This window comes from Chiroxiphia lanceolata, chromosome 24 (genome assembly GCF_009829145.1).
Source record: "Chiroxiphia lanceolata isolate bChiLan1 chromosome 24, bChiLan1.pri, whole genome shotgun sequence".
Classification (NCBI taxonomy): domain Eukaryota; kingdom Metazoa; phylum Chordata; class Aves; order Passeriformes; family Pipridae; genus Chiroxiphia; species Chiroxiphia lanceolata.
Genome location: NC_045660.1, coordinates 1,770,591 through 1,833,175, shown reverse-complemented (window position 1 = coordinate 1,833,175; position 62,585 = coordinate 1,770,591). Strand labels below are relative to the sequence as shown.

General features: G+C 56.9%; 2 protein-coding genes across 2 annotated transcripts; one reads left to right on the top strand and one right to left on the bottom strand.

Annotated features, from left to right (window-relative positions):
* Positions 1-2,895: 2,895 nt before the first annotated feature.
* LOC116798002 (cAMP-dependent protein kinase inhibitor beta-like) lies at positions 2,896-17,380 on the bottom strand. Its single transcript, XM_032710049.1, has 5 exons — positions 17,007-17,380; positions 5,695-5,785; positions 4,882-5,010; positions 3,998-4,149; positions 2,896-3,333 (listed from the first exon to the last, which is right to left on the bottom strand). Exons 4-5 carry the CDS (start codon positions 4,140-4,142, stop codon positions 3,251-3,253), a joined length of 228 nt encoding a protein of 75 aa, XP_032565940.1. The 5' UTR covers positions 4,143-4,149; positions 4,882-5,010; positions 5,695-5,785; positions 17,007-17,380; the 3' UTR covers positions 2,896-3,250.
* Positions 17,381-28,459: 11,079 nt separating this feature from the next.
* SERINC2 (serine incorporator 2) lies at positions 28,460-41,334 on the top strand. Its single transcript, XM_032710194.1, has 10 exons — positions 28,460-28,604; positions 35,443-35,604; positions 36,614-36,801; positions 36,889-36,968; positions 37,060-37,197; positions 37,841-38,010; positions 38,093-38,183; positions 38,954-39,089; positions 39,950-40,159; positions 40,532-41,334. The coding sequence occupies exons 1-10, from the start codon at positions 28,566-28,568 to the stop codon at positions 40,668-40,670; spliced, it is 1,353 nt and encodes a 450-aa protein (XP_032566085.1). The 5' UTR covers positions 28,460-28,565; the 3' UTR covers positions 40,671-41,334.
* Positions 41,335-62,585: the final 21,251 nt, after the last annotated feature.

Genomic DNA, 62,585 nt, shown 5'->3' with positions numbered 1-62,585 from the left:
GCCCCCAGCTCCTTGTGTATGGGAGGACACACGTGAGCCTGTCCCTGCTCCATGTGCGTGTGGGGGCACATATGTGACCCCTGTGTGTGAGGACACACACGTGTGCCCCCAGGGATGCTTTGTGTGTCGGGGGGACACTGGGGACATGGACAGGCACAGGGCTGTGGGACCCTCCCACGTGTCCCCTCACTTTGGGCTCCAGTGGCAGGGGGGTCGGGGTCAGTGCATCCCCCAGACCCATCCCAGAGTGTGGGGTCACCCATGGCCATGGGATTCAGTGTCCCCCAGTCCCTGGGGACAATCCTCCTCCTGCCCCCATCCCCTGTCTCCAGAGGGATCCAGCTGGGGGTTCCAGTGTCCCTGAGCCCCATGGCTGCAGCATCCCCTCGTCTTGGGGACTCTGGGGTCAGAGTGACCAAGTCCCTGAGTGACCTGGGGACACTTTCTCCCTGTGTCTGGCCCCAGTGTGTCACCACGGGCACCCAAAAATAGCCAGAGCTCGTGTTCAGCTTCCTCCTGCTGACGCTGCCACCGAGCACGACCCCTCACCTCGTGCCCTGTGGGGACAGGAGCTGTCACTGACCCCTCACCTCATGCCCTGGGGGGGACAGGAGCTGTCACTGACCTCTCACCTCGTGCCCTGGGGGGGAGAGGCACTGTCCCCACGGGACAGTGTCCCCTTGCTCTGTCTGTGACACTCCCTGGGCTCGGCTCTCCCAGGTCAGACAGATGATTTATTCCCTGTGGAGCCAGAGCCCCCATCACCCCCACACATCCCATGGCCTGGGAGGGAACACAGAGGGCAAGGACTGTCCCCTTGTCCCCTCACCTGGGTGTCACTGTCCCAAACTTGCACAGCCCTGTCCCCACGGATGCTCCCACAACAGCGGGACCATGAGATGGGAGCATTCACAGGAGCAGCTGTCCACGTGCAGGGTCACCAATCCACAGGGAGACCAATCCACAGGGAAACCCACCCAGAGGAACACCAATCCACAGGGAACACCAATCCACAGGGACACCAGTCCGCAAGGAGACCAATCCACAGGGAACAACAATCCACAAGGTCATCCACATGTAGGATTCCACACCCACAGGGTCACCCACCCACAGGAACACTGATCCACAGGGTCACCCACCCACAGGGACAGCCACCCACAGGGACAGCCACTCACAGGGAACACCCATCCATAGGAATACCCACTCACAGTGTCACCCAACCACAGACACACACACACACACACACACAGAGGAGCACACCCATGGGCACAGCACCCTCACACGGGGATGCACAGAGGTGCCCACACATGTGGGTGCTCCATGCATGGAGACACCTGTGCACATGGACACCCCTGTGCAATGGAGCCCGTGCCCACACACACACACATGTATGCACACATGTGCACCAATGCCCCCACTGATGGCACATGCACACGGGTGCCCCCCCCACACACATACACGTACACACACATGTGCACCAATGCCCCTGCACATGCACACGGGTGCCCACACATGCACACATACATGGACGCACACATGTGCACCAGTGCCCCTGCACGTGCACACGGGTGCCCTGCACATGGATGCACATGAAAATGGCTGCTCTTTCCCATGAATGCCCATGGACACAGATGCCCACACACATGGGTGCCGACACACATGGACATCCCTGCACACGGGTGCCCACACACAAGGATTCCTGTGCACACGGGTGCCCAGGAACACAAATGCCCACGCACACAGATGCCCACATTCATGGATGCACACGGGTGCACATGCACATGGATATCCCTGCACATAGATGCCCACACATGAGCACGCATGTGCACACGGATGCACACGTACATGGGTGCACATGCATAGGGATGCACACCCATACATCACATGGATGCCCATGTAGATGGGTGCTCATGCCCGTGGATCCCCTCACACCTGCACACGTATGCCCTGCACATGGATGGCTCTGCACATGCTCACGCACACGGATGCCCATGTACACGGGTGCCCACGCTCATGGATGCACACGCACACGGAGGTACACGCACACGCGTGCTCATGGACAGCCCTGCACATGCCCCCACACAGATGCCCACGCACACAGGTGCCCTCCCACACCCCACACCCTGTTCCACTCGGGACCGGCCCCCACTCCGAGCGATGGACACAGTGCCCGGGAGCTGCCCCGGGGTGCTGGGTGCGGTGTGTCCCTGCGGGTGGCCCCGCACAGCTCTCTCTCCCTGTCCCGGCCATCGCCCGGGCGGTGACCAGAGAGAGGGGACTTGGGCTTTGCTGGTCCCACAGCGACAGCTATAGGTGACCATCCGGGATGGGATGGGTCCAGCTCCACGTCCAACCGTCCTGCCCGGCTCCGGCATCCCGGGCATCCTGGCCCGGGTAGAGCCGGCAGTGAATCCTCCCTCAGCCCCTCGGTGCCCGGGCAGGAGGGTCCCATCCCCGCCGCTGGCAGAAGCAGGGGATTTGGGAGAGGCCGGGAAAGCCCCTCTCCGTGTCTCTCGCATCCCCGAACGCCGCAGGACCCCGCTGGCCCCGCTGCTTCCCCCAATCCCGGGGCTGCGGGAGGGGACCCAGCGTGGAGACCCGTGGGTGCCCCTGGCATGGGGGGCTGGGCATGCTCCAAACAGCATCGCCCTGCTCCCCACCCCCCAAAATCACCCCTCTCCCCATACCCAGGAGCAGAGACCACCCCGGGTGGGAACCCTCAGCGACGTGCTGGCTGCAGGGGGGGCTTTGCTTAAGGGCCAGGGGGGCTGTTGAGGTTGTGTCGCGCTCCCCCTTCCCCCCAGTTGTTGAGAAAGGCTTCCACACGCCCCAGAAGAACAGCCAGGAGACGACGTGGTACCCAAAAACATCACAGTGAACACCACACTCAGCAAGAAACACCGTGGCTGCTCCTGCGGCCGGGAGGGCCCCCCCGGGGACCCCTCCGCGCTCGGCTCCGCCAAATGCCCCAGAAGAAAAATATTCCTCCCCCTGGAGAGGCAAAAAAAAAATTCCCCCCTCCGAGTCCTGGCCCAGGGCGTGGGTGGGAATCGCCCCTTTGTCACGGCAGGTCCCCACCGCGTCCCCACCGCGCCCGCCGCTCCCCCGTGGCGGGGGTGGCCCTCCAGGGTCTGGGCTGCGGCAGCACCGAGGAAATCCCAGCGGACTCCGGCCGTGCCAAGAAAGCTGGGCTGGTGCCCCGCAGCCCCCTCCTCCCTCCGCTGGTCAGCAAAGTCCCCCCGGGGCGGGGTTAGGACGTGTCCTTCAGCTCGGGGCTGGGCGGCTGCGGAGGGGGAACCTCCGCCGAGGGCGACTGCATCTCCTGGGCGCTGCCTGCGGGGAGAGAGGAGGGGATGGAGTCACGGAATAAAGTCAGAGAACAGAATCACAGAATAGAATCCCAGGATCACTGCGGCTGGAAAAGCCCTCCCAGCCCATGGATCCCCCCTGTGCCCAATGCCCACCTTGTCCCCCAGCCCAGAGCACTGAGTGCCACATCCAGGCCTTCCTGGGACACCTCCAGGGGTGGGGACTCCAAACCTCTCTGGGCAGTCCCTTCCAAGGCCTGACCACCCTTTCCAGGGAGAAATTCCTGCTGATGTCCAACCTGAGCCTCCCCTGGCACAGCCTGAGGCCGTTCCCTCTCCTCCTGTCCCTTGTTCCCTGGGAGCAGAGCCTGACCCCCCCCAGCTCCCCCCTCCTGTCAGGGGGTTGCAGAGCCAGAAGGTCCCCCCTGAGCCTCCTTTTCTCCAGGCTGAGCCCCCCCAGCTCCCTCAGCTGCTCCTGCTGCTCCAGCCCCTTCCCCAGCTCTGTTCCCTTCCCTGGACACGCTCCAGCCCCTCAGTGTCGTGAGGAGCCAGAACATGGGATGAGCATGGGAACCCCAGTTCCTGCCAGCCCCATGTCACTCTCCATCCTCCTCCTCCTCCTCCTCCTCCTCCTCCTCCTCCTCCTCCTCTTCCTCCTCCTCCTCCTCCTCCTCTTCCTTGTTGCCTACCTGCACTCAGGGACATCTCAGCCAGTTTGAGGGGCAGGTCAGCGGGGCTGACGCCGGCGGGCGAGCCCAGGATGTCGGGCAGGGCATTGCGCCGGCCCGTCCTCCCGGAGGATGCAAAGTCCAGCACAGGCTCCACCTCGGTCATGTTAACCCTGCAGAGAGATCACAGAATCACACAATTAACCAGGTTGAAAAAGACCTCTGAGATCATCGAGTCCAACCTGTGACCCAACCCCACCTTGTCACCCAGCCCATGGCACTGATGCCACATCCAGTCTCACCTTAAACACTTCCAGGGACGGGGACTCCACCCCCTCCCTGGGCAGCCCGTTCCAATGGCTGATCACTCTCTGTGAAGAACTTCCCAATATCCAACCTAAACCTCCCCTGGCACAGCTCAAGGCTGTGCCCTCTTGTCCTACTGCTGGTTCCTGGGAGCAGAGCCTGACCCCCCCCAGCTCCCCCCTCCTGTCAGGGAGTTGCAGAGAGTCAGGAGGTCTCCCCTGAGCCTCCTCCTCTCCAGGCTGAGCCCCCCCAGCTCCCTCAGCCTCTCCTCACAGCACTTGTGCTCCAGTCCCTTCCCCAGCCTCGTTGCCCTTCTCTGGCCCTGCTCCAGCCCCTCCATGTCCTCCCTTCAGCCCCCTGAGCACGGAGAGTGAAAAGGACCTGACTCTGATCCGGACATGATGCTCTGCTGCCCCAGGGAGCAGGGCTGAGCCCCTACACCCCCTCTGCCCCCACTGTGGGCCCCACAAGGCAAAGGCAGGGGCCACCCTGCCCACAGGACTCCCACATCCCCACCCCGGCACCTTTGGGTGCTCTGGTCTCTGCTGGTCACCCCATCATGGAGGAAGGGGGTCCCCGGGGGTCCCCAGCAGCCTTACCGGGCTCCCTCCAGCCTGGCCTGGTGCCACGTGTCCCCTGTGCCCAGGGTCCTGCTCCACTCCCTGGCCTAGGGAGGGACCCCACGGGACACAGGGATTGCTCCTGGATGGGTCCCCTCTGGCTCCGACCTGGGGGGGCAGAGCAGGGGGTCAGCAATGGGGCCAAGGGGGGTGAAGGAGGGAGAGGGGAGTGACCTGGGGGTGGGACAGGCTGTGTCCCCACGGGGAGCACCCACAGCACCCAGCACCCTCTGCCCTGGGTGGCTGCACCAGGATGGGCTGTGATGGGCAAAGACTCCTTGTCCCTGGTGGGAAGGCAGGAGGAGAGAAGGAGGGATGGAGAGCAGGGATGGAGACATGGAGGTGGGACACGGAGGGGGGCTGAGAGGGCACTGCCAGGGGACAAGGACACAATGCAGTGACCCTTGAGGAGCAGCCCTCGCTGACCCAGGGCAGGTAGCAGCAATTCTGGGGTCCCCTGGGTGGGTGGGGGCTCTCCTGGGAAGCCCCTGGCATTGGGCAAATCCCGCTGGTGTGGAGCCACCCTGGTGCCCAGGCTGCTGGGATCACACTGGGATGTTTGCTCGGCTCTGGGAGACACTTTGGGCTTTTGCTGTGATGGGTGGGGGTGACACAGGGGTGGCACAGGACAGGGGTTCCCTCCACCCTCCCCAGACCCCCTTCACCCACTCCCAGGGCACAGGGACCCCCAGACCATGCCCCCTCCAGGCTGGGTGCTGGTGGCAGTGCTGGCACTGCTGTCCCCACACTGGTGGTGGTGACAGCTCATCCTGCTCTGGCTCCATGACCCACCTGTGTCCCGCTGGGAATCCCGGGGAGCACAAGCCCAGGTCCCCTCGGTGTCCTTGGGCTCAGGTGCCGTGGGAGCGGGACAGTGACCCGGCTGGGTGAGGGGAGGAATAAACCATTAACCCAGCAGGTAATTAAATGATTAATCACTGGGAGGTGATTAATGCCAGGGCAGCTGTGTCACGTGGGGTGGGACCCTGCTTGAGGGGGACACTGAGGCACAGAGAGGGGCTGGGGGTGACAGGGCCAGGGCTGGTGGCCCTGGGAGAGGTGGCAAAGGCAGGATGTTCCCTGCACGCCTGCACCACCCACAGCCCTCTGGAGCCACACGTGTGTGCATTGGCACATGTGTGTGTTTGCATGTACCACCCTGGCCTGGCTGCTGTGTGTGACTGTCTGTGTGTGTGCAGCTGCAGCTGTGCATGGGGGCCTTCTGGCACATGTATGTGCACGTGTGGTGTCCCATGGCACACATGTGTGGGTGCTGGGCACCCTCTGGCACATGTGTGGTGCACTGTAATATGCGTATGAGACATGAGTGTGCGTGCATGGTGTCCCCTGGTGCATGTATGTGCATGTGTGGCACCTTTTGGCACACACATGGCGTGTGGGGTGTCCCATAGCACATGTATGTGCACGCTTGGCAAAACTGGCACCTGTATGTGAATGTGTGGTGCCCTGTAACACATGTATGTACATGTGTGGTGCATTGTAACACATGTATGTGCCTGCTTGGCACCCCTGAGACATGAGTGTGCGTGCATGGTGTCCCCTGGCACATGTATGTTCATGTGTTGTGCACTGTAACACATGTATAAGACATGAGTGTGCGTTCATGGTGTCCCCCGGAGCACGTATGTGCATGTGTGGTGTACTATCACACATGTATGAGACATGAGTGTGCATGCACGGTGTACCCCGGCACACGTATGTGCATGTGTGGCACCTCCTGGCACATGTATGTGCATGCGTGGTGTCCCCTAGCACACATATGTGCACGCTTGGCACTCCCTGGAACACATGTATATGCACGTGTGGTGTCCCTTGGCACACGTATGTACATGTGTGGTGCATTGTAACACATGTGTGTGATTGCTCAGCATCCTCTGGCACACACGTGTGCACGTGTGTGAATGCATGACACTCCCTGACACATTACTGTGCTCGCGTGGCAGCCTCTGGCACATGTGAGGGCATGTAGCACACGTATGTGCGTGCTTGGCACCCTCTGCCACACACGTGTGCACTTGGGTGGTGTCCCATGACACATATGTACGTGTGTGGTGCATTGTAGGACATGTGTATGATTGGTTGGCATCCTCTGGCACACACGTGTGCTCTTGTGTGGTGTCCCATGACACATATATGTACGTGTGTGGTGCATTGTAGCACATGGGTGTGGTTGCTGCCCAGGGCAGTGCTGGACTCCCCAACCCCAGAGGGATTTAACACACGTGTGGATGTCACACTTGGGGACAGGGGGCAGGGGTGGCCTTGGCAGCGCTGGGACTCGCTGATCCTGGAGGGCTTTTCCAATCTAAAGGATTCCCTGATTCCTTCTTCACACACACACAGAAAGCCAAGCGTGCAGGCACACGGGGACACGCCTGGATACACACACACACGTGTGCGCGCACACACACACACACACAGACACACACACGTGTGCGCACAAACACACACACACACACACACAGACACACACACGTGTGCGCGCACACACACACACACACACACAGACACACACACGTGTGCACAAACACACACACACACACACATGCACACCCCCCCACCCACATGTGCACACATGTACACGCACACAGACACACACACACACAACTCTTTGCACATCCCAGCAAGGCAGGAGCCCCACAGGCTGGATCAAAGCTCCTTCCCTGCAGTCCCAGTGGCTCCGGTGCTGGAAAATCAGGAATAATCAGCCTCCAGGACCAGGCTGGATCCCGCCCGTGTCCTTCCTGCTCACCCTGTCCGGAAAAGCTGCACAGGGGATCAGGACCCTCCTGCTGGGAGCCCCGAGGGGACTGTCCCAGGGCTGGGGGATCCTGAGCACTCCTGGGATGCAGCATCACTGCCCCAGGGAGCCCCTCAGGCTGTCCCACCTCCCTGGGATCCCTGGGGACAAGATCCAAGTGCCAACACCTGCCCTGTGCTGGGCACTAACACGTCCTCCTGGTGCCACAGGTAAATCCAAGTCAACCTGGTCCCACAGGAAAATCCAACCCTACCTGGTCCCACAGGCAAATCCAACCCTACCTGGTCCCACAGGCAAATCCAACCCTACCTGGTCCCAAAGGGAAATCCAACCTTACCCTGGTCCCACAGGCAAATCCAACCCTACCTGGTCCCACAGGCAAATCCAAGTCAACCCGGTCCCACAGGCAAATCCAACCCTATCTGGTCCCAAAGGGAAATCCAACCTTACCCTGATCCCACAGGCAAATCCGACCCTACCTGGGCAAACAGTGATGGGCAAACCCAGTGAACCCCTCCAAGCACGAGCAGTTTCTGGGGCCTTAACGTGGTCTCAGCCTGAAAAAGCTCCTGGAGTCACATGGAAGGTCTTTGGGGCCGCTGGCTCCTGCTCTAATGCCCCTAATGGGATGTAGGAGGGAAGGGCAGAAATAAACCTTAATCCCTCCCAGAGATGGGCTGTGGTGGAAGGTGCTGGGAGAGGTGGAGGGAGGACATGGCATGTAGGGATGTGTGTTCCCTGGTCAAATTCCTTAGGAATATCAAAGCACTGGAGGAAGGAAGGAGGATGCTGAAAGGGCAGAGAAAGGTGTGAACCACCCTGGGACGGAGAAGCCAAAGGGACCAAGGGTTCAGTTTGGGGTCAGACACCTCCATGGGCACATCCATGATCAAGGCAGGGATTGTCCCCTCTGCCACAGCGACTCGGGGTGCTGGGGGTGGCAGGGAACAGAACACACTCACCCCAAACTTCATCTGCCAGAGCCAGAACCTGGAGCCTGGGGACAGTGGGGCACCCACCACGGCCACACCACAGCTTTGCCAAACACATTCCCTCCCCCAGGGCACACAAAGCAGGAAGGCTCCGAGGGGTTTAGGACCTGGGTGATGTTACAGTGATGTCAAGGATTCATTTAACCATAAAGATTTACTTCTTCAGCTTCTGAGTGGTGGATGGGTCATGAGCTCATCTGGGAGGTGGGTTTGGGTCATTTAATGCTCATGGCTCTCTCTATATGGAGGGTTCCTCCTGCTTGTTTCATTCAAAGTGTTACAGAATCTGTGCTGGGAAAAACTGCAGCACAGCACGAGGCCTCCTAAAATGTTGGTGTTATTAGGAGATGATGAACACAATGAAAAATGGGAAAGATTTCCCAGTGTGTAAATGTAACATCGAGTTAAATGAGCGTTGCAAGCCAGGAAGGAAAGAGCTGCCCCAGATGAGAAGGGAATGAGAGCAGCATCCAGGAAAATGAGCCATGAGTCCACATGGAAGGGAAATCCAGCGGGGCTGGGATAACCAGAGACCAACAGCCAGCAGACAGCCCGAGCAGCCCCCGGAGCCTGGAACAGCAGATGGCAACAATCCGGCACAGGATGAAATCTGGAGAGCCCAGAGCTCTCCCCTGGAGGAGGCAGGGTTGGTCCTGCTGGATCCTGTCCAGGCAGGCAGCAGAGCCCCTGTGCCTGAGCCCAGGGGATCCTCAGCAGCTGCCCAGGAACAGCTCCAGGATCTCAGGGAGAGGGAAGGATGGGTTTAGGAGGGGTAGGTCCTGTCTGACCAACCTGGTCTCCTTTTATGCCCAGGTGACCCCCCTGGTGGGTGAGGGGAAGGTGTGGATGTGCCTGCCTGGACTTCAGCAAAGCCTTGGACACCATCTCCCATGGGACACTCCTGGAAAAGGCTTGGACAGGGGCACTCTGCTGGGTTAGGGACTGGCTGGAGGGCAGGGCCCAGAGAGTGGTGGGGATGGAGCTGCATCCAGTTGGGATCTGGTCGCCAGTGGTGTCCCCAGGGATCAGTGCTGGGCCCAGTTCTGTTTAATGTTTTATTGATGATTTAGATGAGGGGATTGAGTTCACCATCAGCAAATGTGCAGCTGACACCAAGCTGGGGGGAGTGTGGATCAGCTGGAAGGCAGGAGGGCTCTGCAGAGGGACCTGGCCAGGCTGGATCCATGGGCTGATTCCAAGGGGATGAGGTTCAACCAGACCAAGGGCCGGGTCCTGCCCTTTGGCCACAACAACCCCCTGCAGCTCCAGGCTGGGCCAGAGGGGCTGGAGAGCAGCCAGGCAGGAAGGGAGCTGGGAGTGGGGATGGACAGGGAGCTGAACAGGAGCCAGAGTGTGCCCAGGGGGACAAGAGGCCAATGGATCCTGGCCTGGCTGAGGAACAGGGTGGCAGCAGGAGCAGGGAAGTGATTGTTGGCCTGGACTCAGGGCTGGTGAGGCCACCCCTGGAGTGCTGTGTCCAGTTCTGGGCCCTCAGCTCAGGAAGGACATGGAGGGGCTGGAGCAGGTCCAGAGAAGGGCAACGAGGCTGGGGAAGGGACTGGAGCACAAGTGCTGTGAGGAGAGGCTGAGGGAGCTGGGGGGGCTCAACCTGGAGAAGAGGAGGCTCAGGGGAGACCTCCTCACTCTCTGCAACTCCCTGACAGGAGGGGGGAGCTGGGGGGGGGTTGGGCTCTTCTTCCAGAAAATGATCAGCAAGACAAGAGGGCTCGGTCTCAAGCTGTGCCAGGGGAGGTTTAGGTTGGATTTAGGAAGAAATTCTTTCCAGAGAGGCTGATCAGCCATTGGAATGGGCTGCCCAGGGAGGGGGTGGATTCTCCATCCCTGGAGGTGTTTAAGGTGAGACTGGATGTGGCATCAGTGCCATGGGCTGGGAACCACAGTGGGGTTGGATCAAGGGTTGGACTTGATGATCTTGGAGGTCTTTTCCAACCTGTCTGATTCTCTGATTCTGTGGCAAAAAATATTGTCCCAAACTTGTAATTTCCTGGGAAGGGAGGAAAAGCCCCAAGGATGTTGGCTGGTGTGGGAATATTGCAGGTGGACGTGAAGAATGACACAGAAAACAGGTTTTGCTTCACACAGGGAATTGTCAGCCCAAGTGCCTGGAGATGAGGATCCCTCCTGACAGTGGGGGTGGGTGGGATGGAGCTTCCATTCCCATCCCAGTGGGGAATACTGGCACCCCATTGCTGCCCTTGGCAGCAAAACATCTCTGACCATGGGTTGGCACTTTTGTCCCCAAATCCCCAGGTTTCCAGGGGCCTGGGCAGGGGCCTGGGCAGGAGCCTGGGCCAGTTCAGGTCCTGCTGGACACCTTTGGAGTGATGTTGGCTGTGAAGCTGTGCAGGGAGGGATCAAAGAGGAGCTACACCTGGATGCTCAGAGCACCATTGAAATCACACACTGGTTTTCCCCCAATTTTTTCCTGACTCCTTCTCAACCCATGGCCTTCCTTCCCAAAGCTTTGAGGAATCATTCCAGCAGGATTTCTAAGTGGAGGTCGTACTGGTAGCTTCCCAAAGCTCTGGCCCAGCCTGAGAACCTCCAGGGCATCCAAACCTGCAGGGTTTGGCCCTTCTGTGTGATTCCCAGCAAACCCCATGTCCAAAAGGCTCCTGACATGTGGGCTCCCCCCTCCTCCCCTCTCGTGGAGCAGAGGATCCTCCTCGTTAGGATAATGCACTTACACAGTAATTCCCATTACCCTCTAAGCCCTTCCCGTGGTGTCCTGCCCTGAGCTTTGACCTTCCCCCTTGTTTTTGCTCTGTCACACACATCCTGGCAGCCAGAGCAGCTTTCCCCCTTCTCCACCATTCCTGCTCCTGCGTGGATGGACCCATCCATCTGTTTGGGGTGTGTTGAAGTGTCCCTTCCCTCCACCCTCCTCACATCCCCCTTCTCTCTCTCCTCTGCTCCCTCCCTGCTCCCCATGGCTGCCCTGCAGCTCTGCAGGACCAGCTCTGGGCTCAGTCCCATCCCTGCTCATCCCCCAAACCTCAATCATTCTGCCTAAACCTCTCCTTGGATTCCAGGATGCTTTTAATGATCAGCCTTCCCTTGCCTTTATTCATCCTCTGTTCCCTTTTTACACCTTGGGACTAACTTCTACTGTGGCTGCCCCAGCCCTGGAAGTGTCCAAGACCAGGTTGGACAGGGCTTGGAGCAACCTGGGCTAGTGGAAGGTGTCCCTGCCCATGGAATGAGATGAGCTTTAAGGTCTCTTCCAGCCCAAACCAGTCTGGGATGCTATGACTTCTTTTTTTTTTAGATTTTTTTCTACAGCTGTGGGACTTCAGAACTTCTTTTTCACACTTAAACCTGTCCTAGGTAAGGTCAACCAAGATGGAGCATAAACCCTTCCCTGGATGGGCTCATCCAGGCTTGTTGGATACTGGTACAGAAATTCTTGTTCAAGGTCAGGAGTGAGAAGGAAGGACTCCAAAATGGGACATTGATAATCTTCATTCCCTGTAATTCCTGGATGCCCACAGGGAGATGAGCACAGGAGGTGGGTTTTGCTGTGACATCCATAGGCTGGAGCCTCTGGATGTGTTCTTGCTCCACCAGACAAGGGGATGATGGCAGAGCTCAGCTGTGTTTAACACTCCCATGAAAACCAGGAAAAAACCCCTTATATCCAACCTGAATCTCTCCAGACAGGATTTCAGGCTGTTTGTATAAATTGTCCCCTCTGTTTATAATGCTGGAAACACAAACCAGAGCGAGTCCTGCTCCAAGATGAGAGTGAATCCACCTCACTGACATCCCAACCCAGAGTTTTCCTTCAGGACAAACCCAAAGGCTTCCAACCCAAATGCCTCCAGACCTCGAGGTGCTCATCCCACACCAGGGCTTGGCTTCCCCAAAAGGTGGTGACCACAGATAAAATCCCCTTTTGATCCTGCAGGCCTGGATTGGGCAGGAAAAAGCTCTCTGGAGGACTCAGTTTAATCCCAGCACAGCCCTGCTGATCTCAGCACCTCCCACGAGTCCACACATGGATAAAATTGAGGCACCTTTTCCCCTGGGAGCAGCTCACGGGGCATCCTGGAAAGATGCCAAAGGCACCAGGGAAACACAAATGAGTGATTCCCTCTGGACCACCCGGATTTCATCCCTGGACAAGCCTGAGTTGGTCTAATTAAAGAGCAAAGCACCAGAAGCTCAGCAGGCAGAGGCACGAGGACGTGGGCTGATGGTGGAGCAGCACTACCAGGCTTCATCCTGCATCCCAAATATCCAGCACTGGAGAGGGGATGGATAACCTGGATAACCTCAGCTGTGCCGGCCCCCTCACTCAGAGAGGGGATGGTAAAATCCCAGCTCCTCTTCTGCTCCCTCCTGGGGCTCCCAGCCCAGCTGACATCGCTGCTTCCCTTCCCTCCTGCTCTCCCCCTAGCTCCCAGTTCTCCCCCGGGGAATGTTTCCATCACTTTGGGCTAAAAACAAGCACTTCTGGCTTTTACCACCACGTGGAGCAGGGTTCCTGCTCCCCAGGGGCGGGAGGGGGGAGGTCCCCGTGCAGGGATGCGGGGAGGGCTCTGGGAATGCTGCCGCCGGGGATGGAGCTGCCTGGCAATAGGATATCCCTGAGGAAAGATCCATCAGCTCCCTCCCCAGGCTCTGACACTCGGGCTGGGCAAAGCACGGGAGTGGGAGCAGCTCTGGGGCAGCGGGAAGGTTCCCTCCCTGTGGCACAGCCCTCCTCGCTCAGTGGCACCAGGGAAATGAAGAACTCCCCAAAATCACCGCTGATTTTCCAGCTGTGGATGTTTTCTGTGGGAACAGGGCAAATCCCGAGGGCTGACAGTGCTGGCAGCTCCAGGGGAGGGAACAGCTCCATGAGCCAGCTCAGCACCAGCAGTGAGAGAGACCCTCAGCCCACATGGTTTGGGTGGGGATGGGGATTGTTCCTTAAAGAGAATTCCCCTGAACCCACCCCTGATCCCCCAGGCTGGGGATCCCAGAGCTCCCAGGGGGGAGATGCTGTCCTGCATCCCAGGGAGGGATGGAGACATCCCAGGGAGGGATCCCACAACATCCCAGGTAGGGAAGGAGGATTTCCAGCAAGGGATCCCAGCACATCCCAGGGAAGGGTGCAGGGAGGGATTCCACCAAATCCCAGGGAAGAATGCAGGGAGGGAGGGAGGGAGGGAGGAATCTCACTGAACACCAGGAAGGGATGGGAGCTTACCAAGGAGGGATGCAGGGAGAAATCCTGCCACATCCCAGGGAAGAGTGCAGGCAGGGATCCCACCACGTCCAAGGAAGGAATGGAAGCTTCCCAGGCAAGGGTGCAGGGAGGGATCCTACCACATCCCAGGGAGTGATGGAAGCTGCTCCAACCACTCCCAGACCAGCCAGGTGTTTGCCAGCCTGTGGGCTGTGACCTCTTCCAGGGCTGGGGAGTAGCCCCACCTCCACCCCTGTCACTTACTCACCCTTAATTAACTGATTAAAGGTCAACTGGTGTGGTGGGAGGAGAGCAGGTATTTCCCTGGGGAGTTTGGGGTGCTGGGTGAGCTCCTCTCCCCCACACTCCTCAGTCCCTTCCACTGCATTTGGATCCTTTTTGAGTCCAAGGGGGAAACTCAACAGCCCCTTTGACATGAGTGGGATGGAAACCCCTCCCCAGCCCCTTGGAGAGGGCCCTGCACCAGGGATGAGCCAGCCCTGCTCTTGGAGTGAGGGAGGTAAACAGGAGGTGATCCAAAGGGAGGGAATTAGGATGGTGGAGCCCTGGATAATGGAACTCCCACTGCAACCTTCACTTAACTGCTCCAACACTCCACAAGCTGGAATTTTGCATAACAAACATGTTACCCACCCCTCCATCCCTTTAATTCTTCAGCAGTTTCAGGCTCCCCCCTCCCCAAATGGCTTTTCATCCCCTGCTCCAGCCTGAGCATCCCTGGTGGGAGCTGAGGGACCTGATCAGAGCTTCTGGGACAGGGACAGGAACATCCTCGAGTCTGCCAAGCATGGGGGTGGCACAGGGATTCGTGCCAAGGGAAACCCGAGGAGCTGTGAGGATGCTGTGGGCTGTGGGCTGCTGGGGGGGCACAGGGGGCCAGCTGGGTGCCTGCAAGCACATCCTGGGCTGGGTGCCACCCGGGGCTTCGTGGCAGTCACCAGGAATTTCTGGAATGCAGCAGGATGGCCTCGGGCTCAGTCAGGCACTGCAGGAGCCTCATCTCCCAGCACGAGGTCCCTCTTCTCCACCTGCCACTGGTGGCACCTGGAGAGGGCCATGGTCCAGCTGGGAATGGCTGAGAGGGCAGCAGGGTGTCCTGAGGAAGCAGCACTGAATTTGGAGGAGGCAGGATATGTGCAGGCACCCAGTTAATTCATTGATTTTGGGGAGCAGAGGCAGCTGAAGGCTTTCCAGGCCACCACCAGCAGCTGGTACCTCTGGCTCCCCGGGGAGCCCCAAGCATGTGCTTCCCCCAGGCCCCTGGATGCCGGCAGATCATCTCCTTCCCACTGCAACCACTGCCAGGAAGGGGGTGGGAAACTTCCAGGACACCCTGCTCTCCAGGCAGCAGCCACTCACAGGGGGTGGAGAGGCCCTGCATGGAGGCAATCCAGCTGTTTTCCTCCATCCCTGCGCAGATCCTGGGAGCATCATCAGTATTCTCCAGCGTGGTGGCTGTCGCAGCACTTTCCCCACCACCCAGTGACATCCACTCAGCTCCCAGGGAGCTGCCAGGGAAGGGACCAAAAGCCAAGGAGGGAAGAAATCCATGCAGACCCCCTGGAATCTGTACAGGCACCCTGGGATCAGGGGCATGGCTGGAAATGCCCATCCCTGAGGGAGCAGAGCCGGATCCAACCCCCCTGGGCTGAGCTGGGGGCCAGAACCGCCTGCCCGAGGAGCCAAGGGCAGGGCAGGGGTGTCCCCACCCTGTCCATGGTACCGTGTCCCCCCTGGGCCCTGGAGCACCCTGTCCTGTGGGGGAGCACAGGCCAGGGCAGGAAAGGGGGACAGAGCTTCTCTGGCTGACCCAGGAGATGAACCCCAAGGTTTTGCTCCAAAAGTGGCTGTGACCAAACCCCAACAACCTCCCCTCCAAGCACCCCAGCTCCAGCTGCCTCCCCCTCTGCCTCCCAGCATCCCAGTCTGGGGAGAAATGTTCTGACTCCCCCACTCTCAAAAAGTGTGAACCTGGCTCAGCTGTCATGGTTTCACCTCCAAAACCTTTTTTTTTTTTTTTTTTTTTTTTTTTTTTGTTGTTTTTTTTGGTTTTTTTTTTTTTTTGGGGGGGGGAGATGGTGCTGAGGGGATAAAGGGTGGAGACAGGGAGACAATGTCCATTCCACCCCCATCCCCCATTACATCTCCCACCTCTCCTGCCTGGCCGTGCCCACAGGGACATCCCAGGAGGAGCCCCCTGTGACAGCAAGGACTGAGGTGTCCCCTGGTGGACACCCCAAGGTCACGGGCTGGGGGCATTCGGGGTGAGCACAGCACATCCTGCCTCTGCCACCTCCCCGGTGGCACTGCCGCGCAGCCAGGGGACAGGAGCCAGCTCCGGGGACCAAAGGGACCCGGTCCAAGCATCTGCAGGGGCAATCTGCCAAAATGATGCCCTGAAGGTGGGGAGGAGGAGTTGTCCCCGGGGGAAGCCCTTTCCTGCCGACAGGATGCCGCCCCGGGAGGAAGCACCAGACGAGTGTGTCCCCTGCACCGAGCGGGTCTCAGCTGTCATTTGGGGACCCCCCGGCTCCCCGGGCCCCAAATCATCCGGGAAGCTCTAATCCGGGAAGCTGAAGGCTGGAGCTGGTGGAGGAGGGGAATTGTGGTGGTCGCTGAGATGAGGACAGGGCAGGGTGAAAGGTGGAGGGGGCAGTGGTGACCCCCGGACCTGTCAGGGAGGAGAGGGCAGGGGGTGGGTGCCAGGGAGGGACAGAGGTGCCACCACGGGGGTTGCTCTGAAGTGCCCACCCTGAGACAGATGTGCCTTGCTCGGTGCCTGACCACTGCTCCCCCAAATCCTCCCCAGAGCCCCCCGCTCCCGGTGGGATGGGCAGACCCCCCAAGCCCTCGAGAGACACTCCCTGCCCTGCTCAGCACCGCAGCTGCCATAGACTTTCATCCCCCCCAAGCCCCCCTGCCCCCCGAGGTGGTGGGTGTCCATCCCCTGCCCCTCCCGCCTCTCCACCGGGGAGGTGTCCAGGGGGGACATTCCTTTCCCGGGGTGGGCTCCCAGTCCCCACGGGAGGCTCCTGTTCCCCAGCCCCCAGGAGCACAGGGCAGCCCCCGCCGTGGCCCAGGGCCTCTGTGCCACCGCGGCACCGTCAGCGCTCACCTGGTGGCCCCGGCGACACCGGCGCGGGTGTTGGTGTCGGTACCGAGGATGGTGTCGGGGTCGGGGCCGGGGCCGATCCCGGGGCCGCTGTTGATGCCGATTCTGGTGCCGGTGCTGATGCCGGTGCCGGCGTTGGTGGGGGTGCCCGTGTCGATGCCGATGCCGGTGGTGGTGTCGGTGTCGATCCCGATGCTGATGCCGGCGGTGATGTCGGTCGTGGTGTCCCGGTGGTGATGCCGGTGCCGGTGCCGGCGGTGCTGCCGGTGCCGGTCCCAGTCGGGCGGCCCGGGGAAGGCAGGCAGGAAGGCAGGAAGGATGCTCGGCGCTCGGCAGGAGCCGCGGGGAATCCTCGGGCTCCAGGCGGCCCTGGGGCACCCGGGGCCGAGCCGCCGCCGCCGCCGCCGCCGCCTCCCGCCCCGCGCCGCCGCTCCCGCCCGGCCCGGCCCCCGCTCGGCGCGGGGGGGACCCTCCGCCGGCCCCGCCCGCCGCCCCCCCGCGCTCCCCCCGCCGCCGGGGCCGCCCCCAAACCCCCCCGGGCTACCGTGTCCCCGTGTCCCCCCGCGCCGGGACATGGGGGGAGGCGGCCGTGACACCCACCTCCCCCCGGGGCTCCCCGTGACTCTGCCCCGGTGGGTCCCCCAGCCCGGGCGGGGGGCTCGCAGCCCGGCGTGGGCACCAGCCCCGCTCGGGGAAAAGGGCGATTCCCCCCAGTTTCTTCTGAATTCGTGTTCCCGGTTGCAGCCCTGGGGAAAGAGCCCCACGGGGGATGGGCTGAGGGGGCTCAGCTCGCCCACCGGGACGGCTCGGCCCCAGCACACGCTGCTCCTCGAGCATTTAGTGCAGCCAAAATCAATAGCCAGGCTCCAAAAAAATAATGAAAAAACGTGTGGCTGCACCCCTGTGGTGTGTGGGGGATGAAGGGAGGGGGATGGGGGGCTGGGAGACCCTGTGTCCGGCTGGTAAATCCAGAGGATCATGTGCCAGCCCCACGCCGTGCCCAGCACAAGGACTGTCCCCGCTGGAAGGACGCTGGACACAGAGGAGATGCCCCCAGCTGCTCCTGGCCTGGCACCGGTGTCACCCTCGGGGGGGGACACGGCTAATGCCGAGAGTGTGGGATGGGGGTTCCCACACCCCCCCCCGAGGTGGGTCGGGACAGCGAGGTGGGGGAGGCGGCCGTGACCAGAGTGGGAATTAAATTCAACTGGAATTTGCACACAGGGCCAGCAACCAGCTCCCAAAGCTTCCACCAGCATTCCCACAGCCGGGATACAGCGTGGGTTTCCTCCCAAATGTCCCTCCTGGCCCTGAAGGTGGGTGTCCCAGGGCTGGAGGAGTGGGGTGTGCTCTGGGGAGAAACCCCCTCCCCCCACTGGGTGATGTGGTCCCTGCCCCCCATCCCTGCACTGGGGTGCAGCTCCCAGCAGGAGTGCATCCTCATTTGGGATCATCAATTTGGGAACAGCCTGGGGGCACGTTCCCAGATTCCCGGCTCTGCCCATCCCTCCTGTCCTTGCTGAAGGGGAGGGTCAGGACGGGCACCTTGCTCCGGGAGCTGAGTGCGGGGCTGGGGGGCGCGTTCCCAAATTCCTGGCTCTGGTCAAGCTCCTCTCCTTGCTGAAGGGGAGGGGTGATGCTCAGCGCCTGGAGCGAGGTGCCCATCCTGCCCCTGCCCTGGGTAGATCCCGGGCCACAAGGAGAACCTGCGAACCGATCCATGCCCGGCAGATGTTGCTGGCCCGGGAAGGGCGATGCTTCCCCGATCTCCGCACCCACCAGCAGGGCAGATCGGGCCGTGCCTCTCCATGGGCAGGGACGAGACCCTCCCAGGCGGCCAGAACGCGGCTGGTCTCAGCCCTCTGGTACCCCCCCTGCCCCAACAGCTCGCGGTGGGGCCGCATCCCCGGGAGGCAGCGGGAGGGACACTGTGCCCCTGTTCGCTCACGCGTGTGACGGGCGGTGGCAGCTCCCGCGCGGCCGCCGGGGAGCGGAGCCTTCGCCAGCCGCTATTTTTAGCTGCTCACGCTCCGCTTTCTCCTTGACTGTCTCCCCTCTCCGGAGCAGTCTCGGGCCGAGCAGCCGCGATGTTTATCCTGCCTGGCACCTGATCGGATGTGACACCGGCTGTCGCGGGTGGAGGGGACGGCTGCCAGCCCCCTGTCACCCCTCTGCTCCCGGGAGCGAGGGAGGAGATGCTGGGATGGGGAAGGGAAGAGGGAAACCCGTGGGCATTTGGGGAGCTACGCTGGGGTGGTTCTGCCTTTCTCCAGCTCCTGGGTGGCTCCAAGGGATGCTCTGGGGGTGCTCAGGGGGAGCTGCAGACTCATTTCCACCAAGGCTGAACGCTTCCCTCTGGCAGGGTAAACCTTTGGGGATGGCTGGGATAGAGGAGCTGGGGAAACAGAGGCACACAGGAGGTGTGTGAGTCCCTCCATATCCCACCAGTGCATTGCTGGCATGGAATAACCCCTCTGAACCTATCTGCACCCTGATGGGGAGCCCAGACTCCCAGCTGGAGCTCACACAAGCCCCAGGGATGCAAAAACCCAGTAAAGGGAAAAATTATTCCCTTATCAGGCAGCCCCCACTGGGACTTGGTCCAGGGCAGTGCTGCTGTGCCTGGTGCTGCACCAGTGTGGCTGCTCTGCTCTTCCTCTGCTCTTTCAGCTCCTGCTCTGGGGCTTTGCAAATGTTGGGATCCTCTTCCCAAGATGTTCCCAGCAGGAGGAGCATCCCTGTTGATGGGATACCTAAAATAAACCATCCATGTTCTCCCAAGCATTGTGAGGGTCCCTGCTTTATCCACCAGAGAGGTGAAGCAAGTGAGGATGGGCTCAGACCACCACCCTGCTCTGCCACCTGCTCGAAATCCTATTTTCTCCTAAAAACCGGGATCCAGAACGGGGAGGAAACGGGCTTGGGAGAGGCTGTTCTCCTTCTCCCGCGGCTGCCCAGCTGCTTTATCCCCCTGGAACAGGAGAGCCGTTAACATCCCCCTGCTCTCGAGCTGTGCAGGGCTGGGGCAGCCCCTGGGGTGGAGGCAGCAGGGAAGGAGAGGGGCTGTTTTCCACCCTCCTGCCCAGCACTGCAGGCTCAGATCTGGGTGAAAAGTCACTGCTGAGGTGACAGCCCTTTGCTGTTCCCCTTTTAGATGTGTCTTTCCCATTTCCAGCCCGGATAAGACCCTGGTTCCCTGCTGGGTACACAGGTGACGTGGAGGAAAGATTATTCCTGAGATGAGGGGCTGCGTCAGTCCCTCTGTTAAGGTGCTATTTTGGGACAGGTCACAGGGTTTGGGGACCTGCAGGTCGTTCCCTGGCTGGGAAACAGAGATTTTCCACGAGCCTGAGCAGGACATGGCCTCTCTCCCTGGCGGGGGAGACCAGTCCTGGAGAGATGGATGGATCTGCAGAAAACAGGCTCATCCCTTGGGAAAAAACCTTCCTGCCCGTGAGATCTCGGGGGCCAAAGGAAGTGAGAGCATCTCATTGCTTAGAGGATTTTAAAAAAGAGGGAAAATGCCAGCAAACACCTCCCAGGGAGCTGTTTTGTCACCAGGCAGGGCTGAAGTGTCACACTGAGAAGAGAGTCTGGACATCTCTGACAGTCTGGACGTCCCTGTGCCACCTCAACAGGAGACAGTGAGGTCACAGCAGTGCCCTTCCCAGGCATCCTGTTTGGACTCAGCCATCTGGATCCGAGTGCACTGCACTGCCCTTCCCAGGGCACATCAGTTCTTCAGCACCACCTGCTCCCCGGGCACGACATGCTGGAGGTTTGGGACATTCCCCCGGCACATCCTTCCATGGGGGACAGCACAGGAGCTGCTTTTCCTATTTTTATTTCCTATTTCGTGCTGTCAGGGCGGCTTGATTGCCTGCAATGAGTTGCACAGGTCTTTGCAGCTCATCTGCAGCCTCTCCGTTCCCCAGCAGAATGGAAAATTTCCACCAAAATAATGATTATTTTTGTTGTTGTTGTTGCTGCAGCAGAAGCTCTTTCCTGACCCAAAGGTGAGGTGGATCCCACATCCAGATGCAGTCCCAGCCTGAGGCTCATCCTGCTGCCAGTTCATCACAGGAGCTGTGGAAACAAGGTCCCCGTTCAATGACTCAGCCGCTCTTGGGGCCCAACAACCAAAATATTCATCACCTGCCCCAGCGGAGCAGCAGAAAGTGTAAATGATTCCTGGGACAAAATAGCTACAGTTCTGGAAGCCTCCCTGAGTGTGCATTGACTCCAATATGGGCTTAAAGCTGAAGGGTTTTGGGCAGCAGCCTGGTTTGCACAGGCAGGTGAGCACAGGCAAGGTTGGGACAGCTCAGGACTACACAGGAGGGTTGGGAAGAGCTGAGATGTGCTGGGATTATCCCAGTTCTTGCTTTATGACACTGGAGCAGGTCGGGGAGGTGAGTTTTGGAGGAAAGGTACGTTTGAGATAGGTGAGCATAAAGCAAGAAGCCCAAAAAGATGGGAAAAAAAAAAAAAGTGCTCTAATCCATTCTTCATGCTCCAGGAACTTCCAGAGGTACCCAGGTGTGGATGTGGGAGCCTCACAAACACCTCCCAGCTTGAGGGAGCAGGTTGTCCCTCCTGCCTAACACTGTCCCTTGACAAAGGATGGGACACCTGACCCAAAACTCAGGGATTTAACCAAACCCTCCAGATTTCAGGCCCTGTTTAACGAGCTCACGGCTCTGGTGGAAATACCCAGATTTGACAGGAGAGGCAGACACTGAGCTGCGCCCACGGGTGAGTCCTGTCCCCCCCTGCAGACTCTTTGTGGGGTGTAGAAGAGCCCACGTGGTGCTTCCCTAGGTTTTGGGCTTGCTCCCTACACCACACAGCCCCTCGGCGCCCAGTTGAGCACCAGGATGCTGCAAACAGCCCAAACCAGCCCCAAATCACTGCAGCAAATCACCAGTTGCGTGGACGGGGAGTATCCACGACACGGGGGGATGGAGGTGCTGCCTGCAGCCCTGCCTGCCCTCCCGCAGACACGGGGATTTGTGCAAAGCTCCCAGCGCCCGGGCTGGGCTTTTTTTATCCCTGGCTGCTCTTACGTTGACATTCTTAGCTGTGCCACTGGCTCCAGCGCTGCTCGCTAACCCCTTTTACAGGCGGCTAAATATAGCGCAGGCAGCTAAGCAAAATCTGCTCGGCAGGGCCACGTGGGGCAGCACTGCCGCAGCCACGCCGGGCCGTGGGGGCTGCCAGCACCGGGGGGGCACCGCCAGGGCCCCGCTGGTGGCATCTGTCACCCCGCAGTGTCACATCCCCAGCCGGGGAGCGTCGCCTCGCCGCCGCTTTGATGCTCCCCGGCGGCATCTCGTCGCTGCCCCCCAGCTCGGTGGCCTCGTTCCTCTGCCACCCAGAGGTTTCCTGGGGTCTTCCCGCCCTCCTGGAGCATCTGGACTTCGTTAGCGTTCCCTGATCCTGGAAAAACGCGGTGTAAAAGCCGGGCTCAGTGCTGCACCTAATAGGGAACAGCTCGGCGGCTCCGGGCGCCCGCAGGGGTGTTGTGGGAGGCACGGGGTGCAAGGGGCAATCCCAAAATCCTAGGAGGCACCACATGGGCTCATCCACACCCCATAAAAGGTGTGCTAAGGGGGGACAGGACTCCCCGAGCTCTTGGGTGCAGCTCAGTGCCTCTCCCGTCACAGGCGGATATTTCCTCTGGAGCCATGAACTCATTAGTCAGACACTGATCTAATTGTCTCCATGCCGGCACTTGTGGGGGTTTTTCTTTTGGGTTTTGAAAGGCAAGAAGGAGGTGAAAGGCCGGCTAGAGACATCTAATTGGATCCCCATGGCTCATTAGCCATTTTTTCGAGAGGGAGAATCATCAAGGTTGAAAACAAACAGACTCAAAAACCACCCGCGCTTTACACGGCTTTCCGTGGGCATCCCGAACTGACCATCCCACTGGCACTGCCCGGCCTGGGCTGTGCTTTCTGGGATGTCCTGTCAACCAGGGGACATGGAAAATGCATGGAGGAGCTCAGGGGGTCTCCTGATGGAGTTCAGAGAAAGGCTTTGGGCACCAGGAAAGGAAACTGAGGAGGTCAAATCCAGAGCATCGAAACAGGAGCACCCAGCAGTGCCAAGGCTGCAGGCTGGGAAGAAAAGGACCAGCTCCTCCTGCCAGGTGGATCAAGGACACCTTCAGATCAAGGTCTCACTCTGCTTCCTCCTCCAACCTCCCTGCCCCACCAGCTCTGTTGATTCAGATGCTGGTACTTGGGGAAAGAACAGAGCTCACAGCAGAGTAACCCCTCAGATTTTCCACCTCATGAGAGACCCAGCGGTTGTGGGAGCACAGAATCTCTGGTGTGACACTCCCATCCATCACCAGCCAGGTGTCTGGCCACTGCTGAGAGAGAGACAAACAGCATCTGTCCGAGCTCAGCAGGGAAATGCTGCAGCTTTTCCAGCCAGTCCCTGCATCCCTGAGCTCAGGATAAATCAGGCTTCAAGGACACAGGGTGGCTCTTCACCCTCCTGGCTGTGAGGCTTTGGGGAGAAGACCCCAGCATGATGACAAGTGATAGGTTTGGTGGTGGCCCATCATGGAATCCATCAGCTGTGTCAGCTCTGCATCACCCCATTGGCCTTTGAGACACTGGCAAAAGGTCCTTGAAGAGGGTCTCAGTTGCTCAATGGATTTTCCAGAAGCAATACCAGTGAGTGGGAACCCCATCAGTAAACTCAGAGGGTTTTCTGGGTCTCCATCAGGCTCCTTGGTTGGGTTGTTCTCAAGGGTTGATGCACAGGCTGCCCAGGGCAGTGGTCATGGCCCCAAACCTGCCAGGGCTCGAGGAGCATTTGGACAACGCTCTGAGGGACAGGGTGAGATTGTTGGGGTGTCTGTGCAGGGCCAGGAGTTGGACTGGATGATCCTTGTGGGTCCCTTCCAGCTCAGGATATTCTGTGATTCCATGATTCTATGATTTGGGATGTTCCAGTGGTGTGGGAGGAAAGGAGGGTCCTGGTCAACAAAAGGGACAATGTAGGAGCTCAGGCACAGAAGTTCTGCAGATTCCTGCAATATTCCTCCTGAAAATCCTCCCCCTCGTTTCCAGTGGCTCTGAGTCCTGGATCCAGTGACCCTGAACACCCTCCTTCTGTCTGTAATTAAAGGCCAAGCAATTGCCCGTTGCTCCTGTGTCCATGTTTATTGCAGAGGAGCTTAGTGGAAAACTAATTCCCTGCCTCAAAGGCATCCTTGGACAAGGGGGAAGGGATGTGCTTCAATCCCAGGACTTCTGCATTTGTCCTTCCCATCCCAGACTGGCTTTGTGCCTGTTCCCCTTCTCGTCTGGGGGCTGCAAACCCCGAGGGAGGCAGCACAGCTGAGGAGATGCACTGCTGGCAATGACTGGGGGCTCCACTCCTGTCCCACCCCTGCAGCCCAGGGTGGGCAGGGGGACCCCCACACCTCCCAGCACCCTGAGATCTTGGAGCAGCTCCTCAAAGCTCCCAAAACACAAGGCTGGGATGTGCTGGATGGCAGCTGGTGTCTGAGGGAAGGGCCCTGTGTGCCTTAAAGAGCACCCCAGGGTGCCAGAGACAGGACAACCCCGTGGACCAGGGGGTTGTCAAACCCCAAACCATCACCCCAAAACCGCACCTCGTGCTATGGTTGTGTTTGCCTGCACCAGGCAGGGCTCTGGAGATGAGGTGCTCGATGGATTTAGCTGGTGCTCCAAACACAGAATTGATTATTAATTATTATTAATTGCTGTAATGTGAGTTTATCCATGAATTGCACGGCTCGGGAGCAGCAGGAGCCCTGCTGGCTGCGCCCACGGCTAAGCTGGAATTGTCCCAGATACAGTCACATGAGAGCATTTGTTCTCCAGGGTGGGAGGGCACCCCTGGCAAGCTGCTCCTGGCCCTGCTCCCCCCAGCCCTATAATCCCCCCGGGGTGGGCAGGAATAGTGTCCTTGACCCCTATCATGGAAGAGGGGAGGTGCCCCCTCGTGCCTCGGGGGTGCTGAGTGAGGCAGGAGAAGGAACAGAGTGAGAGGTAGAGGAAAATAAAGGTGTTTTATGGGGATGCACGGAGGAGGATGCTCCCAGAAGTGGGACATGGGGGATTCTGCTGTTGGGGTGGCTGAGGCAGCCCCATATCCCCGGGCTCCGGCAGCATCCCACATCTCCCAGTCCTAGTCTTTCCCTGTGTGCAGGGTGACAGAAAACCAGCCTGTCCTGTGGTGCGCGGGGGCTGTCAGAGCGCTGTCACTCGTGGCACTGCTGTCACATCGCTGTCGCATCACCGGGACGCGCAGGACCCGGGGCAGACCCCGCTGGCCACAAGCCCCCTCCCGAGAAGGGGATGCCGAGGGGCTGGTGCCGGGGGTGCTGGTGGTGGGGTGGCCTCTGCTCACCAGCAAAATCCAGGCGTGGGGACACCCCTGCGAGGAGTTTGGGAGCCCTCTCCCCCCTGGCAGCCGGGAGCGGGCAGGGACCGAGCCCGGTCCCCGTCCCCGGTGTCCGGAGTGTGTGTGTGCACCGGTGTCACTCCGGCACTGCCACCTGGTGGCATCATCAAAGGGACCAGGGGACAGTGTGGGGGGGACAGTGATCCCTCCAGGGTCCACGGGAGGGTTTCTGCTCCTGACAGACCAGCGGGCTCACGTGCCTGCAAGAGGACAGCAGGACCAAGGGGACAAACACCCGTCCGGCCAATTCGCCCTTCTCGGGGGGGCAGGGACTGAGGGACATTCCTGCTGCCGATGTCACAGGGCTCTGATATCCAGCCGGGAGGACATGGGAGCTGCCGGAATGCCCACCCGCACCCCGGGGGGCCGTGCTGGAGCCAGTCCATCCTGTCCCCGAGGCTGCCGGCGCTGCCAGGCCCGTGCCCGCACACGGCCGGGGCGGGGTGTCCGCGAACACCCCCCGGCGCCTCTGGAAAGGAGGAGAAACCTGAGACCCCATCTGAGATCAGAGAGTAGCTTTTGGGTGCTGATCTCTCCTGTTGCAGGACCGTGCCGAGCCAGCAGCTTTTGGGAGCCCACGGAGGCTCAGAAAAGCTTTTGTTAATTTGTGCCAGCTGCTGATCGGGGGCCAAACCCCGGAGCTTTACCTCTGGAGCAAGAAGTGTGACACCATCCTCTTCCTCAAGGACACAGGGGACGCGCTGCCCCAGCCCTGTGCCCCCGAGCCTGTCACTGCCACATACTCATGTACTTTCCTGCAGTCTAAATTTAGGGTCTGGAAGTGGGCTGGCGTGTCCTGGGTTATCTCGGGCACTGAATTATGTATGTCAGCGACAGAGCAGCACTCACTGCTCCGGGGGGATGTGCCAGACCCTGGCTGGGCAGGAAGAGCAGCCCCCCTCACCCAGGGTCTGGTCCTCCAGGGGGACTGGGTTCAGACTGCTGAGGCTGCTGGTGCTGCTGGGAATGCTGGAAGTGATGGGAATGCTGGAAGTGATGGGAATGCCTGAACTGGTGGGTCTTCTGGTGCTGGTGGGTCTGTTGGGAGCTGGTGGAGCTTCTGGAGCTGGAAGGTGTGTTGTCAAATCCAGCAAGAAGGGCTCCTATGGGAGACAAAGGGAAGACTAGGGAAAATATATCTTGCTCCACAAGATGGGGAACCTGGTGCCACGGGACCAGGGACTGAATGGTGCCTTTGGCTCTTTACTTGCCAGACTGATCTTTAGGAATATCAGGTCCCAGATGATCAGAGATCCCATGAGGAAAGGCTGGAGCAAGGAAGACAGAACCCTTGGTGGAAGAGGATCAGGTCTGGGGATACTTAGGCAAAGTGGGTATACTTTAGCCCTGCAGTGGCACAAAGTCCAGTTGGAGGCCAGTGACCAGAGTTCTACTCCAGAGGTCTGTACTGATTCCAGTTCAGTTTAATTAATGATTAATTAATTTAATTCATGATCTGGGTGATGGGGCAGTGTAAGCTCAGCAAGTTGGCATATGACACCAAACTGATGTAGCAGGGGATCGTGCTGCCATCCAGGGGAGGTCCTACAAGGTCCACACATCCACCAGCTCCAGATCAGCCACCAGCTCCAGCACATCCACCATCCCAGAATCACAGAAGGGCTGAGGCTGGAAGGCACCTCTGGAGTCCATCTGGTCCAATTCCCTGCTCGAGCAGGGTCATCCAGAGCCACTCCCCAGGACCATGTCCATATGATATCTCTCCAAGGATGGAGACTCTGGAACCTCCCTGGGCAACCTGGGCCAGTGCTCAGCGAAAACAGTGTCTCCTGATGCTCAGAAGGACCCTGCTGGGTTTCAGTTTGTGCCCATGGCTGCTGGTCCTGTCACTGGGCACCACTGGAAGGAGTCTGGATCTGTCCTCTTTGCACGTTCCCTTCAGGTGTTTATACACACTGACAGGATCGCCCTGAGCCTTCTCCAGGCTGGTCAGTCCCAGCCTTTTAGCCTTTCCTCACATGTAGGATGCTCCATTGTGGCCTTGGTCGGACTCTCTCCAGTAGGTCCGTGTCTCTCTTGTCCTGGAGAGCCCAGAACTGGACACAGCTCTCCAGGGGTGGCCTCACCAGTTCTGATCACTGGGTCCCTCCCTTGATCTGCTTCCTGGTGCAGCCCAGGGCACCATTTACCTTCTCTGCAGACAGGGTACATTGCTGCCTTGTGTTCCACCTGGTGTCCACCAGCACCCCTGAGGCCTTTCTGCAGAGCTCAGTGGTCTCCATCATATATTGGAGCCTGGGAGTTTTCTTTCCTATGGGGCAAAACTTACTTTGCCCTTCACTTTGTTGAACTTCAGGAGGTTCCAATCAGACTTCCAGGGCCTAAAGGGGCTCCAGGAGAGCTGGAGACGGACCTGGGACAAGGGATGGAGGGACAGGACACAGGGAATGGCTTCCCACTGCCAGAGGGCAGGGAGAGATGGGATGTTGGGAAGGAATTGCTGTGTGTGAGGGTGGGGAGGCCCTGGCACAGGCTGCCCAGAGAAGCTGTGGCTGCCCCTGGATCCCTGGAAGTGTCCAAGACCAGGCTGGATGGGAATTGGAGCAACCTGGGCTGGTGGAAGGTGTCCCTGCCCATGGCAGGGGGTGGGAACGAGATGGGATTTAAGGTCCTTTCCAACCCAAACCATTCTGGCTTTCCATGATCCCTTCCCGCGGGCTGTTTCGAGCCCCGGCTGGGCCCCCACCCATCCCCCCCAGCCCTGGGGGTGTCCCAGAGCCCCCAGCCCGGCCCGAGCTCGTGGTGTCCGTGGGGCTCTCTCGGCAGTAACCAGGGATGGGGGGCCCGGGGGGAAGGGACGGAGGGAGTTGGCGGGGGGATGGGGGGGATGGAGGGATGGGGGGATGGAGGGGGATGGAGTGAGGACGGGGCGGGGGCACGGAGAAGCACTAGAGAGGCCCCCCCGAGGCCGGGAGGAGCGCGGATCGTCCCTCTCCTGCCCTCCCCGCCGCCGTAAGGGCCGCCCCGGGGGAGGCGCGGCCGGTCCGGGCGGAGCCGAGCGCTGAGCCGGGAACAGGAGCCGGGAACAGGAGCCGGGAACAGGAGCCGGGAACAGGAGCCGGGGGCCGGCTCGGGAGCGGCGGCGGCAGCACGATGGGGGCCTGTCTCGGGGTCTGCTCCCTGCTCAGCTGCGTGAGTGCCCGCCCGCAGCGGGGGGACCCGCGGCACCGGCGGCACCGGGGGGTTGCGGGGCCGCAGCGGAGGGCGCGGCCCGGGCAGGGGGGGCTGCGGCGGCTGCGGGGCCGGGGGAGGGACCGGGGGAGGCCCGGGGAGGGCAGAGGGACATCCCGGGGCGGAGGGGTCCAAGGGGTGCCAGGAGGGTGACCCGCGCTGTACCCGGGAGAGGCAGGGTACCCCCGGGAGGTGTACCCTGTGTAGCTGGGGGGGGCAGGGGACGGACCCCCGGGGGATGCACCTGTATATGGGGGGGATGCAGGGGACTCCCAGGATGCCCTGAGGATGCAGGGGACCCCCAGCAGGTCCAACCCTCAGTGCATCCCTGCGGGATGTGGGGGTTACCCAGAGCAGGGAATCCCACAGCACCCAGGGGTGTCCACGGGAGATGCAGAGGGTTCACCCCAGGGAACTCTGAGGCTTAGGAATGTCATGATTGAGGGGAACATGGAGGGGAATGGGGAGGGTGGTGCACTCCTGTGCACCTGGGGGGTGTGGGGGGCCAGAGCAGTGAAGCCCCTGCTGCACCTGGAGGAGTGGGGGGTCCTGGCCCCCCTGCCCTGCTACCCTGGGGGTGCAATGAGGGGCTGGGGCCCCTGCCAGGGTCTCATTGCTGAGCCTCAAACTGGGGGACTGGGAATGGACTGAGAGAAGGAGCTGGAGGGGGGGCTGCAGGCTCTGTGTGGGGTGCCCTGGTCCAGGGCAGGCTCAGGGAGTGTGATTTGGGGTGCCATGGGCTAGGGCAGGGATCTCAGGTGCCATGGGCCAGGGCAGGTTCAGGGGTGTGATCTGGGGTGCTGGGCCTGGTGACACAGGGTGTGTGATTTGGGGTACCCTGCCGTGCTCAGGGGTGTGATTTGGGGTGCCCTGCCGTGCTCAGGGGTGTGATTTGGGGTGCCCTGCTGTGCTCAGGGTGTGTGATCTGGGGTGCCCTGCCTTGCTCAGGGATGTGATCTGGGGTGCCCTGCTGTGCTCAGGGGGTGTGATCTGGGGTGCCCTGCTGTGCTCGGGGGTGTGATTTGGGGTGCCCTGCTGTGCTCAGGGGGTGTGATCTGGGGTGCCCTGCCGTGCTCAGGGATGTGATCTGGGGTGCCCTGCCGTGCTCAGGGGGTGTGGTTCTGGGTGCTGTGCCCTGTGACACAGCCCCTGCCCACGACTGGCACTACCTTCCCTGTTGGTGCCTCACCTGTGGGCACGGGGCCAAAGCAGGGCTGTGGAACCAGCCCAGGAACTGCTGGCCTGGAAACCTGGGAGCAGGGCCTGTTGTGCAACTTGACCTCAAAGTGTTGGAGGTTTAATGAACAGGAGCTTTTGAAATGAGGGATCAGTTGGAGGATGGTCTGCAAGGCCTCCCGCTGTAACACACTCCAAACTTCCTCATGGACAAGTACTGGGAAAGCTGGGAGTTACTCCAGTCCAGGGATGTGGAGTTTTCTGGCCTAAATCTGGATTTTTTCCCCCAAAAAACTGTTCTGTTACCCAGCCTGTGGTAACAGAGTAGAGCAACTATATAAGTTTAATTTAATTCTCCTGTTCCTTCTGATGGAGGTGGTTGACTCAAGGGCTGTTTTAGTTCTGAACTGAAGAACCACGAGACAGAAAAAACCACAAACCAAAACCAAATACCCCCTCCCCCCAATGTGTGTAATTTTTTTGTTTAAATTTTATTTTTAACAAGAACATCTGAACTGACTCCTTCAGCTCTGCCTGCAGCATTTGAGTCACAGCAGCATCAGATTGCCAAGCCCTTTCTTCTTTCCCATTAAAACTCTACAAGTTGTTCCTGAGTGAAAATACTTTGCAGCACACAACAAAGATTTCCCTTTTCCTGTGACTTGCCCTGGAAATCACTGGAAAATCCAGTGATTTTCCAGATTCTGCCCACAGCTGTCATTGCTCCGAGTTGCCTTCCTGGGGGGGACAAGGTTGGGGCTGCCCAAGCCAACACAAACTCTGGGGGCTCAGATGTGGTTTGGGCACCTCATGGGCACAATCAACCTTGTGACACCAACCCAAAGCCACCTGCCAGGCAGGAGAGCCACCAGCTTCCCCAGCCCTGGGGCTTTGGTACTGATTAACCTGCCTGGTCATGGGTTTGGCAGGAGATAAACACAGGTTGCTCAGCATTGCTTTGGGGTGACTCAGGCTCTGTGTTCCTGGGATTCCAGGGGTGGCTCAGGCTCTGTGTTCCTGGGATTCCAGGGTGGCAGAAGCTCGTGGGGTGGTGCTGGGTGGGTGTTGTTGGGGAGGTGCAGTTGGGTGGGTGATTAGGGGTGGTTGTTGGGGCGATGTTGGTGTTGTTGGGGTGATGTTGGTGTAGTTGGACTGTTACAGGTGGGCTGGTGGAGCTGATCTGGTGCAATTGGGTTCATGTTGTGTTTCCCTACCTTGCCTGGCCCTTGCCATGCTCCCAAATCCTCCAGGAGAGGAGGGAGCAGAGCAGCCCTTCCACGTGGGTCATGCTGGAGGTGAGCTGGGTCCCATGAGGAAGTTGATAGTGAAACTGGAGACATTAATCACTCAACTGCAGCAGCTGAAAACCAACCCTTCCTCATTAACCCACCCCTTCACTGCTGCAGCCACTTCCCTCCTTGCCTTTTTCCACCCTGCTCTGGCCCTGGGCCATGTTCACACTTATGGGCATCTCTGAAAGCCTTTGGAAGGAGAATCAGAGCGTGGCCAGCATTGCTTAACCTGGGGAGGTTTTCTTGCTCTTAACCCACTTGCTTTTTAAACAAAAAGGCTGAAATCACGGGGTGCCTGGGCTGCAGGTCGGGGCAGGGTGTGGCACAGAGGGTTCCTTTGCTTCCTTGCAAAGGAATTTTGAAGGAGGTGGCCAGAAGGGGCACCAGGAGCTGTTTTCATGGCTCCTGGTGGCACAGGACTCTCGTGTCACTGCTCCATGGAGCAGGTCAGTGGGATGGGGATGTTGTACCCCGTCACCTCAGCAGCTGAAAGGGCCTGTGAAAACTGAAATACAGCTGTGCAGTTTGGCTGTGGAAGAGTCATCCTTGAAAATAAACCCCCAGTAGGCTCCAGGGATGCTGCAGGCTCCCAAAAAACTCTGAAAAACCTGTTGGAGAGAGTCCAGAGGAGGCCCTGGAGATGCTCCAGGGCTGGAGCCCCTCTGCTCTGGAGCCAGGCTGGGAGAGCTGGGGGGGTTCCCCTGGAGAAGAGAAGGCTCCAGGGAGAGCTGAGAGCCCCTTGCAGGGCCTAAAGGGGCTCCAGGAGAGCTGGAGAGGGACTGGGGACAAGGGATGGAGGGACAGGACACAGGGAATGGCTTCCCACTGCCAGAGGGCAGGGAGAGATGGGAGATTGGGAAGGAATTGTTGTGTGTGAGGGTGGTAAGGCCCTGGCACAGGTTGGGCAGAGAAGCTGTGGCTGCCCCTGGATCCCTGGAAGTGTCCAAGGCCAGGTTGGACGGGGTCTGGAGCAACCTGGGCTATGGAAGGTGTCCCTGCCCATGGAGGGGGTGGAATGAGATGGTCTTTAAGGTCCCTTCCAACCCAAACCAACCTGTCCCCCTGCAGCTGTCCCAGGGGTCACCCAGAGGGTTTGGAGGCTGCACATGGAGCAAAGGTTTCCCTTCAGTTCCATCGTGGCCCTGTGGACTCTCCTGTGCCCTCCCTCCCCCTGCACCGACCCTGAGGAAAACTTGGCACCTGAGGCTCTGCCTCCTGCAGGTCTTCAGTGGTGCTTGGACATGGGGCTGAACCCCAAACCCACAACTTCCTCAACAGCACCAATCCTCACACTTTTCCTGGCCAGATTCGGGGATTCTGGGATTGGTGCTTTTTGTTGCAGTTGGCAGTGAAGGGAGAGGAGCTGGAAGGATGGATGGTGCACTGAGGTGCTGTGCTACATCAGGTGAAATGATGCAGGAGTTCTGCACTAAAAGGGATTTTTAATGCTGTTCTCTATTTGTTTTTTAATTTGCAAGGGAAAACACAGCACGGCTGGTGCCTTTTAAATGCACTCTGCTGCGAGTGCTGCATTTAATGAGTCTGAGAGGAAGCCATCTCTAATTGGAGGCCATTTTTGTGGGCTTCCAAGTTGAAAACGTGAAGTTCTGCCCCTTGAGCAGCTCCTGGAGAGGTGGAATGAGGGTCTCCATGGGATCCAGGGACTCTCTGACCCATCCTGACTCCTATGGGTACCCCCAGCTCCACAGGGTGGGGCTCTGGGGCTGGGATGGGATAAAGAGGAATAAATAAGGAAGGAGGGGATTTTTTCTCAAACGATGATAAAATCAAATCAAAATCAAATCAAGTAAATCAAAGCCACCTCCAGTGATTTGGAGGCATCAAAGTGATCCTTTGTGAACCTCCCTGAGCATCCCTGCTGAGGGAAGTGACCTGCTCACTTTTTGTTTTCTGCCATGTCCTTTTTCTACACTGATTTTAATCATGAGAAATGTGTGTTTCGAGTTGATGCTGAGCCATCTTTAATTAGTATCGATTGCAGGGCATAATTAGGAGGTTCATACCCATAATAAGCACACAACAGGGCACATCCCTTAATAGTGGGACAGAGCTGGACCCTCCTCCTGCCTCTGAGTGGCTGATGGGCTCCAGTGCAGGAGGGGAAGGGCCGTCCCAAGGGAAAGAAATGAAATATCAAAGCAAAATAAATCAATGAAATTGTCTTGTGAACAGGGGGAAAGTTGTTTACTGAGGAGCTTGAGATGGTCACAGGATTTCCTAGGAAGTGATACAGGAGCTCAAAACACCCAGTGCTGTAAATTTTGAAATATTTGGGAATGCAGAGGTAAATATTTGGAAAATAGTATTTGAAATAAACTCCTTCCAGCACCTGCAGGGGAATTTCTTGTTGCTCCCTGGACCTCTGGGTGAGACAAAGGAGGTTGTGGGTTTGTGGTGGCTTCAGTGAGGGTTAGAAAAAGAAGGAAATAGCCTGAAATTTCCTTATTTTAGGGAATATTTGAAATTTCCCTATTTTAGGGAATATTTCACCCTTGAGGTGTATTTTGCTGTTCCCTCTCCCACCATGGGGAGTGGAGCAGAGTTGGAAATTCAGTTTTAATTTAGTTTTTGGGTCTTTTAAGGTTTTATTTAGCACTTTAACCTGTTAATTCACACGGTGGCCCTGGTTCAGCAGCCGGGGGGGCATCACTGCCTGATTTGCCTTGATGTGGGATGTTGGTTTTACCTCCCCAACCAAACATCTTCAATCCAAACTGGAGAGACACCTTATTCTCCTATTTTTTCCCCAAATATTTGACATGGAACCTTCACATAGAGGATTAGAGACCTAGCAGTGAAAGGCCCGCCCCAAAATGCTTCTTCCATTATCTTGCTGAAAAAAGTCCTCTTTATTGTCCAACTTCACTCTCTTTTGGGAAAATGGGGGTTTCAGGACTTACCAGCGAGCCAGGAGATCCCAGGGTTGGTGTGGGGGATGAAGAGGCTGAAAATCCTCCCCACCCCAATCAGATGGCACAGTCAGGGCTGGCTGTGCCTGTATCCAGTGCTCCTGACCCATCACAGGCTTTAAAACCTGTTATGAAAACCCCTGCAGCTTTTCTTCCTCTAAGGCAGGTGACTGGGGCTTTCCCACACCCTGAGAATATCTAAATTAGAGGAAAAACTGGTGGGAATGGTGTTTACTGGAGCAGCAAAACTCAACCCAACCAAACTCAACCCAACTCAATCCAAATGAACTTAATTCAGTGCAACCCCACCCAAATTAACCCAAATCAACCCAATCCAACCCAATTCAACTCAACCCAACCCCAGTCAACCCAATTTAGCCTAAATCAACCCAACTCAACCCAACCCAACCCAACCAAACTCAACCCAACTCAATCCAAACGAACTTAATTCAGTGCAACCCGACCCAACTTAACTCAACCCAAATCAACCCAATCCAACCCCGTTCAACTCAACCCAACCCCAGTCAACCCAGCTTAGCCTAAATCAACCCAACTCAACCCAACCCAACTTAACTCAACTCAGCCCAACACAACTCAGTTCAACCCACCTGAACTCAACCCAGCTGAGCCCAGCCCAGCCCAACTTCTGGGTTTCAAACAATGTCTCACTACTCCTCCCCTCACGATGAGGGACCCAGGGAAATCTAAGAATACAGTTTAATAGAACATTCCTTTTTCCCCCCTCCAAGCCTTATTCTACACCACCCCTGTGCAGGAAACCCCTGCTGATGTCTTGCAAGGCAGTAAGGTCAGGTTTTGTTAAGCCAGGGTTTCTTTGGTTCCCGAGCAATGGACCTCCCGGAGCAGGGTACACTTGGCAGCGCTGCCCGTGCTCGATTTGGGAATTCAGGACCCACCCATGGGCTCCTGGGGATGCTGTTCCTCAGTTTCCCTGCCTACAAAGCGGCCTTTGGGGAGGGGAAGGGTGGCAGAATGAGCTGCTTTCCCCAGGGTGCTGAAATCCGTATTTCCCCCGTCCTGTATTAGACTGAAATTATTTTGCAAACGTGTTTCTGCACAGAAAGGAGGCTCCTGCAGGGCAGGACTTGGTTAGACTGGAGCCTTGCATGGAGCAAAAAACACGTAGGTGTCTCCAGGACTCGCGGTGCCGTTCCCCACCTTGGCTGGTTGTTGTCAGTTCCTGCAGCTCTTTTCTTTTTCAGCAACTTTTGGGGGTGGTTTGGCACCATTTCCGTGACATCTCATGGGCTGGTGGGAAGCTCCAAGCAAAATGCCTGGAGCAGCAGTGTGGATTCCTGGGAGGTTTTCCTATGGATCGACCTGGGCACGTGTTTTGGGGCCGGTTTGTGCCCCTCTGCCACGGGGCTGCTCTCGTTGCAGGTGTCCTGTCTCTGTGGCCCTGCTCCGTGTCTGCTCTGCGGCTGCTGCCCCTCAGCCAAGAACTCCACCATCTCCCGCCTCCTCTTCACCTTCTTCCTCTTCCTCGGCACTCTGGTGTCCATCATCATGATAATCCCCGGCGTGGAGAAGGAGCTGCACAAGGTAAATAACTCCTGGAGGTCACTGGGAAGTTCAGTTCCCTGTGAGTACGTGAGGCTGAAGCAGAAAGGGAATTCTCGGGGCATGATGTGCTTCTGTTCCTCTTTGCCTGAGCACCTCTCTGGAAGAAGTTGTTGTTAATCCCTATTTTCCACAGAGGGGAAAATGCAGTGGGATATAATTTTGTTCCTGGATGTCTCCTGGAAGTTTCCTACATCCAGTTTTTGGGGTTCAACTGATGACTTGCAAGTCATGGAGGTGGGACATTAGGGAGAAATTTTTTACAAAGAGAGGGATCAGACATTGGAAGGGGCTGCCCAGGGAGAGGGTGGAGTCACCATCCCTGGAAGTGTTAAAGGACAGACTGGATGTGCCACTCAGTGCCATGGGCTGGGTGACAAGGTGGGGTTGGGTCACAGGTTGGACTTGATGATCCCAGAGATCTTTTCCAACCTGGCTGATTCTGTGATTCTGTGATTCTGTCATTCTGTGACTTCAGGTGGAGGGAGAGGAGATCTGACAGCTGAGCTGCTGCTGCTGGGCTGGGCTTTTGGGAAAGGCTGGTTTCATCCCAGCTTTTTGCTGACCTGCAGGGTGGCTTTAGCTGTGTCATCCCACCACTGTCCCCAAGCAAGAGGAATTAGAGCAGTCATGGTCTGGCTCACGTTTGGTGCCATCAGGGCTTGCAGTGGGTGTGGAATCCCAGAATCACAGAATTGTGGAATCACAGAATGGTTTGGAAGGGATCTCAAAGACTGGGTCCCAACCCCCTGCCATGGGCAGGGACACCTTCCACCATCCCAAGTTGCTCCAAGCACCATCCAACCTGGCCTTGGACACTTCCAGGGCTGGGGCAGCCACAGTTTCTCTGGGCAACCTGGGGGCTTCACAGTCCAGGAGCTGATCTTCAATACAATCAGTAGCTCTTCAAGACCCTCCCACAATCTTCAATCCCCAGTAGGATGTGTCGGGGCACACTGGGGTGATGCTCACCCTCCCATCACTGTTTCAGCTCCCGGGCTTCTGTGAAGGCAGCGGGTCTGTGCTGGGGGTCCAGACCCACGTCAACTGCAGGAGCTTCCTGGGCCACAAGGCCGTGTACCGGATGGGCTTTGCCATGGCCGCCTTCTTCTGCCTCTTCGCCGTGCTCACGGTGTGCGTGCGCAGCAGCAAGGACCCCCGCGCCGCCCTGCACAACGGGTGGGTGCCCAGCCCCGGGTGCTGGGTGGGTGGGGAAGGGATGGGCCCCCGCAGGGTGCAGACTGTGCCTCCTCTCTCCTCCCACAGCTTCTGGTTCTTCAAGTTCCTGGTGCTGGTGGGGATCACGGTGGGCGCCTTCTACATCCCCGACGGGGCCTTCACCTCGGGTGAGGAGCTGTGCCCTCTGCACAGGGCTAAACCCCTGCGCCCCCAGGGCTCGCTCTCCCTGTTCCTAACTGGCTTTTCTCTGCTCTCAAGTCTGGTTTTACTTTGGTGTGGTCGGCTCCTTCCTCTTCATCCTCATCCAGCTCGTGCTCCTCATCGACTTTGCCCACTCCTGGAGCCAGCTGTGGCTGCGCAAGGCGAGCGAGAGCAACGCCAAGGGCTGGTACGCAGGTGGGTGCAGCAGCACCACGGGGGGTTTGGCTCATCCCAGGGCTGGCCAGGCCTGGGGGTTCTGCTCCAGCCTCTGTCCTTTTTGTTTCCTCCCCTGTGATACCAAAAAGCGGCACAAATTTCTTATCACTGATTTGTAGGAGCTAAAAAGGGCGTTCTTTGTTCAGGAGGAGAGCTCCTCTAAACCGGGTGGGCAGGGCTTTTTATTGCACACACTGTTTATGTATTCATTAGATATTCTCTCTTACTTAATACATATTCATTAGTTTGCTCTACATGGTAGCACCCTTACTGAAAGTCCTTCTTTGATCCTTTTCTTCATCACCTTGACCTCAGTTCTTGAGCAGGCACAGGGCCATTGTGCTCCACCACCGAAAAGTGTAGTGTTTGTTCTTTATTTGGGTGCACAGAGCTTAGTTTACATCCCATTTGTTTACATCCCTAATTCTTGAGAGCTTCTCTAAGATTGTACAGTTCCTTATTTGGGGGATGGTGTAAGTGAGTGTAATGGGTTTATTATACTCCCTGAGAGGGAAGAAAAGAAATAAGAGAAGTCACTTGATGTGTATTCTGCCAATAAGATATTCCATACCATGTTATGTCAGCCCAGCTATTTAAGGTTTGTGTTTCTCCTGTCCCCCAGCCCTCTGCACCATCACCTTCGTGTTCTACGCCGCCTCCATCGCGGCCGTCGCGCTGCTCTACGTCTACTACACCAAACCCCAGGGCTGCACCGAGGGCAAGGCCCTCATCAGCATCAACCTCCTCCTCTGCCTCATTGTCTCCGTGGTGTCCATCCTGCCCAAGATCCAGGTGAAGGTGGCTCCCAGGGGGCTGGTGGCCGTGTCACTGCAGGGTGCAGGCCCGCCCTGAGCACCCGCTGTTGTGTTTGCAGGAGGCTCAGCCGCACTCGGGGCTGCTGCAGGCATCCCTCATCACCCTCTACACCATCTACGTCACCTGGGCCGCCCTGGCCAACGTGCCAGGTAAGCAGGATGTGGCCTGGGTTCAGGCCAGGCCGAAAGGGAGCTGGGAGTGTGGATAGACAGGAATCTGAACAGGACCCAGAGTGTGCCCAGGTGGCCAAGAGGCCAATGGATCCTGGCCTGGCTCAGGAACAGTGTGGCAGCAGGAGCAGGGAAGTGATTGTTGGCCTGGACTCAGGGCTGGTGAGGCCACCCCTGGAGTGCTGTGTCCAGCTCTGGGCCCTCAGCTCAGGAAGGACATGGAGGGGCTGGAGCAGGTCCAGGGAAGAGCAGTGAGGCTGGGGAAGGGACTGGAGCACAAGTGCTGTGAGGAGAGGCTGAGGGAGCTGGGGCTGTTGAGGCTGCAGAAGAGGAGGCTCAGGGGAGACCTCCTGACTCTACAACTCCCTGACAGGAGGGGGGAGCTGGGGGGGGTCGGGCTCTGCTCCCAGGCAACCAGCAGTAGGACAAGAGGGCTCGGTCTCAAGCTGTGCCAGGGGAGGTTTAGGTTGGATATTGGGAAGAAATTCTTTCCAGAGAGAGTGATCAGCCATTGGAATGGGCTGCCCAGGGAGGGAGTGGATTCTCCATCCCTGGAGGTGTTTAAGGTGAGACTGGATGTGGCATCAGTGCCATGGGCTGGGAACCACAGCGGGGTTGGATCAAAGGTTGGACTGGATGATCTCGGAGGTCTTTTCCAACCTGTCTGATTCTGTGAGGGGGCAGGACCACACACTGGGGTAGGTGTTTGTCCCCTCCTTGGTGCTGACCCCCTGTGTGCCTCCCCCCAGTCCAGAGCTGTAACCCCACCCTGCTGGTGAGGAACAGCACCAGCACAGCGACATCCACAGAACCACCGACAACCTGGTGGGACGCCTCGAGCATCGTGGGGCTGGTCATCTTCATCCTCTGCACCCTCTTCATCAGGTGAGGGCTTGGCTTGTGGCCCTGGGGATGGCACTGTCCCTCTACCTGGAGCAGAGGGCCATCAGGAGGCTCTCAGGGAAAGGGGAAGTCACACCTTGGCCCAGGGTTTTTGTCACTAAGGGCCTCTTGCAAAACCATCCCAGTCCCCAGGGGGACCAACAGGCAGCTGCCTTGTGTGGCTGTGGTCACAGTTTTTAGGGTTTCCCCACACCCTGCATCCCCCAAACTGTTCCAGGGATGGCCCCAAGGACAGAACATTCCTGTTCTACTCTGCACTGCTGCAGCCTCACCTGCAACGTTGAGGCAGTTTGAGCACCACAATATAAGGACGATGTTGAGCTGTTGGAGAGTGTCCAAAGGAGGGCAAAGAGATGGGGAAGGGCCCTGATTTGAAGGTGTGGGAGGACACTGAGGGCACTTGGAGCGGAGGAGACTGAGGGGAGACCTCAGTGCAGTTCCAATTCCTGGGCAGGGGCAGAGGAGGGGCAGGGACTGAGCTCTGCTCTGGGGGAGCAGGGACAGCAGCCAGGGAACGGCTGGAGCTGTGTCAGGGCAGGCTCAGGTTGGATCTCAGGCAAAGGTTCTTCCCCCACAGGCTGGTTGGGCACTGCCCAGGCTCCCCAGGGCAGTGGGCACAGCCCCAAGGCTGCCAGAGCTCCAGAAGGGTTTGGCTGCTCCTCTGGGGCACAGGGGGTGACTCTTGGGGTTAGATATTAGGGTATCTAACTGTGCAGGGCTGAGGGTTGGACTGGATGATCCTTGGGGGTCCCTTCCAGCCCAGCAGATCCTGTGACTCTGTGACACCCCAGCCATGGGGGCACTGAGCAGGAGGTGCTGAACCCCTGCCCCTCCACCCGCAGCCTCCGCTCCTCGGACCACCCTCAGGTGAACAAGCTGATGCTGACGGAGGAGGGCGGGTCTGGGGCGGGCCCGGGGGAGGCGGCGGAGCCGGGGCCGCACCGCGCCTACGACAACGAGCGGGACGGCGTCTCCTACAACTACACCTTCTTCCACCTCTGCCTCCTCCTCGCCGCCCTTTACATCATGATGACCCTCACCAACTGGTACAGGTGGGCAGAGCTCCCAGGGCTGTCTCCCTGCCTCTATATCCCCTCCTCCTGGGGTCTGCCCTGCTCTCGGGCAGAGCTGTTTGCCGAGGTGCATCTGCGTGTGAGGCCGCTGAACGTGCTCCCTAATCAGTTTTGGGTCGCATAGGGCTGTGCCAGGGCTCGCCAGCACCCTCTGCTGCAGCCTGGGATCCCTCGGGAGCGGGGTCCCAGCCCCTGGGTGCTGTGAGTGGGGCAGTGGGGTCACATCTCTGGGGTAGCTGCAGCCACGGGGCTCCCCTGTGTTCCTTGCGTGGCACCCATGGGTGCTGACAGTTCCTGTCCCTCTCCGTGGATACCACAGTGATGGTGCCACCCCCCTGTTTGCTGTTCCAGGCCGGATGAGAGCCTGCAGGTGCTGAGCAGCCCCTGGACGGCCGTGTGGGTGAAGATCTGCTCCAGCTGGGCCGGGCTCCTGCTCTACCTCTGGACTTTGGTGGCTCCACTGGTGCTGCCGGACCGGGACTTCAGCTGAGGTGGCCCCGGGCATCCTGTTGCCAGGTCAGAGCCGTGGTGGCCTTGTCCCTCAGGGCCAGGGACAGCCCCAGCTCTGCCTTAACCCCAGTTCTGCATGTGGGAGCTGCTGTGCTGGGTTGTGCCTTCTTGCAGGTCTTTTGTTTTAATTTGAAAGGGATGAAGTGCCAAGCAGAGAAATCAAGGGCTGAGAGAGACCTGAGGATGTTTTTGAAGCTCCCTTCATGCCCATGTTTGTCCAGTGCCTTTGGTGGTGCCTCCAAACCCTCTTCTCCCAGCAGAGACCAGTGCCTTGCCTTGGGAGGGTTTGGTTCTCACCAGCTGCCGTTGTCTCACTTGCTGTCCTGGGCCCGTGGTGCCTTTTGGGGGGCGCTGGGGACCAGGACCCAGGACCTGGCCACTGTTGTGTCCCCAGACTGCCTGGAGGAAGACGAATTACTGAGATTTGTGGCTGGAGGCAGATATCCCTCTGCATCCCCCAGCCTCGGTGGTGGCCCCAGCTCCTCAGGGGCTCTCCTGCCTGGTTGTGCCCATGGGAGAACAACCCCCCCTGGTCCTTGCTGGAGGACAGGCTGGGTTCCTGCAGACTGTGCTGGCCGGGCCCCAGCACCTCACCTTGTCAACAAAGTCTTGTTTGCAATAAACCTGGTGGATTTGTCCTTGGATCTTTCTTGGAGCGTGTGCTGAGTGTGTGGGAGGCAGAGGAAGTATTAAACAGCCCTAATGCTGGGGTGGGGGCACAACTGGGGGCACAACTGGCTGCCAGGAGAGGTGCAGAAGGGGATGGCATCACTTTAGGGCATGAAAACTTGGAGCCCTGGACCCCATTGCCAGGCTGTGGCACCCCAAGAACTGCTGCTGGAGGTGGGCCCGTGGCTGGCAGGGCAGGGGGTGGCTGTGAGCACAGGGGGGTGCAAGGTGTGGTGCACAGGGTGGGTTGCTCGCAGCATGGGGTGCAGACCATGCCCAGGGGCACAGGGGTTCCCTGCACTGGGATGCCATCCTGGTGCCCTCCAGCACATCCCCGTGTCCTGCAGCTCATCCTGGTGCCCTGCAGCCCAGCCCGGGCTGTGGAGCCCGTTCCCGTGTCCTGCAGCCCGTCCCTGTCCCCGGTGGCTCTGGTCACGAGGTGGCGCTGCGAGCCCGCGCTGCGACACGAGGAGCCCAGAATCCGGCGCCCAACACCGTGTGACTTCATCCTGCACCCTGTGACCTCATCCTGCACCCCCAGCCCTCATCCTGCACCTTGTGACCTCATCCTGCACCCTGAACCTTCATCCTGCACCTTGTGACCTCATCCTGCACCCCTAGCCCTCATCCTGCACCCCCAGCCCTCATCCTGCACCCTGTGACCTCATCCTGCACCCTGTGACCTCATCCCGCACCCTGAACCTTCATCCTGCACCCTGTGACCTCATCCTGCACCTTGTGACCTCATCCTGCACCCCCAGCCCTCATCCTACACCCCCAGCCCTCATCCTGCACCCTGTGACCTCATCCTGCACCCTGTGACCTTATCCTGCACCCCCAGCCCTCATCCTGCACCTTGTGACCTCATCCTGCACCCTGTGACCTCATCCCGCACCCTGAACCTTCATCCTTCACCCTGTAACCTCATCCTGCACCCCGAGCCCTCATCCTGCACCCTGAGCCCTCATCCTGCATCCTGTGACCGCATCCTGCACCCTGAACCTTCATCCTGCACCCCAAACCCGTGTCCTGCACCCTGTGATCTCATCCAGTGAATCTGTAACCTCTTCCTGCACCCTCTAACCTCATCTTGCACCCTGAACCCTCATCCTGCACCCAACACCCTGAACCCTGTAACCTCTCATCCCACCTCCAGTTCTTCATCCTACACCCCACCCCCTGCACCCTTCACCCTGCACTCCTGAACTCGCACCCCCATCCCACACCCTTCATCCTGACCCCTGCATCCTGCACCCCTCAACCTGCACTTTGCACCTGTAACCTGCACCCTGCACCCTACGCTGTTCCCCCCTCATCCCTTCCTTCCCCTGCACCCTTCATCCTTTATCGTGCACCCATCACCCTGCACCCCTGCACCCTACACGCTCACCTTGGACCCCTCACCTTGCACCTTTCACCCTTCACCCTGCACATTCACCCTGCACCCTTGTGTCCTGCACCCTGTGCTCTGCACCCTGCTGAGGAGGTTCTGGAAGGGCTGGATCACACCAGGGTCCACTGCAAGACCTATTTTCCCCTCGTGCCTTCTATTAATCATTTATTTAAATGACAATGATCTTTGATCCCTCTTGTCTTTAGGAGATATTTCAAATCCCAGGCAGATACACCCCGAAATGACTGAGGAAACTGAGGCAGGGGAGTCAAGGTGGCTCTGGCTGTGCTGCTATGACTGCCCCTGACATCCCTGGATTTTGGGATTCAGCAGAGAAACACCCCCATGGCAGGTTGATGTGATTGTCCCATCCTGCTGTGTTTATCCACCCAAGGTACCCCAAGGAGCTCAAACCGCAGGCAACCCTGGCTGTATAATTTAATGAGAATAAATTTAAAAAAACCCAGATGGATTGATGACAAAAGCTCCCCAAAAGCCTGAGCACGTCATGAGAGGAACTCAGTTCAGTCTGAGCCTCCCCAGTTCCCTCACAGGGCTTGTCATGGGAATGAAGAGTTGTGGCTGTTCTGCATGTGCTTGTTAGCAAGGACAATCCATGTCTGAGTTCAGATATCCCCTTGGATGCAGGCAGGGAGGAGGGAAGCAGCTCCCTTCCAGCCGGGCATCCCGCTGAGCTCAGCCCATCCGGGGGAGAGGCTGCAGGGAGTGTCCCATGGAGGTGTCGTGTTCCAGCTGCCCTGAATTGCCCCTGGGATTCCCCAGCCGGGGCTTGGCTTCCCGGTTCTGATGGCAAAGGCTGTGCCACAGAGAGCCTGGGGAGTGAGCGACTGGCCCAGAGTCAGAGAGGGACTCAAAACTTCCTTTTTTTGGTGACAGTCACGTCCAAACAGGAATGTCCTGTGCTGTGCCTGTGCCCTGCAGCAGCAGCTGCATTTTTGGGAGGCTGGATGGGGATTTGAGTATCCAGCAGGGTTGCTCCCAGCTCTGCTGGTGGAGGGGTACAGGCTGTCTCTGATGTGTCCCAGCTGAGGCAGCACCTTCGGCCTCCACACCCTTGTGGCTTCAACCCAGAGTCAATCCATGGGCTCGGGTCAGCCTGTGACACCACAGCCACCTTGTTTTGGAATTGGAGTGGCCTGAGGGAGGGGATTCCACCCCTCTGCTCCTCTCAGAGCTGCCTCCAGCTCTAGGGAACAACTGCACAAGGGTGTGGAGCTGCTGGAGAGAGTCCAGAGGAGGCCCCGGAGATGCTCCAGGGCTGGAGCCCCTCTGCTCTGGAGCCAGGCTGGGAGAGCTGGGGGGGTTCACCTGGAGAAGAGAAGGCTCCAGGGAGAGCTGAGAGCCCCTTGTAGGGCCTAAAGGGACTTCAGGAGAGCTGGAGAGGGACTGGGGACAAGGGATGGAGGGACAGGACCCAGGGAATGGCTTCCCAGTGCCAGAGGGCAGGGAGAGATGGGATATTGGGAAGGAATTGTTGTGTGTGAGGGTGGGGAGGCCCTGGCCCAGGTTGCCCAGAGAAGCTGTGGTTGACTCTGGATCCCTGGAATGTCCAAGGCCAGGTTGGACAGGGCTTGGAGCAACCTGGGCTAGTGGAAGGTGTCCCTGCCCATGGCAGGGGGTGGGACTGGATGAGCTTTAAGGTCCCTTCCAACCCAAACCATTCTGTGTTTCTATGACAATTTTCTGGGTGAATAATTCATCAGCAAACATCTGCTACCTCTTGCTCAGCAGAAAACACAGCCCTGGGCTGGTCCCCTCCCTGTCTGTCCCTCCCCATCCCACACCTGAGTCCTGGCTCCAGCCTGGAGAGCAGGATCAGACCATGCTGGGACCCCACACACTGACACTGCCATTATCTACCCCGGTGACTTTAGTTGCTTTAATTTCTCTCCCTGGGGTCCACCCCAGAGGGGTGAATATGGGGGAAATGAGGGACATTGGGGGGCCCAGGCAAAGTCACACAGCAGTTCTTCACCATAAACAACTATGATCACTGTGTGGCAAAATTAAACTGGACTAAACACCCTGGGGTGGGGATGGGACCCTCCTGGGGTCACCAAGGGGGTCAGGACCACGTGAAGGGGCATACTCAGGTCTGGGTGGTGGGAGCAGCTGCTCCCCAAAGCACCCCCTGCCCACCCTGCCCAGCCCTGCCAGGGGCTCCACGGCACCATTTTATTCTCTTCAATGCCTGGCCTCCCTTGTTTTTTATTTTATTCCTGGATTAACACATCGGGCAGCAGCCAGACTGGCTTCTGCTCAAAGGAGGAGGGGAAAGCGTTTATATAATTCATTTAAATGAGGCACCCGGGGAAATCCAAATTGGACTTCCAGCATGTTTACAGTGCCACGCAGGGCTCCATGATCCGCATCTGGAGCCATTAATGCCTCCCAGCCGGCCCACAGAGCATGGATAATTAATTGTGGAGCAAAGCCCTTGCCCAGCCTCCAAAGATATCGCTCGGGGGCAGAGGCAGTGCTGCTTCCCCTGGGATGTGGATTCATTTCAGCGGGGCTTTTCTCCTCCTTAAATTGTTCAGCCAGCCTTCCTCGGGGTGGGAAATGCTGGGCAGCCCCTGGGGGTGAAGCTGCAGGAGGAACGAGCCGAGCTGGGCTGTGAAATCCTGGCTGGGTTTGGGGGGAAGCATCCCCTGCGAGGTGTCCTCGGGCGGGGTGTGAGGCCCTGTGGTGATGGGCAGTGCCAGGGCTGAGCCCTGCCCTGGAAAAGGGGCACGGGGACCCCTCAGAGGGGAGCAAACCTGCTGCAGAGGGGAGCAAACAGCCCTGGACAAGCCAGCCCCCGTCTTGTTTGGCACAGGGATGGATCAGGCATCCCCTGCTCCAGGCACGGGGGGTTTGCTGCTGGGTGAGACATTTGGGGTGTGCAGGGGCAGGCTGAGCCCCCTCCCTGCCCTCGGGGAATCTCTCCATGGCTGAACCAGCGCTGATCTCACTCCCTTGGGAGCTCCAGCTGCAGCGCCCGGAGGCAGCACCCGCTCCCACCCCGCTGGGAGCCAGCCCTCCTCCGAGGAGGCGCTTTTAGCCTTCCAAGAACATTCCCCTGGGACATTACAGGGATATGGAAGGCATCTCGACTCATTTAAACTCTTTATTTCTGAAAGCCTGGAGCGGGGATGGACTCCTCTACCTCCCCACTGTTGTCTCTGCGTTGCTTTGAAGAGCAAAGGAGGGATGGGAAGGGAGACAGGGAGTGAAAAAAAAACTTTAAAAAAAACTTTAAAAAAAAATTTAAAAACTCCATCATGAACCCTGCTGCTCGAGAAACATCTGTATCTATAAATACCCCCGAAGTGAGTGGGAACAGGCTGTATCTCCAGCAGCTCCCTGAGGCAGCAGAGCAGCCTCGCCCCGGTTAAACCCTTTCCAACACATGCTCCTGGAACACACACCATTCCCTGCAGCTTTGCAGGAGATTTTTGGGGATAACCCCCCTCCTCCCCCCATACTGGTCTTTAAAAAAACCAGGATATAAATGAGTTGTTTTCTTTTCTGCAGCTGGGTGCCAGGGAGGGTGAGGGGTGGCCCTGGGGGTGTGAGCAGCTCTCTGGGGTGAGCAGGGCTTTCCCACTGATCCTGGCTGGGACACAATGTCCTGCCACTGGTCCCCACCCTGCTGCCAGGCCAGCAGTGACCTCCTGTGTCCCTCCAGCCTGGATCACGTGTGCCTGGAGAAATCTGGATCACAATCACATATCACAAACCCTGGATCACATCCCAATCCTGTATCAAAATGTCAGATCCTGATCCTATATCACAATCCCAGATCACAATCCCAGATCACAATCCCAATCCCAAATCCCAATCCGTTATTACAATCCTAATCCCAAATCCCAATCTCATTTCACAATCCCTATCCCAAATCACAATCTCATATCACAAGCCCAACATCATAACACAATCCTAAATCCAAATCCCACTCCCATATCACAATCCCAAATCCCAATCCCAATGCCATATCACAGTCCCAGATCACAATGCAACATAACAGTCCCATACGACCATCTCATATCACCATCCCATGTCTCAATCCAGTGTCCCAATCCCATATCCCAATCCCATATCACACACAGGCTCTGCTCCACCCCACACAAACCCTCCAGCAGCCCGTGTGTCCCCAGGAGCTGCTTCCCTGCCTGGGAACCCCTGAGGTCCCGGGTGGGTCCATCCTGCCCTGGCTCTGTGCCTGGGCCCAGCACCAGCCCCAGGCTGGCAGGGTGTGGTGGTTGCCCTGCCCCCTGCCCAGGACACACCAACCACTTTGCTCCTCAGGGTTAAAACCAGCCTGTCCTCCTCCTCCTCCTCCTCCTCCTCCTCCTCCTCCTCCTCCTCCTCCTCCTCCTCCTCCTCCTTCTCCTTCTCCTCCTCCTCCTCCTTCCCCTCCTCCTTCCTCCCTGGTCCTTCTGCCCATGTCTCCCCCAGGACACACAGGTATCCCCCTCTGGAGTCTCCCATGCCCCCTGCAATGCCCAATCATTCCTGACAAAGAGCATCCTAATTTCCCTCCAGTTACTCTGGGTTTTGTCACTGATGTGTTTTAAGCCACTGATGGCTCCCATGCCTGGTTATCCTTGGCTCTCCTGGTGGGAAGAGCTCTCAGGGAGGGACCAGAGCTGGGAGGCAGCTGTGCCAACACCACAAGTTGGCCCAATGTCAAAGAACTTTCCCAGCAGGGTTTTGTTCTGCAAGTGCAGACCATCCCCATTCCAAGTGGTTCCCACTGGGATAATGTCCCTGGCTATCCAGCAAGGGACAGGAGGGAGGTGTCAGAGGCCACTGGTGCTGCCACCTGCATTGATGAGGATTTCCCATTATGTTTCCCACAACCCACACATCTTCCAAGGATCTGGGCCCTTTCCAGACATTTACAGGACCTTCTGCTGCCCGAGAACTGTGTTTGCTGGAGCAGAGAAAGGGATGGATGGGGACCTTTCCCTGGAGTGGGAGCTGCTGAAGCCTCACTCGCACAGAGAGCTCTTACTGGGGCTGTGGCACCTGCTGGGTTCCCACTGGTGAGGACCTCACCACCTTGAGGTTTTTCAAATCCCAAAGTAGGATTAACACTGTGCCCATACACATGGAGCTGGCTCTAAACCCCCAAATCTTTGTTCAGACCACCCAGAGCCAGCAAAGGAGGAGATGAGGTTGCCTGGGCTCCACCACCCTCCCCACTGCTCGTGGAGGTGTTTGGGGTAACAGGGACATGTGGGGCATCCCAGAGCTCCTCCAGGCAACAGCCATGGGGTCATCCCTCTAAAGTAAATCCCATTCTTCATCCTTCCTCAGTAGAAGGAGCCTGCACAGACGTGTGCTTCCAGAGGTTATGGGGTGCCTCCTCTCCCACCTCCAGCAAAATTACCCTCTTCCATCAAAATCCCGTGGTCCCACAGCCTGTGGAGGCTGCCCAGCTCCCTGTGACACTCTGGGGGGTGGCCCTGCCAGGCTGGTCTCAGGTGGCCTTTTCTTCACATCACACTGTTGTGCTTTTCATCTTGCACCAACCATGTTTTCTGTGCTTGGACTGGGACCATCAGCGTCCCCTCAAGGAAAGGGGGTTGAGCCTCCCAGCTCACAAGATCCCTGGGGCTGAGCAAGGAGTAGAAACCTTTGCTCTGACACCCCTTGCACTTCTGGCTCTTTTCCCTGGGTCCCATCTCCCCTCTGTTCCTACCTTCCCTCCTCCCAAAACCCCAGCCAGGCAAGGTATGACATCCCAGCTTTGCGAGGGCTCCGCTCGCTCCAGGTCCTGGAGATCCCCCATCCCAGGAGCATCCTCCCTCCTCACACGTAGGGCACACACAGATGGGCACAGCAGCCCCGTGGGGGGCACTGGGGACCCTCAGACCTGTGTCTGTGTCAGCAGGATGGGAAGCACAGGCTGACCTTACATCACCCCCTTCCCAGGGGCTTCTCCGGAGCAACGGGACAGTCCTGGTTTGTTTTTTCCTTTTCTTTTCCCCTTCTCTTTACCCCCCCCATCTCCCAGTAACAACCAGGACTCTTCATAAGCCACCTCCCTCCCCCCTTTTTCCTCTCTGACTCATTCCCTCTGCCCTTGCAGATGGGATGTGCAGCTCCCCACGTCCCACAGCAGCAGCACAGAAAGGGCAATCCCAGGGCAAGGGACAACAAGGGATTTAATGCTACACAGTGAAAGTTTTCTTCTCTTTTGTACCAGTTCTAGCAGCAAATTTCAGCGCAAGAAATAAACAACTTTTTCATCTCAGAGAGGTTCACAAGCAGAAATCCCCCTCCCCGTGGCAGTGGAGGTTTCATGGAGCAGAATGGTTGGATTGGTGACCTTAGAAGTGTTTTCCAACCTGAGTGATTCCATGCTGGATGCAGCTGGAGATGTGGCAGCATGAGGACATGCTGGTCAGAGTCTGGCCATGGAGCCATTCAGCTGCTCCAGCACCACCCTGTGCCATCCCTGCTGATGTCTGGGGGGGGCATGGTGTGTGTCACCCAAGTGCCACAGTCCCTGCTGGGCTGGGAGAGGGTTTGGCTGCTGGTTTGGGTGTCACAAACACCAGTTCATCACCCCGGCACTGGGCTGGCTCTCTCTGTGTCACTGGCCACATCTCCAGGCTCTTTAACCCCCTTTAATGGGGTGCAGACTCCCCTTAATTGGGCTGGAAGTGGCTCCATCCCTGGTATTTGTCCCCAGAGCAGCAGCCTGGCAGTGCTGTCACAGAGCAGCCACCTGTGCCATCCTTTCTCCACACCCAAAAGTGACCTTCAAAGCCCATGGAGTGAACTCTCCTGACTCCTGTTTCTGTCCCCAGAGCTGTGCTGCAGCACTTTCACTTTGTGAAAACAAGGGGAACAGAAACCTTCCTGCCCCCAGCCCTTTCCATCCCCTTCCCCTGGGCTGAAAGGATACAGTGATCCACAAATCCAGCTGCTTGACCTCTCTTCAAGCATCACACCCCAACCCCACCTATAATCCCAGCACCCCCCACCAGCCCAAACTCATCAGCCCCATGGAGTCTGTACCCCATTAAAGGGGGTTAAAGGGCCTGGAGATGTGGCCAGTGACACAGAGAGAGCCAGCCCAGTGCTGGGGGGATGAACTGGGGTTTGTGGCACCAGAGCCCACACAGGGCACCCCTCACTGTGGTGTGGCTCAACCAGGAGTCATGGCAGTGGGAATGCACTGAGTGTGCACTGAACACGTGGGGCCGTGGATCCACTGGGCTCCAGATTATTGAATCAGAGAACCACAGAATCCCAGAATGGTTTGGGTTGGAATGGACAGTAAAACTCATTCCAGCCCCTGCTATGGGCAGGGACACCTTCCACTAGCCCAGGTTGCTCCAACCTGGCCTTGGACACTTCCAAGGATGGGGCAGCCACAGCTTCTCTGGGAAAAATTCCTTCCCAATAACAAATCTAAATCTAAATCTAAATCTAAATCTAAATCTAAATCTAAATCTAAATCTAAATCTAAATCTAAATCTAAATCTAAATCTAAATCTAATCTAAATCTATTCTAAATCTAAATCTAAATCTCTCCTCTTTTATTTTAAAATGATTCCCCCTTGTCCTATCCCTCTGTGCCCCTGTAAAAAGTCACTCTCCCTCTTTCTTATAACCCTCCTTTATGCACCTGAAGGGGGTCTAAGGTCTCCCCAGAGTCTTCCCTTCTCCATGCTGAAGACCCTCAGCTCTCCCAGCCTGGCTGCAGAGCAGAGGGACTCCAACCCTTTGATCACCTTGGTGCATGGACAGCTCCCAGTGTTAATAAATGTGCAGAAGGTTTTGGGGACAAACCCAGTGGGGTGCAGCAGAAATGCAGTTTAATCCCTGTGCAGTTGTGTCAGAAAACATCTCTTTGTTCACTGACATCTTTCCCAAGGCTCTGCAGGGGTTGAAGCTCCGGGCTGTGCTCCCGTGGTGCCACTGCAGTGCCCACAGCCTGGCTTTGCAGGATTCAAGGGCTCGGTCACCCAGGGATTTATAAGCTTCATTTTGTTGTTTCCAGTGGAAACATCTGGGCAGTGAGGAGGACCCAGTGCTGGCTGTGCCCTGGGAGGGGGGCCATGAGTGCCTGCCCTCTGACCCTCCTGCAGATGCAGTGGTGCCCACGGCCCCTCCTCTGTGTCCTGCCTGCTGGTGTCGGCTTTGCATCCCTTTCTTGGTGCCAGATGCTTTTCCTCCTGGACTCTGGGGTAGGAGGGCTTTTTGCTAAATTCATTAAAAGCCTTCAGACACTCAGTTTTGTCTGAGAGAGCAGGAAAACCCCCAGATCTCTGCTGCTGGGACCCAGCTGGATGGTCACTTGGCAAGTTTGTGCTCAATGACATCAGTTGCTGCAGGAGCTGAGCTCTTAGGGTGACACCCGCAGTGTCCCAGGGCACTGGAAGCCCCTCACCCTCACCCCCTCTGCTGCCAGCCCTGGAGAGGGCACAGGAGGGTGCTGGGGGTGCCTGCCCACCCACCACCAGCCATCTGGGGCTGCAGTGAGTGAGGCTCAGCTGACAGAGCAGAGCTTCGTGGGCACAGGGCCCAGGGCGAGGACGGCTCGTCTGCGCTGCCTCCGCTCCCAGAGATGCTGCCGGGGGGAGCTGGGGCTGGGAAAGGAGCAGACATGCCTTTCCCAGGAGACAGTGGCTGGGGAGGAGGTAGGGAAGGTGTTTCTTAAAATAATTGCTCCAGAGATGGACCTGAAGAGGGAAAGAATTCTGCTGGAAGAAGCTCCTCCCTGCTCAGGGTGCCCGGGTTCCTGTCCCCATGTCTCCTCGGGGACAGCAGCTGCTCAGGCAGCCTCTCCCTTTCTCACAATGTTGTGGTTGTCGTGAGGATATAAAAAACAAATGAGCAGCTCAGGCTCCGCCTCTCCACATTCTACCTCTCCAGCAACTTGGAAGGCTGGTCCAGAAACAGCTGGTTGTGACGCGGCAACCTGAGCACACCCACACCCCTGGACAGTGGCTTCTGTGGATGGAGATGGTTCTGGATCATTCCCTGTGTGGCTGCAGCAGGCACAGGAGTCCCGTGGGCGTGCAGGTCCCTCCTGCTCCTGCTCACTGTCCTGCACATCACCTGGTGTTTCCCTCAGGAGCCCAGGGGTGTATCTGTAAACCCTTGTGAGCCTCTGGTGACCCTAATGACAGATATTTCTCTCTCTGGGCATTAAATCCCTGAGAGCAAAATAAATTCCTCAGGCCCTGGGGGTGTTAAATCCTCCCCGGGTATGAGGTGGGTCCAACAGTGCCCTACCAGTTCCTCTCTGCAGTTGACCATTCCCGAGCTCCCTGTGCACATCCATGGGCAGGTGAATATCCATGGCCATGCCTCCCCCCACCCAGCACGGAGCAGCCTGGTACCTCCACGTGTCTTGGAGCTCTGTTGCTGTTGGCACATCCCACAGCCCAGTTTCTGAGCTGTAGCAGCTCAGCAGGGCTGAGTCACCCTCGGCGTGTGATCAGCTCGAACCCCTGAGCTCCCACCAGCCCCTCCTGCCTGCTGGGTTTGTCCTGCTGAGCAGCTCTGACAGAGGCAGGGTTAGGTTGGATATCAGGGATAAATTCTTCTCTGTGACAGTGCTGAGTTTGCCCAGAGAAGCTGTGGCTGCCCCTGAATCCCTGGAAGTGTCCAAGGCCAGGTTGGACGGGGCTTGGAGCAACCTGGGCTGGTGGAAGGTGTCCCTGCCTGTGGCAAGGAGTGGGGCTGGGTGTTTTTAAGGTGCCTTCCAATTAAACCTAGTATGTGATTCCATGATTCTTTCCATGGTCCTAAGCAGGTGTGAGCCAGAGTGTCAGTGAAATAAACCACAGAGATCATAAAATCCCAGGATGTGCTGAGCTGGAAGGGACCACAAGGATCATGGAGTCCAACCCTCAGCCCTGCACAGGCCCAGCCCCAAGAGTCACCCCCTGTGCCCCAGAGGATCAGCCAAACCCTCCTGCAGCTCTGGCAGCCTTGGGGCTGTGCCCACTGCCCTGGGGAGCCTGGGCAGTGCCCAACCAGCCTCTGGGGGAAGAACCTTTGCCTGAGATCCAACCTGAGCCTGCCCTGATACAGCTCCAGCCGTTCCCTGGGTACTGTCCCTGGTCCCCCCAGAGCAGAGCTCAGTCCCTGCCCCTCCTCTGCCCCTCCCCTGCCCCTGCCCAGGAAGCTGGAGACTGCAGTGAGGTCTCCCCATCTTGCAAACACCTCCAGAGTGTCGTCCTTGCCTGAGAGGATCATCAGAGAGGGATCATGAAACAACATCTTGGGGCCCTGAGCATCATCCCCAGACTGGCAGCTCCAGGCTGCAATATTCCTGGTGGGCTTTATTTTTAAGGGAGCGTGAGATGGATCTTCCTAGGATTCTGAAAAATGATGCAAAGTGGCAGAAGGGGTTGCAGGAGCTTATTTCCAACTGTGACATGCCCTGGGACAAGGGAAGGAGCAGGAATGTGGCCACAGCAGAACTGTTCCCCTTGCCAGGGGCACCTGAGTCCCTCAGCAGAATTCCTGTGGCTGAGGGCACAAAAATATGCAAGGTCTGGAGAGCAAAGAAGGTTGAATGGAAAATGAGATACAGGGAGGGATGTGGGAAGAAATCCTTATGGGTTCAGAGTCGATAGTTGGGCTTATGAAAGAAAGGGCTTCCTTACAGAACACAGTGGAAAAGACCATTAAACACAGCTTAGAAAAGCTTCATGAAGGGCAAATGTTGTTAAATGAGCAGAAGGAATAGAAAAATCACCCCTTCCTGGGATAATAAAGGGGTTTTATGTGCACAGTGACCGTGGAGAGAAGCACCAGGTTAGAGATCCAGGGGGGTGGCTCAGCCCAGTACTGCTCTGCTCTGGCATTTGGGGTGACAGCTGGACCTGCCAAACGTCCTTCTGGGCACCTCAAAATCCCTCTGATGTTCCAATAAAATCATTTCAGTATCATGCCTTTTTTTTGCTCTGTAGGAAATATGGTTGCAGGAATTTCTTTCACCACACATTTCCATGTTCTAAAGCATTTTTGAATGTAAAAAAGCTGAGGGTGAATCACATTTTTGCTTTAAATAAATCTCCTTTCATTCTTAAGGATGTGTTTGTCACCGGCTGTGTGAGTTCTCTGATTGTGCAGTGCTTAGAAGGAATAAAGCAGCCAATAATCATCCCTAAATTCCACCAAGGAGTGCTTTATTGAGGAAGAGATAATGAGAGAGCCAAGGTTTGTGGGAAGAAATAAGGTTTTTAGTAAATCAAATTGCAGACCTGGAAAATAAAGACTGGCTTTTAACCACAAATCAGAGTTTGGCCATGGACATTTGCAAATATGCCCGTTTTTTTTTTCCACTATATCTTATTTAATGTAATGATGGTTGTGAGTCAGACCTGCCTCCCTTCCAGCCTCACACAGGAAGAGCTGTCACAGGAGGGGACATCAGAAGTCATGTTCTCTTCTGCCAGGTGGGGGAAATTGAGAAATGATTTTTGAAACAGGGAAAAAAGTAGATGTCACCTTTCCTTGCTGCATATCTCACCTTCACTTGGCTGTTTTCCTGTAGTTTCCTTGGGATGTTGTGCCTGGAGCCCCAGGGAGTGCCGGGTGGTCCGGGCTGTCACCAGCTGGGTGTCCAACACATCGTGGACTTTGGTGGCCTTTTCTCCAGCCCAAAATGTCACAAGGCTTTTTAGGCAATAAAAAGCAGTTTGGGCAGCTGGGCTTACAAGCCAGAAAACTTCCTGTAGTGCCCGTTGGGTGCAGGGCTCAGCATCTCCCAGTCCAGCCTGGCCCTGGGAGTGGGTGCTGAGGGGTCACAGCCACAGGAGATCCTTCTGCTCTGATGGGCAGAACCTGCTTTGTCCTTCACTTGTCCATTTTATACAACAAACTCCCTTGTTTCTCCCAGCTGAGGAACCTTCCAGCCCCTCAGACCTGCACACTGGCAAGGGCTGAGTGACCCATCCCTGTGTCCCCCCTCCAGGAAGGGTTCTGGGTGTGGGGAGAGCCTGCAGATGAGGAGGGGGCACAAACAAGGCCCTGGTTTGGTGCATTTTTGGTGGCTGGCAGGACACGGAGCTGAATGAGGAGGTGTCCAGAGAAGGGCAACGAGGCTGGGGAAGGGACTGGAGCACAAGTGCTGTGAGGAGAGGCTGAGGGAGCTGGGGGGGCTCAGCCTGGAGAGGAGGAGGCTCAGGGGAGACCTCCTGACTCTCTGCAACTCCCTGACAGGAGGGGGGAGCCGGTGGGGGTTGGACTCTGCTCCCAGCCTTGAGCTGTGCCAGGGGAGGTTTAGGTTGGACATTGGGAAGTTCTTCATAGAGAGAGGGATCAGCCATTGGAAGGGGCTGCCCAGGGAGGGGGTGGAGTCACCATCCCTGGAGGTGTTTAAGGACAGACTGGACGTGTCACTCAGTGCCATGGTCTGGGTGACAAGGTGGGGTTGGGGCAAAGGGTGGACTCGATGATCCCAGAGGTCTTTCCCAACTTCTCCGATTGTGGGATTCTGTGATTCTGTGATGCTGTGATGCTGTGCTGGACCTTGGAACAAACACAGTGAGACAAAAATGTTTGTGTTGACAGTGCCAAGGTTCCTTCTGGGGCCATGTGTGTTATTTCTAGGCCTTCTCCTGCCTATCAAATATGAGACTGTTCAAAGAAACCTCACTTTCACCCATCTTTCTGGCTCACAAATTTTCTTTTGAGAAGAGCAGAAGAGGGGCAGGGACTGAGCTCTGCTCTGGGGGAAGCAGGGACAGCAGCCAGGGAATGGCTGGAGCTGTGTCAGGGCAGGTTCAGGTTGGATCTCAGGCAAAGGTTCTTCCCCCACAGGCTGGTTGGGCACTGCCCAGGCTCCCCAGGGCAGTGGGCACAGCCCCAAGGCTGCCAGAGCTCCAGGAGGGTTTGGCTGCTCCTCTGGGGCACAGCGGGTGACTCCTGGGGCTGGGCCTGTGCAGGGCTGAGGGTTGGACTCCATGAGCCTTGGGGGTCCCTCACAACTCAGGAGATTCTGGGATGCTGTGGCATCTCCTTTCCCAGGCTCTCACACTTCCCTCAGAGCTCACCACGTGTCTGGTGAGGTTGACACCAAGTTGTCCCAGCTGTAGCACAAATGGATTTAAAGCCAGGATGAACAAGACAACTAATTGCCTGTAAACCATCAAAAATTGGTCCACTTTTTCTTACACAAGTTCGGGAAGAGGTTCTGGAATCTCCACTGCTGCTCAGTGGTGAGAAAAGGCTTTGGAGTCTCGGAAAAGGTGGGAGTGGAGGGTGTCTGCAGCAAAGCAGACCGATCTCCTCCTCCCTGCCTGGCATCATTCTGCTCGTGGCTTGGGAACTCGTTTGGATTTGGGACAATCCAGAGCCCTGAACACCCTTTGTAATGACTTTATTCAGCCCGGTGTGTCCATGGTGCTGCCTTTTACTCTGCAGCTGGTCCCATGAGGTGGTGACAGGTGGAGAGGGGGCTGGAGGAAGGAGGTGACGTGAGGAAGACCCTTTGCTCCTCAGGGTTAAAACCAGCTGCTCTTCCTCCTCTCTCGTCCTTCCTCCTTGGTCCTTCTGCCCATGCCCAAGGGGACACGGGAGTCTCCCACACCCCCTGCAGTGCCCAATTAGTCCTTACAGGCAGTAACCTGATTTCCCTCCAGTTACTCTGTATTTTGTCACTGATGTGTTTTTAAGCCACCGATGGTTCCCATTTCCTGGAGATCCTTTGGTCTCCTGGTGGGAGAGTGAGGGACCAGAATTTGAAGGCAGCTGTGCCAGCACCACACCATGACCAGGGAGCAACCCAAGCAGAACCCACTCTTTTTAACAAGACATCTGAAAAACAGCTGCTTTGCCCCGTGATACTCCTCTTCCTACTTTTTCTCCCCCCTCAGAGGATCCGTGGATCTTAATTCCCTGGCCAGACCTGAAAAAATCCATCTCTGTCAGTTATACACTTTTAAATTTACCAAAATCAGGTTGCTCTGTCACAGAAAAGGGGCATTTTTTCTGCTTTCCTGCAAACGCTGCCCAAGTGACCTGAGGGGGATTTTCTCCCAACCATTCCTGGCGCAAGGAAATCACGGACACCTCGTCCACTGCCACGAGCTTGGCTGTGCCAGTGCAGCAACCTGGGGGTCACAGAGCCAAGAGAGGACCTACAATGGGCAGAGACAATCGGTGGGTGATGGTGCCAAACTCTCCTTGGTGCTGTTGGATGGAAAAAGAAGGAGCAGTGGGCACAGCCCTGGCTTTGGTGGGGTGAAAGGTCCTTCATGTGGAAGGTGCTGCAGCCCTGGGGATTCTCGAGGCTGTGAGGTTTTCAAGGCTTGGCCAGACACAGCCAAGGATAGTGATAGTCCTGCTCCTGTGGGATTAAGAACTGGAGAACCTTTGCAAACATTTCATGCCCCAAATCAGGGCAAATCTTCCTAAATGAGCCTCTTCCTCCCCAGCTCAGTATGAGGGATTTGCTGGGTGGGAATGTTTCCTCCCTGTTCCTCAGAGCTCAGAGATCTTCTCCTGCCCGGTAAAAAAGGAGAAATCATAGATTTGAGTTAATTGACCTTCCCATTGCCTGTTATTTCCCTGGAATAGCTGGTTTCCAAATGGCAGAAAACAACCAGGGACATGACAGAGTTCTTATAAACATGAATTTACTCTGTCACGTGCCACAGGTACTCTCATTTCAGTTACCATGGACCAAGGAAGCACACAGTTATTTTGCCAGAAGATAAACCAAAACCTGATTTCTTTCTGCAGTTCATGTGCATATATAACTTTCTCTTCCCATCCTGAGCTACCCACATGCAATCTGCCACTCTGGAGTTCTCTGGGCTTCCATGAAGTCCCTGGGGAGATGCTGAGGCAGCTGCTCTAGTTTGTGAGTGTGCTCAGAGCCTCTTTTATAGCTGGGTTAAAATATTTTCTGCTCCTTTCCTTTCCCAACTCACCAGGGAGACTGGGGGAACCTTTCCAGTCAGGGAGGCTTTTTCAACTGAAACACTCTCCCGACCTAAAATTTCTTCTTATCTTTCCAGCAGAAAAAAATAATTTCCATAGAAAATCACTTCTCACTCAGCAAATAAAAACCTTCAGCTCTCAGCTTGCAGAAAAGAAGACTTTTATCCTTCTCACCGAACACCGAGGAGTCAAGTTTTTTTGCAAATAAACTTTCCCATCATCTGTCCTGATGGGCCGATCCCCAGAGTTTTCAAACTCCAGCTGAGGGCTGGGAGCCAGCAGCACATTGGCTTCCTAAAGAGATGTTCAGCTCCTTAAAACCACCAACACTAAGTAGGAAAGTGTGATAGTTTTAGTCTAGACCTTCCTTGGTGACCAGTTTGTAACCAAGGAAGTGGCCATGTTCCCAGTGTTCCATATGATTTTTACGTAAGCAAGGCTATAAATAAGAAGGAGAGAGAAGCCTTTTCCACTTTTCCCTTCTGGTGGATCTGAAGGCCATAACAATCAATAACAATCAGTAAAGAACTAGCAAAAGAAAATCTTACTACTTTCCTTGAGACAGCAGAATCGTGCCAAGCACCGCTGAAAACCTCGGCCTCCCAAGGCCTACAAGGCCTCACTAGGCCTCACTAGGCCTCACTAGGCCTCACTCCCCCACAGAAACAGAACGAACAGCAGAGAACCTGTGCCTTCAGATCCACCAGAAAAGAAGAGGGAAGAGGCTTCTCTCTCCTTCTTATTTATACCCTGGTTTACGTAAAAATCATATGGAATACTGGGAACATGGCCACTTCCTTGGTTACAAACTGGTCACCAAGGAAGGTCTAGACTAAAACTATCACAGAAAGCCAAGGAACCCACCAGCCCCAGACAGCGAGACTTGCCTGCCAAGGTGGTTGAGTTCTGAACATGCTTCTGAGGGTGCTGTTGGCAGCTCTGCTTCCTTGGCCTGTGTGGATCCGTCCCTGGAAAGGCTGTGGATGTTTGGCAGCAAATGTGTGGGCACCTCATCCCCTTCTCCACCCAGGGCAGAGGCAGAGGGCAGTGATGCTTCATCTCTCTGCTCTACCAGAGCAGCCCAAGCAGGACCAGCTGTCCTTGCACAGCGCCTGGTAGCAAATCCAAGCCTGATTCCCTGGATTCAGTGCTAAGCTGGTGGAAAAGGAGCCTCTTCCAGGACAAATGAGGGGAAGGACAGTGTCTGGTTTCATCACAACCGTGCTGGAACCACAAGACCTTCCCTTTGGATTGTCCCCCTAATACACCCACCCTTAGAGAGCCCTACCCTTGGAACATGGGGTGTCCCAGGATTAGGAGCAGCTGAACAGGTTTCTGTGGCCCAAGGTCATCTGCTCCTCCAGGGCATCTGTCCCCCTGCATTGCCTCATTTTTGCCCACTGTCATAAGGGCTGGAAGATTTCCAGGAAGACTGTTCCTATCCCAATGGAAACTTTCCTGAGAAGCCGTGGTGGGGCTTGTATAGCAGCTGGAGCCATTCAAGAGGGACAACAGAGGTGTTAAATCTGGAGTGGCTTCCTCAGCTAAAGTCCTGACAGTGCTTGCATGTTTTTTCCCTGTGGATACGCCAGAAAGATTCATAATCCTGAATCTTTCCAGCAAGGTATCATGACAAGGACAATTTCTAACACATTTTCCCAATCCTCTCTCCCCAACCTCCCTTTATCCTGCCTGACACATCCCAGCCTGGGCTCTGCTGAGGCTGCTGGGTTTCACATGCCTTGACCTGCAGACACAAATCCTCCTGGCAGGAGGTCTGTAACACCAGGAACAACACTCTTCAAAGGCCTGAACCCCAAATCCATCTGCACAAAACCTTGATCTATGGTTATAAGTATAAAACCCCTCTAAATTGTCAAGTCCAGCTATTAACCCAGCAATGCCAAGCCCAGAAATCCCAAATCTTGTGTCCAGATTTGGGACTGTCATTACAAGGAGGACATTGAGGGGCTGGAGCATGTCCAGGGAAGGGAATGGAGCTGAGGAAGGGGCTGGAGCAACAGGAGCAGCTGAGGGAGCTGGGGGGGCTCAACCTGGAGAAAAGGAGGCTCAGGGGGGACCTTCTGGCTCTGCAACTCTCTGACACGAGGGGAGAGCTGGGGGGGGTGTGTCGGGCTCTGCTCCCAGGGAACAAGGGACAGGAGGAGAGGGAACGGCCTCAAGTTGCACCAGGGGAGGTTTAGATGGGATATTAGAGAATATTTCTTCATGGAAAGGACTGTCCAGCCCTGGCAGAGCTGCCCAGGGCAGCAGTGGAATCCTCATCCCAGGAGGGGTTTCAAAGCCCTGTAGATGTGTCACCTGGGGACGGGGTTAGTGCTGGGCTTGGCAGTGCTGGATTAACCGTTGGACTCAATGACCTTAGAGGGCTTTTCCAACCTTAAGTATTCCTTGATTCCATAAAACACATCAGATCCTGCCCCTTTGGACTCATGTCCAGTTGTCCAGCAGGGCCTTGGGCTCTGTTATCCCCTGCTAATGCCACACCGGGTGCCTGAGGGCTTCAATGCAATTTATCCTTAAAAACCTTCCATTGCCACAGCAAGAGGTGAATCTCTTCTTGTCTAAAGAGCCTACTGGGTCCATCTTCTGCTGCCATCCTGGCATCCTAAATCTCGAATTATACCCCTGGCCATGGGATTACAATAATCATCTGGTCACAGCAGTACATCCATCAGCAGAGGAGACATCTGGACTCATGCTCAGAAACACCTGCAGAATATGCTGACCATTCCTTACAGGAATAAAATATGGGAATTTGATTGGAAGCACCGAGATAAGATGTTAAAAACTGTTGTAAAATCTGACATGAATTGCTCTTTGAATATTATTATTGCAAGAGGATTTAAGCTGAGGGACGCTGATACAAAAACATAAGTGCAACATAATTAGTAGCAAATATCAGTGTGGTGAGGTTTCTTTTATTACTCCATAATTCCAAAGAGAAACTCTTTGTGGGATCTTCTGGGATAAAAAAAATAATGCACAGAATGTCTGCTCCAGACAGTTTGAGAAGAATATGCTGGATCAGATGGAAATGAAGGAACAGCCTCCAAGGCCTGGAGTTTGTTGACTTCTCTGCTGCTTTTATTTCCAGTTAAAGTGTCATCTCACTTGAATCTCCTATCAAAACTCTTTGAGACAGATTTGGGAATGTGTGAAGCTCAGGCCCATCAGGATCCGTCTCACACAGCGCGTTCCATGTAAGGCAACAGAGCTCAGGCTGTCTCACAGCTTTCCCTGTGCCAGCTGCTGGGAGGGGGGACTTGTCTTGTTCTCTTTTCCTTGCTGAGGCACAGAGCAGCAGCAAACCCCTCAGCAAACCCAGGGACCCCCAAAGTCAGCCCCCAGCAGCTCCCAGCCCTCCCCACCGCGATGGGCGTTGGATTGAAACCAAGGACAGGGATTCCCACATCCCCCGGTTTGGATTGAAACCAAGGACAGAGATTCCCACATCCCCTGGTATCTGCAGGGAGGTACATCTGCCATAATTTAGGGTACCAAAAATTAGGTGCAGCCCCCTTGGCTCCCTCTGAACTCAGTGGAGCTCCTCCAAAGGGCAGTTCGTCTCCTGGGGTGTCTTTCCGAGGCAGGGCAGGGGAACACCCCGGTCTGTCTCAGGGGTTTAATGTGACACTTTGAGATAAAATTTAGCTCAGAGGACTCAGTTTACAGGATTTTTCAGAAGGACCATACATTTTCCCACCTCTCAGTGACCCAAAATAATGGGAAGGAAGAGCAGAGAGCTGGCAGAGTCCTTGCCAGAGTAACCTGAGAAAGATCTGTATCAGGGAGCAAAAAATGGCTCTAAAGAAGACACTGGAGATGATAAAAAGATTTTTGAATATTTTGATGATTATAGGAAAGCAGTTCCAGATGTGGACAGATGCAGGAGAGCTTGGAGGATGTGGGCAGTGGTTTCTTGGAGGAGATTTCCTTGGAAGACACACAGGGAGTATAAAGCTCAGTGGGACCAGCCTGGAAGAAACTCCTGGAGAGTCAAGGTCACAAGTGCCTGGGACTAAAGCATCAGTGAAATGAAGCCTAATGGGTTTGGTCAAGACCATCTTCATGGATCAAACCAACAGGCAAAGCAATGTCTGTGCAGGAGAAAGCAGGACAGAGGGTACAGCAGGAGGGGAGGTGAAGCAGGACTGGACCAGGTCAGCAGAGCAAAACTCAGCTAAAAAAATTCATCAAATGAGCATATTCCAGTAGTGAGAGCTGAAAACAACCACCAGGAATCATAGAATTCCAAATTTAGAGGTCATCCTGTTCTACTCTCTGCCATGGGCAGGGATACACTCCACTCTCCCAGGTTGCTCCAGCCCTGGAGACTAGGACACTCCAAGCCTTGGACAACCCAGGGATGTTGAAGATGTGAAAGAACTGCTGTCCACCACAGGGAAAACCTGAAGGCAGCAGGGACTTGGATATTCCAGTCAGGAACAGTCACCTGGAAGAGGAATATATCCTGCCATTTTGATCTCTGAACAATTTTGCAAGTTGGCAGAAGAATTCAGGCTCTGGGAATCACTCCAGGACATGGCCTGGGTTACAGATGAATCTTTATTTACAGGTCTAGCAGGAAACTTTCACCTTAGCAGCGCTGACTTCACCACCACCCAGAGGATATAACGTGTCAAACTGGAGGTGTTGGAAGATTAGAGAGAACTACTGTTGAAAAAGTAAATTAGAAGTCCTTAGAAAGTGTTTGGTGAGGTGCAGAAAAAAAACCAAAAACCAGGTGTAGCTGCAACATGTGGGAAGCAGAATATGAACTGAGGGAATTTGAGAGGAGGTGATAAGATCTTGCTCTTTCACCCAGCAACAGGTCCCAGGGGTAAATTGTCACCTGGCCAGGGAGAAGGAAGAGGCCCCTGG

Coding starts and splice junctions, on each gene's coding strand:
- SERINC2 (XM_032710194.1), top strand. CDS start 28,566: ATGGGGGCCTGTCTCGGGGTCTGCTCCCTGCTCAGCTGC. Junction 35,605..36,613: donor TGGAGAAGGAGCTGCACAAG/GTAAATAACTCC, acceptor TCACTGTTTCAG/CTCCCGGGCTTCTGTGAAGG. Junction 38,184..38,953: donor CGCCCTGGCCAACGTGCCAG/GTAAGCAGGATG, acceptor GCCTCCCCCCAG/TCCAGAGCTGTAACCCCACC.
- LOC116798002 (XM_032710049.1), bottom strand. CDS start 4,142: ATGACCGAGGTGGAGCCTGTGCTGGACTTTGCATCCTCCGGGAGGACG. Junction 3,334..3,997: donor TGAGATGTCCCTGAGTGCAG/GTAGGCAACAAG, acceptor CTCTCCCCGCAG/GCAGCGCCCAGGAGATGCAG.